This window comes from Copadichromis virginalis, linkage group LG16, assembly GCF_057382275.1.
Source record: "Copadichromis virginalis isolate Kocher_CV1m ecotype Utaka linkage group LG16, C_Virginalis_male_GT1.1, whole genome shotgun sequence".
Taxonomy (NCBI): Eukaryota; Metazoa; Chordata; class Actinopteri; order Cichliformes; family Cichlidae; genus Copadichromis; species Copadichromis virginalis.
Window position 1 is genome coordinate 5,082,799 of NC_140633.1, and position 72,089 is coordinate 5,154,887.

Genomic DNA, 72,089 nt, shown 5'->3' on the forward strand with positions numbered 1-72,089 from the left:
TTTCAGCCAAAAATCTAAAAGAAACATGAAATAAAAGTCATATGAGCAAAACACAATTTGGCACAGTGGTAAGATATTTGTTGTAGTAGTCACCAGGTTTGCAGAAACTCTCTAATTGCTTTGGGTTTTCTTGCTGCTGCTTGGTAACTCGAAGATTCAGCTCCTACCACCAAATCTGTTGTTGCCTTTGTGGTACGTTTTGGATCATCGTCATGCTTGAAAACACATCCACAAACCATCTTCGGTGTTCTGGCTTTGGGAGGTACGTGGCCCTGTCCACTGGTCCCTTAGTGTGTTAAACTCTGTGTTTATAGAACTTCTTGTAATTAATCATTAGTATTACTTTCTGGATCTTCTCCAGTATCATGTCATATATCATTATAGAGTGTTTAACTTCCAGTGTACAGTGGTTTGAAGTTGTCTGTTGTTATTTGGCTTTGAATTGAAATAAGTCATCCTGTACCCCTAATTGGAAAAGCATAATGTTTCCATCCCCATGCTTGACTGTAGGGATGGTGTCTTTGGGTCAGACTCACCAGTTCTCTTCCTCCAAATACAGCAGATCAAGTTGATGCCAAAGAGCTCGATTTTGGTTTCATAGCACTTTCTCCTAAACTTTCTCTGAATTTAGATGTTTACAGGCAAACTTAGGATGGGCTGTGTGTGTTCCTTATTGAGCAGGGGAACCTTGTGCACTGTAAGATTTCAGTCCATTATGGTGTGGTGTGTTACTGCTACACCATAGTTCTTGGTCACTGTGAGTTTAATTGCCCTCAAATCCTCAATGAGCCCCTTCTGTGTAATAGCTGATCCACCTCTCTCGTTTTCATCCGCAAACTCTTACATGAAGTTCGAGACCGAGGGTGATTGTTGTCATTGATATTTTATATTTTCTTTCACTTCCAAATAATCACATCAACAGTTGTCACCTTTTTGACAAAGTCCTTGTCGATGGTCTTGCAGCCAATTCCACGTGCAGGTTTACAGAGTTATCCCTGACATCTGTTTGCTGTTGCCTGTGGTGGCAGAGGTTGGGATGGAAGACATTCTTTCTGTGGAAAGGTGTGCTTTATACACCTAGTTCAGGATTTATTTATTATCATGTGGCACACAGCCAATCTGTGGTAACCATAACTCTGTTGCATGGATTAAATATTTATGCAAATCATAACTTTAATAGCTGGTTATAAATTATAACATTTATTCATCTAGATTTTATATTCTGTCTCTCTCTCTCCATAAAAATGAATCTACCAGGAAAAATAGACACTATTCATTTTTTTGTAAGTGAGCAAACTTACAAATTTAGCAGGACATCTAATAATTATTACACTCACTGTATACACTTGATTATGCAAAATTAAAGAAAAAGCCAGCATAGAGTGCTGTCAGAACATCTTCAGTGTATTTTACACTCTCTGGAATTCAGCTGGAGGGATGGACACCATTCTTACCATTCTTACCCTTATTTGTTTTTTTAATGATGATAGTGGACAACACTGTCAACATATAGCGTATGATGATGATTCAGCTAAGCTGAGATGTGGTGACTGTGGAGGTCACAGCAAATGACTCAGATGAACGCACGTATCTTATCAGGCAGAACCGCTGATGTTTTTGAGAAGCTGGACATCCTTGAGGAGGTCCCCAACACTCCGGGACTATAAATAAACTCAGTGAGACTTTTTCTATCAGCTTTTTTCCCACTTCTGTTTGATGTTAAGCTGACAGATGCACATTGTTCACCTGTTGCTTTCAATTTTATTATGGAAGCATTTCTAAAAACAAATTCCAAAAAATCTTTATTTTTAAACTACATTTTGTCATTAATATGCCTTTTTGTCCCATCTGTTTAATTATTCAAAGTAATGTTTTCACTAAAAACCACTCTCATTTTCTATTACTCAGCTGTTGCAAGCGCAGTGTTCAATTTGCTGTGGTCTGGTAGGGGAGCAGTATTGGAGCTGGTGACACCAACAGAATTAATAAGCTGCGAAGGAAGGTTCCGTCTGTGACTGGCTGTGAACTGGATACTTCTGAAGCAGTCAATTTGTTTTATTCTGTTTCACCATTAGTCAAAAAACAAATGGTCTTTTTTTCTCAAACACAGAGACTGAAGTTGTGACTACACTGAACTGTTCATCTGAAACTATTTATGCGACCCTTCTTCTCAAAGACAAAATCCATCTTTAAGGTAATTTCCTCGAATTTACGGAGAAAAAATGGGAAATGTGCCACGGTCTCCTGGGGATTCAAAGTGTCAATAATGTGTCCTGATTCCTTCCGCTGAGAATTATGCAAAGGGATTTATAATTCATAAATAAAGATGACATGATTATTGCTGCCGCCTTAACGCAACAGGCTTTGCCCTCAACTTGCTGCGTCAACAGCTCCCGATTCCCCTCTCACTTTTGGGGGGGGGGAACGAACAAAACCTGCTGCAAGCGTCTTCTCGCTCCGAGATGCCATCCAGCTACGCCAAAACGAATATGTCAGCTGCGCAAAGTCAAGTGACAGCGGCACCGCGCTGAACGCTGCAGGCTGAAGAGGGCTCAGGGTGGCGTTGCGTTTGCTGTCCTCTCTCCTCCCTCTCTCTTTATGTTATCGTGGGACTGAGTGACTCGTTTAGGTCCGCTTTCTTTTCAAGTGAGCTTTTACTACCTTCCATAATTACGTCCCAAAGCAAAACGGACTTTATAGCGCTTGCTTCTCGGACTCTCCAGAGGAAGAGACTCATCGCTGCTGTGGTTGGAATCGTCATGGTTTTGACTCTCCTTATCGTGATTCCCCTGTTAGTCCAAACCTCTAAGACCGATGCGCACTACGAGATGATGGGCACCTGTCGGATGATCTGTGACCCGTACAACCCCAAACCTAGCACCGCGGCTTTGGAGGTCATGCAGGACCTGAGCGCCATTCCATCCCCCAGCTTTGTTCAAGGAGCTAAGGGCGAGCCAGGTCGGTCGGGGAAACCGGGGCCGAGGGGACCACCTGGCGAACCGGGACCACCGGGTCCGAGGGGGCCACCAGGGGATAGAGGATATTTTGGAAAGCTCGGGTATTCCGGAGTAGAGGGCACAGCGCGGACTGAGACTGCCGGAGAATTGGGCACGGCTATCGGCGGGGCAAAGATAGCGTTTTATGTGGGACTGAAAAATCCTCACGAGGGATACGAAGTGCTGCGCTTCGACGACGTTGTCACGAACCTGGGGAACCACTATGACCCGACGACCGGCAAGTTTACATGCCAGGTGTCCGGGATTTATTACTTCACCTATCATGTGCTGATGCGCGGAGGGGACGGGACAAGCATGTGGGCAGACTTGTGTAAAAACGGGCAGGTAAATACCCAATTGTTTGTTAAAAACCCGTGCTTTGTAAGCACAAATGTAAACTCTTAGTGATTGTTTATTGCATGAATGGACTTCACAACGGAGCTGTGCTGCGCAATTACGCACTCTCATTTCAAGTCAAGAGTCTAGTGAGGAACTATGTTCTGTATTCTGAATGGGTTGTTCTCGCTTTAGCTTAACCTGTCATGATTTGAGTAATGCTAATTATCTCCAATTATCTTTCATGCAGGTCCGGGCCAGTGCTATAGCGCAGGATGCAGACCAGAACTACGACTATGCCAGTAACAGCGTCGTCCTACATCTTGATTCCGGGGACGAGATTTATGTAAAGCTGGACGGCGGAAAAGCGCACGGTGGAAACAACAACAAATACAGCACGTTTTCAGGTTTCCTTCTGTACCCGGACTAATTTGGGAACGTCTACCCACTCCAACAGGCCGTGCGAGAGAAAAAAGCCTCTAAACACAGCTCATCAAACTGATGAAGAAAGCTGCCACCCAACAACAAAACCCCTGTCATTGTACTCAATTTTAAAAATCTAACGTTCTTCAAAGGATATGGATTCTTCTTTTTATTTAAATTCTAGGAGTTCCCTTTTAAAACACGGGTGCTAATTATTTTTCCGTATCCTTTCCAGTGCATAGGAACCCCTTTGAAACACATTTCTGCCGGAGAAAGAAGTGAAATGAGTATAATACAAGATTCAGCAAATTATATATATATATATATATATATATATATATATATATATATATATATATATATATATATATATATATATATGTGTGTGTGTGTGTGTGTGTGTGTGTGTGTGTGTGTGTGTGTGTGTGTGTTAGGAACAAAGACTCTGTGTGTGTGTTTATAAGTGTGTGTTTACAGTGCAGATATTTAAACAATCAAACTGTGTGGATTTTGTGCATCACCGTGTCTATGGCTCAACTGTTGATGAGCCCCCCATCCCCTATACATAAGACATTAATGCGTGAAGCAGTGCTAATTTATGGATATATAGTCTATTCAGATGTATGTTTTTATGTATTTATCTATTCAAGAAGAAATTACTAATATAAGCTGTAATTAACTGTCCATCTGTTGTTGCACGAATGTGTCAAGATTGCTTCACATTCCAGTATAAGTGTTGGTCAGTAATTTCAATAAATGGTAAATGGTAAATGGCCTGTATTTATATAGCGCTTTACTATCTTTAATAAAAGATTGTTTTCTATGATGGTATGGAGGGTTGTGACTGTCAGTAATAACAGCATGTTGTAGACATAGTGGAACCCCTGTGAGCAGGTGAAAAGTAATAAATACATAAGAAAAGTAGGTATATACAAATATATCAGAAATATATTGGAAACAAGACGTTAATGGTGCGTATGATGAATTCCTTAGAACAGGGGCAGGCAACCTTTCTGATGATGAGTGCCATCTAAAATTTCCTCAGAAGTCAATGTGCTCTATATGAACAGTTACACACTATATAGAACAACTTTATAGAATTATATTTGTTCGCAGATGTTTGCAGCTGTCAGCAAATAGTTTTCAGCTATTTTGAAATAAAAACAGACTTTTTATCCATAACAGCAAATGAACTGTACAACAGAAAATACAAATGCTATTTATGGTCTCCTCACAACAATGATAAGAAAAATAAACTGAGCCAATATGGCATGTTTGTTAATACAGAGATACACATGTTAATCTGATCTCTGGGCTCCCACTCAGAGACACAGGTCTCCGAGTGTCCAGCATTCAGAGGGTTACCTGAGGACTCATGTGAGAGAAAATCTGCTCACACAGACATGTAGAGCCAAATACTGTCAATAAGGCCTCTGCAATGTTCTGAAGACAGTTAAACTTGTCAAGTAGTGATGTCCAGCAGGTGAACATGCAGCTCCATGAACACGCACAGCTGTGGATTCCAGCTGCGTCTGTAGTTCTGCAAACTTTGACCCCCACAGAGTCGAGCTTTTCAGTTCAATCAGCTGTATTTTGATGTCCTCTGTGTCCAGCCAGTTAATACGAGACAAACCAGCTGTTCATTAAAGCTTCTGGTTTGATCAGAAAAGAAAAAAATTGGTCCAAACACCTGAAAGTCACGAAAACACATTGTGAATTCTGTCTCCAGTCTCCGTGTATTTCCGTGGTGCTGATGCTGCACTGAGCCGACAGCTCCTGAAGCATTTGAAGTGTCGGAATGTGGAAATTTCAACATCGCTTGAAAAAACTGCCAGCTAGCAACGTCCCTCTCACCAGTAGGCGAAGTTATTTTTAGCCAATTACAAGTTGAATCTGGTAGTTGGGGTTGTTAGCTAAGATACCGCCATTAAGAAGCGGCACAACTAATGTGTCTATGCGAGCTGATTTGCGATGTGCACCGCTGCCCCGCCCATTCATTTTTTTAATGCACCTGCTCAGATTAACTCACTGCGTGTGGTGCCCAGGGCTGGACTGGGACACAAAATCGGCATTTTGACAAGAGACCGGCCCACCAGGTATTATAGGAAAAGCCATAAAGCCTTTGAATGAAAACCAACGCTGTTGTGACAGTGATGTACGCTGTCTTGTTGGTATATATCTAGGATTTCTATACATTTTACGTCCGATAAAAACTTTTAAAGTCTTGCAAGTTAAAAAGTTGTAAGATTCAGAAACTTATTTATTAAAAACTAGACATTTTAAATGAGAAAATTATTTCTTTGTGCCCCTTTGCCTGGCAAAACTTTGGTAGACCCGCCCCTGCACAGTCACTGTCACGGCCAGCGGGGACAGACCGTGTGGAGAGTGTGTTTGGTGGATCCAGGCGCGAACACAGGTGAGGAGACGGGAGTGAACCTAAACTGAAAGCGAGCCTTTATTTGGGCTGATGCAGAAGGGAGTAGACAAAACATAACAGGGACAGAGACTGCAACTAACCAAAAACCTAAACTGGAAAACACTAACCTGACTGAAAGGAATAACTATGATCACTGTGAACAGAATGCTGTGCAGATGCATGGAAACTGAACCAAGTGGCGTGACGAAACAGACATGAACATGACCTGCACGGAACCTCATCGTGCGGCTGCATGAAAAACAACATAAACCAAATGGCAAACATGAACTGCACAGAATCCTGAAAACCACTTAACTTGACCAGAGGGGAGGTACACAGACGACACGACAACGAACAAAGGAAGACTGAGGACTTAAATACACACATAAGGTGGGGGAAGTGGAGACACATGAGAACACAGCTGACTCCAATGAAACATAATGACAATACAGGGGAGAGTAACACTAGCTACAATGAACAAAGAACACCAGACTCTTACAAAATAAAACAGGAAACACGGACACATGGAGATAAAACATGACATGAACTTAACCGCATAGACATGAAACATGGATGCAGGAACCAGGGAGACTGAGTACAGGCGGAGATGACAGAAATAACTAAGAAATAAGGTCTGAACAGCAACCTGGGATTTAACTAGATTGAAAATGAATACAAAAAATACATAAAACTCAAACACTGGGTCACACCGTGACAGTTCCCTGCAAAAGTTAAATGTTTTAATTAAATCTAAGCAAAATGAAACATTTTTGAGATGTGCAGTTATTTAAATTTTGTTTGGGGTAAATTAAGCAATAGTTTGTTGAGCAGATTTAACAAAATTGTATGAGTGCCATGAAACATGAAGAAATCTAACAGATTTAACTGATGAAAACATTTTCATTTCAATCATTCTACACTTCCGCCCATAGTCCTTGTGCCACGTGCAGGACGCACAGGATTCAGCAGTGGATGACCTCCACTTTGTCCGAGGTAAGATTATCTTAATTTGTTCAAAAATACGACACATTTTAAACAATAACGTATAGCAGTTAAAGCTCTAAACAGTATGATACGTCAAAAATAGATTAATAATGACCACTGTAATGACAGTATCGTATTTTTACACAAAATGGCACGAAGTGGACTGCTAGCATAAGGTCACTTTCCAAGCCTTCACAGCTGTGTTACTTCAGAGCTTTGACTAACCACGTTTTACCATATTAAAAAATATATCAATGATGTATTTGATGGGCTGTAACCTCCCTCATTTACTTTTAACATTTTATGAAAACGTTTTGCACTGAGTGGTGAGTGATGTAGTTAAAATCATTTGTGTGGGGTTTTGTCAGTCACAGTTTTTCAAAGCTTTTGTGTTTTTGTGTTTGTGTGCAGTGTTTTTCTGCTGTGGTAATGAAGCTAAAGTGGCTCAGTCCAGCAACATAACTGGTTTTCATTTTCATGCTGTTGGAGCCCCGTGACTTTAGTGCAGGCACAGCTCACATAGAGGGATGATGGAGGTTCCAGTTAAACTTGGTCGATGTATCAGTGAGACCCATGCTCAGTCACGATGTTTCTGTAGAACGATCTTCAAGACAAAGGTACATTCAGGAAGTAATATAGTAATATGTGTTTAATCTGACATAAGTCTTTCATAATTTCTATGTTTAACACCCAATGGTGTTTGGATACAGAGATGACCTTGTGTAGATTAAAAGGACCTCTTTTCAAGTATGGGAAGATATATACAGTATATAAATACTGTTATTTCATGTCATGATCTGTCACCAAGTTGTTCTTTTCAGTTGTTGGAAAATCCCTCAACTTAAATTCAGCTGATCAGTATGTAGACTATGCATTTTAAACAGGTTGTGATGGATGATTGTATTAAATTAAACTACTAGTTTTGAAATTGAAGCAGCAGAAAATGACTAAGTTGACCCTACTTAATCTAACTTAACTCTGCCCTTTTACATTTTATTCTAGGTTGAACGAGACAGAGCTCCATGTAATCACTGTTGACCAAATGGAGAAGTTGGTTCTTCCATCAGGATCCCACCAACAGTAGAGGAGCTGCAAAGTGTTGTGAAGGATACCTTTGGGATTTCAAACGACTTCAGTCTTCAGTATTTTGATCCAGAATTTCAGGACGACTTCACTATTCACAGAAGTGACCAGATAAGAGACAAAGACACTGTGAAGGTTGTTGGCATCACCCTGGTCATCCTGCCAGTTTTTGGGAGCCCCTCTGATCAACTGTCAACTGACTATGACTCATCATCCAATCCAGTTGTATCCAATGCAGACTCTGCTGCAACCACATCTTCTCAGGACACCATTATTCTCAAAAGGCAGAAGTTCACAGAAAGTTGTGAGCCCTGGCCAAAGCTGTTCCCCATTCCACAGCCTGCATACGAAACTGAAATGTACCTGGAAAGAGCCACAGAGGATTATAAAAAGAGTTGAAATCTTCTGCCCACCTCCAAAGTACAGACATTCTCGAGAAGTTGGCTGAAACTTTATTTTCAATTAGGCCTATGGCCTATTCTTCCTATTATTTTGGGGCGAGCACTAGTGAAGAATTTCAGTGCATACAACGTAAATTAAGCAGAAAAATGTTATATTATAAATTTTGTATATGTTTTATATTCCACAATAAAAACAATTACTGCTTGAATGTTCTCTTTGTGAAATTGATTCATTTTACTCAGAAAAGAAGTTAAATTAATTTGATTTTCTCTTACTATTCAGTCATTATTTATAAAGTTTAATTGGAACATTATTGAATCCAATTTGAGTTTTACTTAAAAACAAATTTTTTTTTCTTTGTAATGGATATTTTAGTCATTTTTAACTAAACATTTGCCAGATTGTTAGTAAATTCAAAGTAATTTTTCTCAGAGATTAATTTCAAATGAATTAATTTTTTGTTACAATTAGGCAATTTTAACCTCCAATTTGGGATTTTATCCCTAAATCCAACACATATTTACAATTGAATTTTATTAATATCTACTTTTGTTTTTTGTTGAAATTTAATTAACACTTTATATACATTTTACATAAATCACTTGAAATTAGAATCTACTTAAGTAAATTAAGTGTCACTTTGTTGCCATAGGTTTTTAAAGTAACCTCTAGTCACAGTTTTTGCAGTGCAGGGTTGCCGACCCCTGCCTTAGAATATTTACACTATTGGATAATACAAAGTGTCCAATAAAGCAATATAGTGGGAAACAAATATAATGACTGTCCATGGATAACAAAAGGTCTGCAAAATGCATGTAAAAAGAAAAATGCAATATACATAGATTTCTTAAAGAGAACTGAAGATGCTGAAATTAGATAAATATACTAAGATATATTAAAAAGGAATACTATAAGAAGCAATTAGATAATAATAGAAAAAATATTAAAAGATTATGGGAAATACTGAACAGTGTTAAAAATGTGGGGCTGGACTAAACACTATCCCAAGCATTTCACTGATAATGACCATGAAGAATAACTACACACCGAAAGTCAGTACAGGTTCAGATCAAGCACATCAACATCACTGGCACTATTAGATTCAACACATCACAAATTCTATAGAGAAAAAGCTTTATGTAGCTGGATTATTCATAGGCTTGAGAGATCATAATATATTAATAAGAAAACTGGAACGTTATGGTGTCAGAGGGCTAACTTTAAATCGAAGCTAGCCCTCTGACACTAAGCTAGTCCAGGACAGTTTGTGAAATTAAATGTTTTTGCTCCTTATGTATGCAGATTGCTTGTGGTGTACCCCAAGGGTCAGTTTTGGGCCCCAAATTCTTCAACTTGTACATTAATGACATTTGTAAAGTGTCCAAACTATTAAAAATGGTTCTCTTTGCTGACGATGCAAAGATTTTTTGCAGCATTTATTAGATGAGATGACAAATGAAATAAGTTAAGTGAAGTTCTGGTTTGATAAAAACTAATTATCATTAAATTTGAATAAAACTAAAATGATGTTATTTGGAAATAGTAATTTAAATATTCAAATAAATGGTGCTGATATTGAAAGAGTCAGTGAAATAAATATATTTCTGGGGGTAATAAGATGAAAAACTATATATTCAGAATCAAAAAGCACTGCAGTCCTAAACAAGGCAAAGCGGGTATTAGACAGGACATCACTTCCTATTCTACTGTTCACTGGTTTCACCTTACTTAAGCTATTGTGCAGACGTGTGGGGCAATAACTATAAAATTACATTACATTCACTTTTTACTCTTCAAAAAAAAGCCGCTCGAATCATCCACAATGCAGCTTACTGACTAAACTCACTATGTTACCGAATGAAATATTAAAATTTGCCGATCTAGTGAAATTCCAAACAGCACAAATTCCTTTTTGCTTTGAGAGAAAAGAAGTTATGATTTTCTCTTCTTTCTTTGCTAAATGAACTTTGATTATTGTTTACATGATTGAAATAAATTAACAACAGTACAGTAACATTAACAGAGTACCCGTGTCAGTCTTGATACTTACATGTCCTGCATCATCCTTCAGTCAAAAACAATCTCCAAACATGTTACGTGATTCTAAATACTGATGCACCTGTCAGGCATAACATTATGATCACTGATAAATGAAGTGAAAAACTCTTCATCAGGGCACCTGCTTGTGGGTGGGATATTATCAGGATTATTAGGAAGTAGGTGAACCTTTTGTCCTCAAAGTTGATGTTTTAGAAGCAGGAAAAATGTTTATTTTAATGCTCTGTGCCATTAACCACCAGGTTAATGATTAAACTTCATCTCTTTTCCTTTTACAACAGTGTCGCATTTGACTATTATTTTCTGTTTTTAGATTTTATAATGTCTCTGTGTGTCATAGGGATCACTTTCTGCCAAAGAAGAGTCATATAAGATGCCCCTTTTAGATTGGTCAGAGTTCTGCCTTCGTGTGATTGGTTATCTTGATTGACAGCGTTAGGGTAAGTCAATCCAGATAATGGAGAGGTATCCTGGGTCTGCTGAACAAGCTTCATAGTGTAGAACAGAGCATGAAGTAGATGCAACGCTCTGGCAGCGACTCTTTTTAGTCTTAAGAAGGCTGCAGATAATGGCTGCTTGCAAAACAGGTGAGTTAATCAGCAGAACGTTTCCAGGTGTGCGTGACCAGTAGGAGGAGGAACAAACTTGCAGGGTAACAATACACACACTCTCACACTGAATGGAGAAAGAATGAGAGGGTGCAAAAAAAAGAGACAGCTAGAAAAGGCAGGTCAGCACAGGAGGACCTGGGGACCAAGTGAAGCAGAGGGCGGAGAGCATTATTAATGATCCATGACTTTTGTTCAACATCTTCCTTCATACAGGGTCTCAGGATCTTTGACCAGCCACCTAAGTGTTCATATGAATTTCACCCAATGTATTTTTGGAACAGTCCAACAGTTCCTCAAGGATACCAAAACCAAGATCCTGGAGGGCCCGCACAGAACCCAGACCTCAATCCTATTGAGAATCTGTGGCGAGTGCTCAAAGTGAATCTTCCTGCTCGGAAACTGTGCAATTTGGACAAGCTAGAACAAGTTGCAATGGAGGAATGTCCCAAATCCCTCAGGAGACCTGTGCCAACCTGGTAAAGACCTACTCTAAGAGACTGTTGTCAGTTGTGGCTCAGAAAGGGTGAAGTATTGACTATTAATGGCCATGGGGCTAATCATTTTGGATGTCTCATTTTTGCCCTTTCTTGTTCCAACTTGGTGTATCAATAAAATATCCTAATTAAACTTAGTGGACATTGTTATTTTGGAAACAGATATTCATACTGAAATCAATTTCATAAGGGTTAAAAATTTTGGCCTCAACTGTGAGTACGACTACAGCAGACTACAAGGTAAGTGTCTTACATGGATAAAATCTAATGTTAACATCAAAAAAATAACCATGTGATAGTTGCACTGGCTAATGAATACTTAACATGGTGGTGTCCAGCTCCTTTAACAATCTAATATTAACACAATGAAAAATAAATGGGCAACATATAAGCTGCTTTCTGTATTATCTCAGAAGCTATGACAAATCAAGCTATGATGTTCTTACAGAATGAGGAAAAAAGTCACAAAACATTTCAACTGCCAAACATACAAAGAGCTGGAAACCGGAACGCTGGTGTCATATTTCTGCTTTGTTTAGCGCGGACCTTTGAATTCCTGTGACAATGGTATTCATTAAAGAGTAAATTATTTATCAAAACCCTGGTTTTAGTTGGCCCATCAATACAATATAAAAACTGGTATATAGCTTGAAGTCCACACTTTGAAGACAAGTTGAAACAGAGACTTGACACAGCTGCATGCTATGCTACATCTTAAGGCCGTGTGATTTGGACACACCGGCACGACTCCAGAGGGTTAAAGTACATGACCAAGTCTTCAAACAGCTGAGACCTGAGTAACTCCTGCACAAGCTCTTCGTGCCTCGTGGTTATTGCTTGATTGTTTCACAGCTCTTGATTAGCATGACCTTCTTTTCTTCCTTCTGAATGAAAATTAGAATGACAAATTTCCAACATATTCCTGTAGCATGCGCCGACCACATCTTTTTCCTCACTTTTTTGTAGTGAAATCTGTCCCCGAAGCTTTCTATTCACTCTATAGTCCCTTTATTTTCTCTCTGAGATAAACCTATTTTAAACTGTTGCCTCTTGTCAGAAAAAGTTAGCGTGCAATGGCCAATGCTCGCCAGCAGCACCATCCACCTCCCCTGTTTGTTTCTCAGTGACAAACACTGACAGCGAGCGTCTTCTTGTTTTATTAGTGCCGGTGCAGAGGGAATGGAGCATCTATGTCAGAGCCCCTGCTCAGGTGTCAATCAGACACATAAAGCACACACCTGCCTGCACCCAAGCTCTTCTGAAGCAGCCTAAATGAGAAAGGCAGAAAAGGAACAAATCGAGTGTTTTATACCAGCTACTGTGGTGCACCGTTTGTAAATTTTTGTGCATAGCTATAAAAACCTGTTGCCTCTCATTTAGCAGAAGGTCTTGTGAGACAGAAATGGGGGTGATGGGAAACCAGTATATCTTATGAAATGTGACAGCTGTCAACAGGCAGAGACCTTCTGCCACAGTGGCTCACGCAGGGTTTACTTTGGATTCAGAGCTCTGATTTGTACGAATTGTGAAACATTTACCATAAAAAGCCATTTACCTCACAGAGTGAAGTGCCTCTTAAAGGGAAAACATTTCACCCATTAAGATGAGCCTTATTTGTTTTCACCAGTCTTCTTTTCTAGATAGTCTGCAGCTATACAGTCACATCATTTTTAATAATATAACATAGAAAGACGGAGGCACGGTGGTTAGCACTGTTGCCGCACAGCAAGAAGATCCTGAGTTTAATTCCACCATCAGGCCGGGGTCTTTCTGTGTGGAGTTTGCATGTTCTCCCCGTGTTTGCGTGGGTTCCCTCCGGGTACTCCGGCTTGCTCCCACCGTCCAAAGACATGCAGCTTGTGGGGATAGGTTAATTGGATAATCCAAATTGCCCATAGGTGTGAATGTGAGTGCGAATGGTTGTCTGTCTCTGTGTGTTGGCCCTGCGACAGACTGGTGATTTGTCCAGGGTGTACCCCGCCTCTCGCCCTATGACAGCTGGGATAGGCTCCAACGCCCCCCGCGACCCTGAAAAGGAGAAGCAGAAGCGAATGGATGGATGGATGGAACATACAAAGAGCAGAGTGGGCTATGATTGCTCTTCGATATGTTCTGTGAAATCTGAAATTCTATAAAAAAAGGAGATTTCTTGTTATAATAATTGACCATGAATACAAATGAGTAAAAAAAAAAAGAAACTGTCTAAATATCATGTCAAATAAACTGAAAGAAAAAATGTCAGTAGCTGATAAGACCTGACTGACCAACCCGTGCATCACCTGGAATGCAGAACTCTACAAGATCAAAATGACCCTATGAGCATTCATCAGAAATCAGGTGGGGATGTGGAGAACAACACTAGAGGCCAACTTCAAGCCAAAGTGCACAAGTAACCGTCAAGTGCAAGATTTACCAAAGAGATGCTCTGTCCCCACTGCTGTTCTGCATATGCATCCTCTCAGCTAGATCATCAACAAGACTGGCTACGATTAATGATTACAGAATAGAGCAAATGTCAGCCTCCTCCTGCAAATGGATGACATCAAGCTGTATGACAGGAGTGAATCAGACACTGGGATCTACACCACTGACATCAGAACTTAATTTGCAATAGAGAAGTATAGTTGGTTGGTATCTAGGAGAGGGGAGGTGGTCAGAACTGAGAGGAAGGCAGCACAGATCATTCCCTCACCTGATCTGTTCATTAACTTGACCGACCATCGACTCTATAAAACTCTGAGGAACAAACTGAAAGATAAGGTTGCAACCTAATACAATACATTCTAAAGGCACAATTCAAATAACTAAGCACAAGGTGTTTTATTTTATTTTGTAAAGGCCCAGGTTGTAATCTCTGTTATGAAGCGGTTACCTGTTGAAAACTAAAGTCACAGTTTACTGAAACTCCTGTGTGTTATGATTATTCGCACTCATATCCAGCTCCTGCCGAACCGAGAGTGAGGTAACTTACCCAGGAGAGGGTTACACCTCCAACCTTGTCTACCACAGACACAGGGTTGAGGTTGGAGCTGAGAAGACGATGTTCTGGGTAGGCTGCTAACCTCTCCACAGGATCCTCAGCCTGAGTCTACAATTTGGGGTGGGTGCTGGCGGGTGATGTACTTGAGGCTGAGTGATGATGGGATTGTAAAAATAAGATCGTTAGGCTGTGTCTCCTTACACAAAAGTAACTTTAACATTAGCTGGCAAACAACAGTTACTTCATGAGATTAAAGTCATCTCACTTTGGTCAAATAATGTAAATACAATATGACCAACATTAAATTTATTGGATTATTATGAAAGAAATTTCATTCAAAAATTACAGCAGTGAAATTTAACTCAGTTTCAGTAAAAAATTCAAGGAGCTCTGAGTTCGTATCACTTTCCCATCTCAAACAAAGGCAGGAAAATAACCTTGCTAACATTAACATTAGCGTAATGAATGGGAGGGCAGACCTCGAAGGATACATCTGACCCATCTATCAAATCCGGGGAAAAGGAGGCCACATTTGGAAGACGCTTCAAATTAGAACACCCTTCGGCACTTTGCTGTAACCTAACTGACCTTAAAATATGGCCTTCGAAGGATGCAGACGCGGAAAATGGACCCAACGGTGAAGTCCACTTTGAATCGAATAAAAACACCTTTTATTGTCACTGTGCATATACACTGAAATTGTAGGTGCTCCACAGTAACTGTGCATGGTGTAATAATATAAATAGTACGACAGCAAGAATAAGTAATAGAAAAGAGGAGTGTATACAACAGGAGAAATACATACAAAACAGGAGGAAGGCATATAATAGAAAGACACACAGAGGAAAGGTTGCAAAGTGCTTGAAAGTAAGATAAGATAAGATAAGATAGAACTTTATTAATCCCTCGGGTGGGTTCCTCTGGGAAATTCGACTTCCAAAAAAAAAGCACAGCAACGACCGAAGTTACAGTTACAGAATTGTTATATATATATATATATACACACACACACACACACACACACACACACACACACACACACACACACACATATAAATACAGAGACAAATATAAATAAAATATAAATAGACTAAATAGGAATAAAAAATAAAAATACAAGTGAATTGCACATTTCAAGTATTGAGTCTATTGCACTGTTGACTATTTACAAAAGTATTGCACAAGGTATTGTACAGTGAGGTGAAGAGGCACTACAGCTTAGTTGTTCCCCCCTCCTTTGTCCTCCTGTTTCCCCTCCCTCTCCCCTCCAGAGAGGAGTTAAACAGTCTGATGGCGTGTGGGACAAAGGAGTTTTTAAGTCTGTTAGTTCTTGTCTTGGGGAGAAGCAACCTGTCACTGAACAGACTCTTCTGATTGTTTATGGCCGTGTGCAGAGGATGCCCAGCATTGTTCATAATGTTCATAATAAGTAGTGCAAGTATTTGTTTGGGGGGTCCTAAAGTCTACCGTCATCTCCACAGTCAGTGATCCACTGAGGTGGGCACAGTGAGCTGGGTAAGCTTCTGGTGGAGGAAGTCTAGTATTAGTGTTGAAGGGCGAGCTGAAGTCCACAGACAAGATCCTGGCATACGTTGGTCAAGGTGATGCAGGGTGTAGTGCAGTCCCGTGTTCACTGCATCCTTGGCCGACCTGTTTGCAAACTGTAAGCTGCAGACTGCAGGGGGTTCAGCAGGGGCTCTGTGATGTAGCTCACCATCTTGAGACTTTTCCCCACATAGCACACAGGTCTGGGCCAGATCTGGTGTCAAGCTGGCACTGCTGGCTGACTTCTGGCGTGATAAGACGTATGTCATCCAGATATGGGCCAGGCCTTTCATAGATGCCACTGGCATGCGATGGCATGCCATATCTGGCCCGATTGTGGTTTGGTGTATGTGGCCCAGGCTCATAGAAAACAGATCTTCCCTGGATCCGTTATCAAGCTGGCACTTCTGACTGACCGTTGTCATGGCAGGGTGTGTGTCAACCAGATGCGGGCCAGGTCTGGCAATAACGGCACTATTTATGTTCCTATTTTCCTATTTTAGTTAGAAGACCCAAATGCCATGTTGCAATGCTATACTGCTATGGTAGCCAACGTTTCAAATGCAGGTTTGACAGGTTTGTGAGTGTACACTTTATCCAAAACCTAGTGACAGTTTACTCATGCTTACCACTGGGTGGCTGTAGTTCAGGTGGTAGAACAGGTCACCTGCTGATTGGAAGGTTAGTGGTTCGATCCCTCGCTCCTCCAGTTTGCATGTCAAGAGTATGAATGTAGTTAGGAAGCACTCCGTTTAGAGAAAATGGGTGTATGTGGCACTTTGAGTAACCTGGGAGAGTAGAAAAGCGCTACATAAGATTCAGTCCATTCACTGTCTGAACAGGGTTTTGTCATGTTACTTTTGCACTATCATATTCTGGCACATGATGTTATTACATGGCTTGATTAAGGTACACATTAGGCTGACATCTGGGGCCAGAGCTGAAACTGTTCTGGGCCAGCACAGGGCCAGCTGTGTGTCTGCAACTGGAGGTTCACACAGCTGCATTCTCACCTGAAAATATCTTAAAAGTTCATTTTGTGACCCAGAAAGAGAAATAAGAGTGATATTAAAGCTAAGTAGTAGTCGCCATTGTTAGAAACTGGAATTGGCTAGGCCATGCTATGAATTCTGGGATATGGTGGGCCATCAGTTCCATGAAGGACAGTGTCATCCACATCATGCAACATGCAGGGCAAATGGGCTGCATTGGAGTACATTTGCAATTGGTGAAAAACTGTCTCCATACACTTACCAAGGGGAATCTACACAAATCAACACATCTATAGCATGAGTCACTGCCATGCTGCATAAGGGGAGCTAAGAGTTCTGTGGTGCTGTGTCATCTGCACAGTTACTCCAGCTCCATCTCTAACAACATTCAAATTCATAAGCAAAGACTAGTATAGTGATACTTGAGCTTGAATAAAATGTCATCACTTTCTACTTTAGATTACAAGATATTTAACTTGCCTTCCCATCTGTGGTGACTTCTATCCTCACAGTTTGCCATAAAAAGTGGGATGTCTGTAAGAGCTGCAGTAATAGCTGCTGTTGTTAGATTGGCATGTCACAGATAAAGGCATTTTCTTCTTAAGGCACTGCAGCTGAGCCCACAACAGCCATCTGTAGACCTCAGGATAAATTTATATTTAAACACTGCAGATGCTGATAGTGTGCACCAGCTGATATCACACCATTGTCATCCTCAGTGTTACTCTTACCCACCCTCACCCAGTTTTTACAAAAGAACTTCACATATCAAAATCATATGCTCATCTACTTCCTCATTATTCAACAATCCAACACATGTCAAGAACAAAACAAAGCAATACTAAGAATACGTTTAACATTTTACACGTGTATGGTAAGCATCATCATCAAACGTAACTGTATCGTTTTAGCTAGTCCTCTTTTTTCCTCGTACCAACAACTTTCATTGAAATCAACCGGAGCAAATATCCAGCTCACTGGACTGACTGTGCCACGGTCCCTCAGGCCTTCTGAGCTGCCTGCTCCAGGCTTTGGTTCCTCTCTGTCTCCCGCTCCTTTCTCTATTCTTGTGTGTCTGTGTCTATGTTCATGGGTGGAACTCATCACGGGTTCCCGACTCTGGCTGAACACACCTGCAGCAATCACCCACCTGCTCCAGATCTCATCAGCAGGCCAATTGACCCTGTGCATGAGACAATGCTAACTTCCTGGTTTGAGACCGGATGTGGGGTTGTACATTTCCGGTAGCTTTACTTTGCGGTCAATCGCTACTGCGAAGATATACTCCAAAATCATGTCCAAAACTCGAAAACGGAAAGATGGCGTTAAGTTACAAAGAGCAGAAGGTGGGAACACTCACCGCTGTTGTGTCATAAAAAAATCTAATGATCAATTTTGACGTTTAAAGCGTTTAGATCGATCGATCACTCAACACAAGCAGAACTGCATCACTGCAGCAGAAGAGACATCGTCCACACTCAGAAGCACATCTCTGTATAGAGACTGGTCTTATGAATTAAACAGGCAAATGTTCAGCATTCAAACTACAGGTGAAGATCAGTCAAACCAGATGTTTCCCCCGTTATGTCGATATCAGCTAGTCCAGTACACACACACACAGCATGTTAACAAACCGTGAAAAAAGCCACACAAAAATGAATGATTGCTGGTAACGGTTTCTATACATTAGTATTTACGAAGGGTATGTTGTGACTTAGCTTAAAAATTACAGCGGTCCCTCGCTATGACGCGGTTCACCTTTCACCTCGCTGTTTCACGGATTTTTTAGTGCAAGTTTGCATGCTTTTTTTTACGTCACATTGTGTCCTGCATCCTGATCGCTGCAGACGATCTCCTCCGTCTCTCCTGTACAGTACAGAATCGCTGCATCGAGTGTAACTGAAGTGCAGTGCTGTATGTCCACGATGTCCACCAAACGTTTTGCACCGTCAAAAATACAATTGGCTGCTTGATTTCACCTCTCGCTGGTTATTTGTAGAACATAACACCTGCGATAAACGAGGGACCGCTGAGAAATATAACATTTGAATCCCTTTTCTCTTTTGCTCTGAGGCGTGGGGGAAAAATATCTACAAGTCGATGAACATCATTTACAGATATATTGGGTAAATGCCCGAGACATCTATAGAAATGCAAATCGCCGCTTGATTCATTCATTTGCTTAACTTGTTTTGGACCGTAAACAAGGCGCGAATAGGACACCGGAAACACAGCTCCCCACAGGCGTTTCCGCACCGGAAGTAGCATATGCTAATGTGCACATAGTCAATGCTGAGCCAGATTATTTGAAACTGAACAGAAGTAAAGTTTTCTGGTCGTCAGTCCAGCTGTTTCTTTTTCAGCCTGGATCAAAGTGGTGGATGACTGACAACCAGTGTTAGATTTAAGCGTTCCAAACTAACATGTTAACAAAGTAAAACATTACTGCAATACTGTAAAATATGATATTTCACAGTATTATAATTTGGGGAATGTTTTACACGTTTATTTCTTAGAATTTCTTAGTATGTATACGCTGCCGGGCCCTCTGTAAGGGCATTGTCATTGTCTTGCCACTTGTCGTTGACTCTTGGTGAGATGGCTTGCCCCCACTTTAAGATAATCAGTTGCTGTTGGTTTAAATTCAACCAGAAGGCGACAAAATGCTCACTGTCCTCTTGTTTTGTGTTAACACATGTTTACATTCAGGCCCATGATCAGCGCATGAGCGCTGCACTGTGGTGGTGATGCTGTTGTCCAGACTGTTCACTCATTCTTCAAAAAAACAAACAACAAAAAGAAAAACTTTGGTTTCCTAATCCGGTGACATGAGAGGACATTCATGTCAAAGCAGTTGATGTGGCCGGTTGATGTTGAAGCTTGTTTTTCATGGTCAGAGTTGGGTGGTGGTGAAGGTGGAGTGTCTTGATGTCATCTCAATCATCCCGATAAGTATTTCTGGGGACTGATTGGGGAAACCTGCAGTCAGCTGAGACTGAAGAAGTCCCCCGGGTGAGTGACGAAACGTTTCTCCCACTGAAAGACAGAATCAGCTTTTGGTGAAGGTAGTCTTTGGCTCCTGGATATGCAGTGCTGTGCAAAAGTTTAAGGCAGGTGTGAAAAAAATGCTGTAAACAAAGAATGCTTTCAGAAATATAAATGATGGTTTATTGGCCCCAAATGTATTCTGCAGCAGGACAAAACATACAGCCAAAGTCTTTAAAAACTATCTTCAGCGTGAAGAAGAACAAGAAGTACTGGAAGTGATGGTCATACCATCACTTCATTGAGTGTGTCTGGGATTAGAGACAGAAGGATGTGAGGAAGCCTACAACCACAGAAGATCTGTGATTAGTTCTCCAAGATGTTTGGAACGACCTACCAGCCGCGTTCCTTCAAATACTGTGTGCAAGCATACGTAGAAGGATTGCTGCTGTTTTGAAGGCAAAGGGTGCCTTCATTCACTGCATTTTGTTGATTGGTGTAAATTGTAATTGTTTTGTTATGCTACTACTTGTTTGACTCTTATAAGTAATACTTACTTTGAGCTGGCTTTATGTTTAGGTATTAGAGCTCTCCATATTAGCTCCTGGTGCTATCCACTCGTCATCTCACAGAGCCAATCTCTAGATTCTCAATGATTCAGTGAATTCAGCACTTATGTAACCCACACTGCTGTTAACCCGCGTCTGCCTGTGGCCATCAGCCCAAACCCATTGTGCTTACAGAACCTTCCTCTGAATGACCCTCTTACCACACACAAAATAATTTCAAATTTCTTAAACCAAATAACTCTCATATAAATACGATACAGTCAGAAGTTCAAGTTGATCTCAGCTGCTCTCCAGTCTGCATATCTGGATACTTTCAGCAGTGACTTTGTCTGCTCTCAGTTGTCAGCCGTTTGTCTCCTCAATCAGCTACTCTGAGGAAATTGATCTTTCAGACTCACTGAGTCTACCTGCAGTTTTTTCTAAATCAACATAAAAGCAGAGAAGAAATCATCCGTGTTACTATGCTGTGTAAAAATACATTGAGCATACTTTAAGTTGCTTTCCCATATGTTTCACAGCACGGCATGAACAACAGCTTCCCATTTTACTGACACACTAGCTCATCTATCTATATTCTGTTATTTAAACTTTAAGTGTACATATTGGATATTTTTCAACTTTTGTCTACCCAGACACGACCTACAATAGTTCCAGATTGTTCTCAGTCTCATTCATGTTCACAGACACTTTCAATGACAATTATTTTCTTCCTACCTTTTAAATGAGTCAGCAGATCCCTCCGCATCATCCAGTCAGTGGTTCTGGCCTTACGAATATCCAGACCACGCTGTCTTACAGTGGTGGGGTTGAAGGCTTCGTTTTTACAGTCCCTGTGCATGTTCCTCATTTCTGAGAAAAAAGGAAAGTGCTGGGATGTAGGATCCACAGGACCAAAATGTCGGATATATCCAAAGCTGACACTACTTTAATAAAAAACAATGACACTTTTTTTTATATTTTTGCAAGAAGGAAGCTCAGGGGCAGTCCCATCAGCCATCCTGATCTCTACTGTGGGTTTCTTAGTACTTTCAGACACACGGCTTAGATACAAGGTCACATAGAGTTCAGTGATATTTTTCTCCAGAGCAGTCATGATCCTTTTGTCTTCTCTCGTGTCCTATCACACGTTGTTCCTCTTTCTTGAGAGGGTGTGATAACTGAAACAGAGACACTTAAACAATGGTTTACAAGTACACATATTTCTCAAAACCTTCTTAACATACGCTCTTCGAGTTGCTTGGAATAGTCCAGTGGACCGCCTACCGCTACGCTAATGGCTGCTGGTTGAACCTCTGCAGGATTAAGTCAGCTGCAGGCATCATCACCGACCTGCTACCCAGAACGTGGTGGCCAATGCTTAAATCTGGGACTCTCCACCATTTGACCTTAGAACTGAAGAAGCTTTTTGGATCAGAGGTGAAACGTCTTCAAGCAACTTAAAGAAGTCCAGACGCTTTTCTCTGCAAGCTCCTTTGTCTATTTCCTGCATTATTTACTTACTTATTGTACTTTCATGCTTATTACTCACCAGTCGACTGTTGTGTTCAGTGCTTTCGTCCTCCGACAAGAAAGCCTCATTTCTGCTGTTCAGTACTGAAGAAATGTAAACTTTTACAAAAGATGCCAAAATGCAAAACACTCAGCTGTGTCTGTAATCAAACCTCTGTAACTTTGCTCTGCTTCACTTCAGCAGCATCAGTAATGTTCATATGATGATTCATGGTTTTCTTCAGTTTTTGTTCTACTGCTGAATATTTTTAAGGTTATCTTTTATAAAAAGCCAGGCCAGAAAAAATCGCCTTTATGTTTTTCTGTTTGATCCTCAGTTACTCCAGTCTTTGAAGAACCAAATCCAAGTTTGTGTAGAACTGCAAGTAAAAATCTCCAGTTTACCTGGTTTCTAATGTGTTGATGGAGCAATAATCTGTTATTAGTCTGCATGTATTACTGCTGGATGTCGGCCTATGATAAAACCTGTCGGTCAGGATGTATTATGAATTGAGTGGGTTTTTTTTATCGTCTGGCAAGCTATCGATCATCATTAGCCCACTTCTTAAGCCAGGCAAAGCTCCAACTCTTCCACTCGGCTACTGCCCAGTTTCACTTACAAATGAAAGCAGAGTACATGATAAGTGTGTGACCGTTCTGAAAAAAGGAGGTGCTAATGTAGGACAAACTTCTTTGTAAAACTGCTTGGTCACCTTTTGGACCTGAGCCTTTGGTTGGGAGACGCTGTAGGGCTTTGTGAAATTCAGACATTGGAAGAGATGAATCCAGAACCACAATCTGTTCATCATTTAGTTTGGGTAAATTTATATAGTTAAAAAATATTCAGTGACAGCATCAGATGGAAATCTGTGGCATGTATAAAGGTTTATAAAACTTTTTAAAATATTTATTTATTTGTTGTGGATCATGAGTAACGTTTTCAGTCGAATCCTTAATAGAATAAACAGTTGATTTTTTTTAAAATTTTCTTTCTTTCAGATTTGTTGCCATGGTTAAAGTTCTCCAAGTGCATTCTCTGCACCAGAAATGTTGTTTTCTATTTTTAATAATAATAATAATAATAATAATTATTATTATTATTATTATTAAATATTTATTTTATTTATTTTATTTATTTTTCTCATGAGAACAATCTCCTCCTATTATAAACATGGCATCAGAGTGAAGAATGCAGGAAAAGGAGGGGTCAAAATCACCTGATCCTTATATACGAGAAAGACTCTGACCCATATTTTAAATACTTAAATAAAGTATTATAAATCAACCTGCTGGATCTGTAGTAGTGTTGTTAGCGGTGAAATTAATTTTTCTGTTAGTTAACATGGTTACGCCTCTTTGTTTTTAGTTGGAACAGGCTGAGAACGTGTGAGTGTGTTTCGGACATCTGAGTCTCTTGTCTACCTTTGACTGTGTTGGTGTGTGGGACTGTAGCCCCAGGTTTATACTGGTACATGGTCATTATAAACCAGTAATGCACTGCATTACATTTAATGAATGTGTAATGTTTATGTGAGTAATACATTACTTTTCTTTGAGTAATGGCCCAACACTGATCACAACAAAGAGAGGAAACACATCCAAGATGCACAAACATTTGACCACACAACAAGCAGTTCATTTGTAGAACTGTAATGTCTTTGATACGCTGATTAGTGATGGTGGTAACTCTCGTGTGAAGCCGGTGTGAACACAATGAGCATCAGTAAGAGAACTGATAAGGAATTGAATCGATAAATAATATTAATAATGGAATCGACATCACTCCCATCCCGAGCTATGAAGAAACCGCAAAAGGTGATGGTGCCACCACTATGTTTTACCCTGATGCACCATAAGTCCAATATAGATTTATATGCAAATATAAAAAATAATGTCGACTGTTGGTGCTTTTTACTGCAATAACAGTTACAGCTGCAGGACCAAGATTATTAAATGATTGACTACTTTCTAGTGTCAATTCTCATGTTTTCTCATGGTTAAGGATTCAGTAGATGGCTGACTTTTATCCTACAACAGGATATGTAAAGTTGCATGCGCCAGATATGACTTATTAAATCTGAATAAAAAACCCTGCTGTATGTGTAAAAGCCAGTTGTACACTGCCTTTTAAAACTGGATAAATATCAATGTTGTGACTCATTTTTAGTCAGTGGTTGGCATTGTCTTCACTTGGTTGTTTGCTGGTCATCCAATGCTTACCTGGATACAGGATCCTTCAAGGAGCAAAGCACAAATTTCCTGGATCCATAGATCAGCTGTAGCCTCTACTTTAATGATCATCCCACATATCCTGTGGTTCACTGCCGCTCACACTAGAGTGAATAAGGGATCTGATTCAGCCGGCATATAAAAGAGGCTATTTCATTCAGTGACCATATACAATAACTTCTCTTTTATTCCCTTCCCTTCCCTGCCGACCTCCCAATGCATGTCACCATTGTAGGCCCGGGCAGACATTGTGGCTGAGTTATGTCCACGTTCCCCCGCTTCCTTTAGGTTGATTTAAAGACCAGGTCTTCTGAATCAGACATAATGCATGACAACTGTTTCTCAGATGTGTCACATCTATATTCATGGGAGCAATTTGTAATGAGACAGCAGGGGAGACCTGAGAATCTATCACATAGTATGGCTGCCCTGAGGGCTGGAAATTAAAGTGGACTGCAGACAGTCTACTGCTCATATCAGGAGTTCACCATTATTCTTCAAGAGCGGGTTGCTTACGGCACGCCGCTGCCACTAGGTGATGCCAGCTAATCACTATGCTAAATGGCTGCTGTGAGCTGCTGTCATTCACTGACACTGACAAACTACAGTATCATCACACAGCCTCCCAGCCAAGCCACTCAACATTTAAACAACACTACAGTCTATTTTAAAAGACCATAATATCCTTTAACGTGTCTCAGCCTATTTACTACTCGAAGGTTTTGCATCATTGATTTGCGTTCAACAGTAATGTAACTGTTTGAGCAGAAGAGAGGCTTACAGCTTACAGACATCAAACAGAAGAATTAAGTTTCAAAAAACTAAACTATGGGGTCACGGTCCGAGGTCCTGAGTTTCTGAACTTTTAAATGCTGGTAGATGTTAGCTCTCCTATTTACAGTTGGATTATAAGTTTTCTCCCAGTTTGAACTGATCTGAATGGTATTGAGAGGTCTGGCAGGAGAAGATATGAGGCCTTGTCCCACATGTACAGTAATGAGCAGCTATTAGACATTAGACATCTTTATCTGTCTATTTTGGTATTTTATCCACAGACAGTTTAGCGTCCCTGAAAATTCCCAAATGTTCAGTGTGGATATATACAACCCCAATTCATAAGAAGATATGTTGTATAAAATGTAATTACGAACACAACACAGTTATTTGCAAATCTCATAACCCCGTATTTTATTCACAACAGAACAGAGAAGACAAAACAAATACGATTTTACTATTTCATGAATAAAATATGTTCATTTTGAGTTTAGCTTCAGCATGTCTCAAAAATTTGGGAAGGGGCACCAAAAGGCTGGAAAAGTTAGTAGTACTAAATAAGCTGGACTATAGTAATTTGTTATTATTAGATTTTATTTTAGGTCTTATAGTTGATCCAAAATGCTGCATCTATAAAACAGCATGGCCATAAGGCCACTCTCCTACTTTATAGTAGGAGAGTCCAAAATGCTGTACTGACAAGGATTAGAAACAGAGAGCAGATTTCTCCTATACTGACTTCGCTTCATTGGCTCCTGCTTAAATCCAGAAGGGAATTTAAAATCCTGCTCCTCACATCTGAATCTGGTCTTGAATAATCAGGCGCCATCTTATTGTAATGACCTCACAGGACCGTATCACCCGTTAGATCATCAGACTGCAGGCTTAGGATCAGGTGACGCTGAATACTCACTTACCCTGCATTAAGTCTGGGCTTGTGGTTCCCATGAGTCCCACGATGCATCGAGTCCTATGTGTTTATAAACCATCTGCATTCACGTATTAGTCATTATTAACTAACTGGCTCTCTTCCACAGTATGTCTTTGTCTGTTATCCAGATTGCCGCCCCTCCCTAGCCTGGTTCTGCTGGAGGTTTCTTCCAGGTGAAAGGGAGAGCCCACTGTTGCCTAAGCGTTTGCTCTGTGTCTTTGTGTGATGGTTTCTTGTTTCCTGTTTTATTGTGAAAGTCCGTGTCTTATGTGAGTGTTTTCAGTTTGCCTCCCTTGTCTCCGCACGTTAATTACTTCCAGCTGTGTCCCCCACCTGTGTGTAATCTCCCTGTGTTTCTCTGAGTGTATTTAAGTCTTCTGTTGTTGTAGTCGCTGGTCCATTTGTGTGTCCACTGTGCGTCGTCTGTGTGTTCTCCCTGCTGTCCGTCGTCATTTACCTCTGCCCTTCCTCCTTCATGTTTGAGTTCTGGTTCGTGTTTTGTAGTTTAGTTGTTCTCAGTTTAGACCGTCTGCAGTCCCGTTTGCCGTTTTTCTATTTTGTACTTTGTGTTCAATAAACCACCTTCACGCCTTTACAAGTGGCTGCGATTGGATCCTCCTTCATCATCTCCACACGGCTCATCTCACTCGCCGTGACACCTCCGTTGACATCAGCAGCACTCCACCCTCGTATACACTCAGTTCATTGACTGCTGGCGAGAATATCATTGAGGCAGACTAAAAGTCTTTTTCCACAGCCTCACCAAACTCATCTCATAGAGGAGTTTTTGAGATGAGATGGCCTTTATTTGTCAGTTGCAGGTCTTTTGCCCACAACCGAGATGACAGACCTTGCCGACCGTACATACAATACAAACATCACATTGGGGAGACAGGTCAGGCTAGGTAGCGAGGAAAAAAACATTGAAATGTGCAACACAAAAGGATAATACAGGAATGCACAGATATCAACACACCACAGCACAATAAACACAGACAGCAACATGGGAAAGAGTTCCAGTGTGTACATCTGATCTGGGACCGCTGCAATCTTTCGACTGCGCCTCCAGCTGACCCGATGTCCACATCATGGGGGAGGTAAGCGTTGGAGGTGGCGTTGGATCCGGGGTAGGGAGGGTGATGCGTCAGTGAGTGCTTATCAGTATCAGTATATGTATGTATGTGTTTTGCTCTGGCTACCACCCAATAAGATTACAAAATTAATTGCAATTAATCGATCTGAGTCCGAGGGCATAGTGCCAACTCCTTATGTTTGTACAATCAGTTGGTGTGGACAAATTGATATTTGCACAGAATTCCAATAAGAAAACACGGCTTGGATCCAGATCAGGCAGGCCATTTTTTCCAGTTACTGCCCTCCAGGTCTTGCTGTGCCCACGTGAGCTTTGAAGTCTCCCAGTAGGATGACTGAGTCACCAGTTGGAGCACCATGTGACTCCAAGAAGGCCAAGTACTGTAACTAGTGCATAAGTGCAAAAGACATTCAGGACCCATTTGCCCACCCAAAGGAACAGGGGAAAAAACCCTCTTGCCCGTTGGCAAAACCCCTAATGATTGTGAAGTCAAAATCAGATAAGGGAAGCATGAGAGATATTTACTTTGATTACACAAATATTATGGAGGAGTAGTAATGGCTTATAAATAACTGGATGTGAATAACTTGCAGTTATTACATATAATACTATACTACAGTGAATTTTTAACTAAGAGGCTCCTTTACTCTCACAACAATACTTATGTATTGGAGTCATTGTTTAAACCCAAACAACCATCTCCTTCATGCGGCTGCCCAAGGCTGACACTGGCTAGAAGAACAATTCTCCTTGATAACAGGACTGTGTTTGGACCATCTGCTCCTTCAAGGTCACCTACATCAGCTGGAGGAATGCTGACTTTTGCTCAACCGGGTGAAAGGACATTCTCTCTCAAGATGAACACAGGAAAACACACCCACGCAAATCTCGTGTGTACACTGACACAGACACGCACTCACCCCCCTCCCTCCTCCCAACGCCTCCCAACGCTTACACCCACCCGACGTATGCAGGCGGATGTAAGATGTGAAGATTTATGTGCTTTCTGTGCTGAGGTGTTTTTTTCTGTTCTCGACTGCTCTCCCCTAGGAGCTCAGTCTGGGAGGAGTTTTTTTTCTCCTCCTCTTTTCTCATGTAATGTGTATTTGCATAGTTTTTTCGTACCTCTCTGTCTTCCCAATGATATGTTTGTGTATTCTACGTATGGTAGGAAGGGGTGCTCATGATGGCATCGTATTCTCTGGCAGCCTTTAAAACAATTTCCCTCGAAATATCAATCAATCAATCAATTACCACACAGACAAGGGTCCTCAATCATGAGGGATGCTCTCTGCAACATCTGGACATAGCCAGTGGCTGTTTTACGGCCCCCACATAGAAAACACCTCAGGTGGGATCTGTTTGTCATGCTGGTAACGTTGGAAACCATCAGGACCATCAAGTTACATTTCATCTCATCAGAGAATAAAACTTTCTTCCACCTTTCAGTGTCCCATGTTTGGTGCTCTCTTGCAAAGTCCAAATGGTCAGTCTTGTGGCGTTCAAGGAGACGCGGCCTTTGAAGACATTTTTTTTAAGCTCTTCAGTCTCAGATGCCGTCTGATGGTTATGGGGCTGCAGTCGGTACAGGTAACAGCCTTAATTTGGGTCGAGGATTGCCCAGTATCTTGACGGACAGCCAACTGGATCCTCCGGCTCAATACTGGTAAAAACATTTTGACCATTTCTGCTGTCACAGAGTAATTCCAGCACATATTTAAGTAGGTATGACAGTGTGCCACTTAACTTTGCCCGTCACAGTATGCTTGTAGCTCATATTCATAAAGCCAGGACGGTTTGCCACTACATTTTACCCGTTAAAGTATGCTTGTAGGTAACATTCAAAAAGGTAGCCTGGTTTGGCACTTAATTTTACCTGTCAGAGTATGTTTCTAGCTCTTATTAACAAAGGCAGGATGATTTGCCACTTAAATTTAGCTGAAAAAGTATGCTTGTAGGTCACATTCACAAAGGTAGGATGGTTTGGCACTTAATTTTACCTGTCAGAGTATTTTCTAGCTAATATTCACAAAGGTAGGACAGTTCGCCATTTAATTTCGTGTTGTGCGCATGTGCAGAAACATCGGGTAGGATGGTTTGTCAGGTAGGATGGATTCCCAGAACACCTGGCAAGAACAGGGGACTCCCGGCAAGTCCAGACTCGCCGAGAACGCGAGTACGGACTCGCGTACTGATGCAAGTGCTGCAAAGTTAAAAACAGTCCCTCTGTCCAATGACACTGTTGCCAGACGTATAAAGGACATTGCTAACATTAGATAAACTCAAAGACAAACGTTTTGCCTTACAATTTGATGACGCAATTGACAGCAACAAAGACTGTTTGTTTATTACTTATGTACGATTTGACATGACTAACCCTGTGTCAGGACCTGCTTTTTTGTAAAAAGGTCAGAGACAGAGCCACAGCTGAAGGATGATTCAAAATGCTGGACTGCTTCCTGGCTGAGAATGGGCTAAAGTGGGAGAACTGCATTGGTATTTGCAGTGATGGTGCACAAAACATGGCAGGGGTGAGAAAAGGACTCACCTAAAACTGAGTGGACACACTGTATTATACACACAGAAGCACTGGCATCAACCTCTGAATTAAGTGAAGTTATGACTGAAATTATAGGTGTAGACAATTTTATAAAGACCAGACCAATAAAAACAAGCGTGTTCTCTGCTGTCTGTGAGGAGATGGGAGCCGAACATCAAGCTGTGCTGTTTCACAGTGAAGCAAGGCAGCTGTCACCAGGAAAAGTCTTGTCCCGACTTTTTGAGCTCAGAGAGCAGATAAGAATGTTTTTGGAGCAGGAGCACAAGTGCAAAGTTGCAGAAAAATTTAGTGATGAGACCTTCTTGGCAAAACTGGCTGGCCTGAGTGGAAAGTTAAATGAACTAAATCTACAGCTTCAAGGGAAAGATAAAAACCTCCAAGGGACAAGATCAACTCTTTCACTCGAAAGCTTGCAACGCGAGGCAGGCGAGTTGATGAAGGAAACACAGATTCATTGAGAACCTGCATGAATTTGTTGAAACTACTGACTATGATGCCGCCTCAGTCACTCCATATATTAAGCAGCATATTCCATCATTGATGGGATACTTTAAAGAGTACTTCCATGAAAACAGTTCCCAGTATGACTGGGCGAGAGATCCTCTCAAAGCACCAGCTTCAACTGGTTTCAGCTTTGCAGAGGAGAACCAGTTCATTGACATGACATCTGACTCCACACTGAGACTGCAGTTCACATCACAGACACTGAGTGAATTCTGGTAGAGAAGCAGTATCCACTCTGAGGGCAGAAGGCTGTGGGCGTTCTTCTTACTTTTGCAACGTCTTTGTGAGACTGGCTTCTCTGCTGTTGCTGCACTGAAGACAGGTCCCAGCTAAACACTGAGCAGGAGGTGAGAGCTGCAGGATCCTGCTTCAAACCCGCTTAGAAAAGATGTGCACTGCAAAACCTGCTCATTGTAGCCATTAATCCTGACTTTTGTTTTATTCATTTTTGTTTTTTGTAGGTTAAAGTGTTTAATATATTGTGCTCCTGATTTAATGTTGCTGATCAGTTTGAATTCATTATTATTATTTATTGAGTTTGATCAATTTTATTTTTCAAGACGGTCAAAAAATGTTCAAAGTTTAAGTAAGGATTTAATTTCTTTTTTTATTTCAGGCAAATTGTTGCAATTTTTTCTCTTACAGACTAAAAAACAATGTTAATAAAGTTATTTTTTGTTGTAAGTTGATCTACAGTGTATTTCTTTCTTTTTTGTGTCTTTAATGTAAATAAGGATAAAGTGTTAAAGCGAGGTGTACATATAACAATTTTATAGACAAATGATACTATTTATAGTTGTGGGGGGCGCAAAATGTTTTTTTCTTCCCGGGGGGGCATAAGAGAAGTCAGTAAGAAGCATTGGTTTAAGCTAATATGTTAAATATTGACATTAAAATGAAATGAATAAAATATATTGTGTGAATATATAATTAGACTGAGATGTGAACACCATTAGTCTCAGTACTGCTCCCAGGTCAGTGAGCTGTGTATCGATGTGTTTGACAGTGGTGTGAGTATCCAGAGCCACCTCACAGTACAAAGTGCAGTATTTAGTGGGGTGTAGCTGCAAGGTCACAGATTGCAAGCAATTACAAACACCAGTCTGAGTTAATTTATCAGGAATATTTTATAGTGATCTACAAGGAAAATTACTGTTACGTCATTAATGTGCAGGCTTTTGTATAGTACTGAATCACAAGCTCATAACAGGTTTTTAAAGCTCAATCATTAAAGTCAGTTTTGAGCAAAACAGTGAAGTAAAATGTGTAATATTTCCTGTGATATATACTGAACACTGAGTTTCTGAAAACATTTTGTTGCTCTTGATTCCACGAGAGCAGCGATTCCGTCTTCAGTCTACAGACAGTGTAACCCAGCGTCTTCATTGTGGTTGCAGTCATTAACACCGATTTTACCTTGAGGGCAATCAAAGATATTGTCCTCGGCTCCTGTGCACCGCAGCTCGTCCAGCCAGATCTTGCCAGACCCTACAGAAGGAAAGAAGTGTTAGAGCAGACTGGTGTTGTGCTGTTTTTCTCTGACCCAGTGTTTTAGGCTTATGAACTATGAGTTTTTGTGAGTGGGCTCTTTTTTATTTGACAGATTTTTATCAGCCAAAATAAAGGCTTACTTTCGTTTTCTTCACTTTGTCTCTGTGCATCTTCATAAAGGTTCTTTATCTTGTGATACTATGACATAAACCACCTGCTTGCTTTGACAGTCCCTATGTTTACTTTTTAAATATACTTTTAGTTCCTATAAATTCTGTGCTACACTTACAACCTGTGCACACATTTTACATTCACCTGGAATTAGATGTGGCTTTATGAATTTATGTTACATTTTATGAGATTTCCTACTATTTGACCATAAAAAGTCAACATCTTATTATTTAATTTCTTTGAAATTTGGGAATAGCATTTTAAATAAATTACATAAATAAATAAATAAATAAAATAAGGTTCTAGCAGTAAGATTGAGATTCATTGAAAACAGATGACAGAGTGGGCTTGGTACCTGGGGCGGCAATAAAGGTGGAATGGACAGTCTGGAAGCCCAGCATCTTACAGATCACCAAGCCATCCACACGGTCAAATCTGTCATCACACACAGTGCCCCAGATATTGTTGTGCTTCACTTCCACTCGTCCTTGGTTTTTTCCTGGCACAAGACGCACAGTCACTGTGGTGGACAAAGTTGAGGTGACAAGATTAACAGTGGGTTTTTGTTGTTACTGGAATCATTGTTGTTATGAAAGAGATCAGGATGGTTAACAATGGTAAAAATGTCCCTGTGAGACATTTAGTTGGTTTGCATTTCATAAATGACAAATCTGGAAATGCTAACTGACAAACACGCTGCATTTTCTGTGACTACTTCACAAAAAGCCAACTTGTGTTCTGGCGATTAAATATTTCTGCTGTGAGATTTACTTACCTGGATGACTGAGCATGCATCAAGATATTTCTGCTGTGATATAGGAGCCATACTTGTTGAATCACTATGTGCTGCATGCTATTTTCATCAGTACAAATCTAATAACAAAACACTCTAAGGCTTTTATTTTCTCTCTGTCAAAAATGGTTAATGTCCCTTTAGACATTAGAATACCTTTAATACATTTTTTAATGTTTAACATCTGAGGTTTCTGAAGCTATCGCTGCTCTCAGGTCAGCATGAAGTGCACTTACACTCTGTTCCCATCTCTCCCTTCTCTCCTTTGGTACCTGGTGGCCCAGGAAGACCTGTGGAGAAAAGATTAAAGCTGACATATGAAATTACAGTAGGCCCATCATTTATTAGACAAAGACATATTTCTCCCAGTTTTGCTTTTGTACACCACTACAATAGATTTTATATCACGATGAATATTTGACTGCAGTGCAGACTTGCAACTTAAATTCAAAAGGTTTTACAAATCTTTGCATTATACACTGTCCCCTACAGAAAACAGCTGAAGTGCATGATGACAGAAAACAAACATCTACAACATCTAAGTCAACAAGGTGTCAGTCATGGACCCAAATGTATCTATCACAAACAGACTGAAGCTTATACATAATTTTATTAAGGAAGATCTACAATCAAACATCTGTCTGCTTCCTGGGCGCTTGGCGCCTAATTTGTGCTTTCATCACTTCCACTTTCCCACACTTTCAAGCTCATTGCTGACATCACAGCTCTAGTTCAGTCATATTTCTGCCTGCCTTCTTCAAGCCAATCAGCCTCCAATCTGCTTACTGGTCATCTGTCATTATGTTCAATTCATTATAAAGATCTTTGTTTACTGAACTGGCTCTCACATTAAACTTCCCTGTATGAGATATCTCTTATAGATGTTGCCTAGTGGAACTTTTCTAACAAAACCAGCTCTTTTTGTGGAATATGTAACCCCCAGAAAAAGTAAGGAAAAACTAAGCTTCCAGTGTGTGAGAGAAACAAGACTCCAAGTCATATTTTCTCCATCTTTTATGGAAGCCCGTTTCCACTACAAAAAAAAATAATAACACGTATCCATAACTCGAAATTTTGAGCTACTTTCTTTAAATTTCGACTTATTAACTTGAAATTTCAAGAAACATAGCTCGAAATTTCAAGTTACTTTTCTCAAAACTTTGAGTTAGCTCTGCCAATCAGTAATCAACGTGAATGAGGTCACTTTCTTGTTACCCGGAAGCATATGGCGCAGACTAACGCGCAAAACCGGATCGCAACAAATTGGCGCTTTAGCGAGTGCGTTTGCTGATAGTAACACCATGTGATTCAGCCAATAACACAAGGATTTTATCATTTTTGAAGCCAAGCTGAAAATACTCAGCAATCTGTGCATTCATGACTGGATGTAATACCGGTAGCTTACCTGAGGGCTTCAGCTTCCGGGTAACAAGGAAATGACGTCATTCATGTAGATTACTGATTGGCAGCGCTAACTCGAAATTTTGAGTTAACAAGTCGAAATTTTGAGAAAATAAGTCGAAGTTTTGAGTTATGGATCCTTTTTTTAGTCGTGGAAACGGGCTTGTTGATTAAATGTGCTTACCTTGTGTTCCATTGTAACCACTTGGCCCTCTAGGACCTGTCGTGAAAATGACAAAATGAAATCTCATGAAAGAGAAAAACACAAACAGCACAAACATATAAGAATATGGATTGATATGGGTTTAACAAATACTGTTTTAAAACACTGTTTCACATTAGTCACACTGTACACACACGGTATTCACAGCACTTCACTTGTTCCACATTGTGTCATGTCAGAGACTTTTTCCAAAATAGCGTGAATTCATTTTTCGCCTGATCATTCTTCACAGTTTCCCACAATGACAAAGTTTTAAAAAAGTCTGAAAGTTTCAAATTCTCACAAATTTATTAAAAATAAAGACATAACAAAACATATGTATTAACGCTGAAAACTGACCTCAGGTGCATCCTGTTTCCCCTGATAATTTGTCAGCTGTTACAACTTGAAAGTTTTAAATTTAGTTGGTTGGACATGATTGGGAAAAGTACATGTCTGTCTAAGGTCCCACAGTTGACAGTGCAGGTTAGAGTGCAAACCAAGCCATGAAGTCCAAGCACTTGTCTGTAGACCTCTGAGACAGGATTGTGTCGAGGCACAGATCTGGGAACGAGTACGGAAGAATTTCTGCACCACGGAAGGTCCCAGTGAGAACAGTGGTCTCGATCATCCATAAAGACGTTTGCAACCACCATGACTCTTCTCAGAGCTGGAATCCTGATCAGTCTGAGTAATTGGGATTGGTGGGCCTTAGTCAGGGACAACACAATGGCCAAGAAGCCAATGATCACTTTACCAAACATCATGTGATGGTATTTCTGCAGCAGGAACTGGGACACTAGTCATGGTCAAGGGAAAGATGAATGCAGTGATGGACACATTCATGATGAAAACCAGCTTCAGTGCACTCTGGACCTTGACTTAGTCAAAGGTCTCCCAACAAAACAACGGCCTCCACACGGCCAAGATAACAAAGGAGTGGCTTCAGGACCACCTGTGAACGTCCTTGAGTGACTCAGCCAGAGCCCAGACTTGAACCCACTGAATATCTCTGGAGAGATCTGATAATAGCTGTGCACTAACACTTCCCATCATGCCCAGTAGAGCCCGAGAGGCTAAGAAGACTGGGAGAAACTGCCCAAAAAAGTGTGCCAAGCATGAAGCATTATACTTAAAAGACTTGCGACAGTTCTGCCAAAGTTACACCAGAAAATGTATTCAGCAAAGGCTGTGAATGTTTATGCACGTGTTATATTTTTGTTTTTTATTTTTAATAAATTTGCAAGAATTGCAAGAAAACTTTTGTCACTTTGTCTTATTGGGTATTGAGTGTAGAACTTTGAGGTGAAAATGAATTTAATTCATTATGGAATAAGGCAATAACTTGTCAAAATACAGCACAAGTGACACACTGTGATTATTTTTTTGATACTTTGATTAGTTGATTAGAATGGTTTATTTGAAGAGTTTCAGTCAGGTTTCAGAGCTCATCACAGCACAGAAACAGCTTTAGTGAAGGTTACAAATGATCTTCTTATGGCCTCTGACAGTGGACTCATCTCTGTGCTTGTCCTGCTAGACCTCAGTGCAGCGTTCGATACTGTCGACCATAATATCCTATTAGAGCGATTAGAACATGCTGTAGGTATTACAGGTACTGCACTGCAGTGGTTTGTATCATATCTATCTAATAGACTCCAGTTTGTAAGATAAGATAAGATAAGATAACCTTTATTAGTCCCACACGTGGGAAATTTGTTTTGTCACAGCAGGAAGTGGACAGTGCAAAAGTTATGACGCAAAAATTAGAATACAATAAGAATAAATACAGTACACAGCTGTACAGAATAGAATAAAATAAAATACTATATACAGTAGAATAAAATAAAATAAATATACAATAAGATAAAAATAGAATACAAATACAAATACTATATACAACTGAGTAAAAATACAACGATGACAGAAAAGATTATTGCACTTAGTATTATTGCATATGTATGGATGTGTGTGCTTGATCAGTTAAAGTCTTTATTATGGAGTCTGACAGCAGTGGGGAGGAAAGACCTGCGAAATCTCTCCGTCCCACACCGTGGGTGCCGCAGTCTCCCACTGAAGGAGCTGCTCAGTGCTGTCACAGTCTGCTGCATGGGGTGGGAGATGTTGTCCATCAGGGATGACAGCTTAGCCGCCGTTCTCCTGTCACTCACCACCTCCACTGGGTCCAGAGGGCATCCTAGAACAGAGCTGGCCCTTCGGATCACCCTGTTCAGTCTCTTCCTGTCCCCAGCAGAGATGCTGCCGCCCCAGCAGACCACGCCATAAAAGATAGCAGAAGCCACAACAGAGTCATAGAATTTCTTCAGGAGTGGGCCCTCCACTCCAAACGACCTGAGTCTCCGCAGCAGGTACAGCCTGCTCTGCCCTTTCCTGTAGAGGGCGTCTGAGTTATGAGTCTAGTCCAGTCTATTGTTCAGATGAACACCAAGGTACCTGTAGCTGTCCACAGCCTCAATGTCCATACCTTGGATGTTCAGTGGTTGCAGTGGAGAATGCTTGTGCCTGCGGAAGTCTACCACCAGTTCCTTGGTTTTACTGGTGTTGATCTGGAGGTAGTTCAGCTGGCACCAGTCCACAAAGTCTTGGGTCAGACCTCTGTACTCCTTGTCGTCCCCATCAGTGATGAGGCCGACTATTGCAGAGTCATCAGAGAACTTCTGCAGGAAGCACTGGGTGGAATTGTGGGAGAAGTCTGCAGTGTAGATGGTGAAGAGGAACGGAGCCAGAACCGTTCCCTGTGGGGCCCCCGTACTGCAGACGACCCTGTCCGACACACAGCCCTGAGTCCTCACATACTGTGGTCGGTCGGTGAGGTAGTCCAGGATCCAGGTAGTGAGGTGATGGTCCACTCCAGAGTTCACCAGCTTGTCCTTTAGAACCGAGGGAAGAGTGGTGTTGAAGGCACTGGAGAAATCAAAGAACATGATTCTCACAGTGCTTCCAGCGGTCTCCAGGTGTGCATGTAAATGGAGAGTCCTCTTCACACACTGAGGTTAATTATGGAGTTCCACAGGGTTCAGTGCTAGGACCAATTCTGTTTACATTATACATGCTTCCCTTAGGCAGCATCATTAGAAGACATAACATACATTTACACTGCTATGCCGATGACACCCAGCTCTATCTGTCCATGAAGCCAGATAACACACACCAATTAGTTAAACTGCAGGAATGTCTTAAAGACATAAAGACCTGGATGGCCGCTAACTTTCTGCTTCTTAATTCAGATCAAACTGAGGTTATTGTACTCGGCCCTGAAAATCTTAGAAATATGGTATCTAAGCAGATTCTTACTCTGGATGGCATTACCTTGGCCTCCAGTAACGCTGTGAGGAACCTTGGAGTCATTTTTGACCAGGACATGTCCTTCAACGCACATATTAAACAAATATGTAAGACTGCGTTCTTCCATTTGCGCAACATCTCTAAAATTAGAAATATCCTGTCTCAGAGTGACGCTGAAAAACTAGTTCATGCATTTATTACTTCCAGGCTGGACGACTGTAATTCATTATTATCAGGATGTCCTAGAAACTCCCTGAAAAGCCTTCAGCTGATCCAAAATGCTGCAGCAAGAGTCCTGACAGGGACTAGAAAGAGAGAGCAGATTTCTCCTGTTTTGGCTTCCCTTCATTGGCTTCCTGTTAAATCCAGAATTGAATTCAAAATCCTGCTGCTCACATACAAGGTCTTAAATAATCAGGCCCCATCTTATCTTAATGACCTTGTAGTACCATATCACCCTATTAGAGCACTTCGCTCTCGCTCTGCAGGCCTACTTGTTGTTCCTAGAGTATTTAAAAGTAGAATGGGAGGCAGAGCCTTCAGTTTTCAGGCCCCTCTTCTGTGGAACCAGCTTCCAGTTTGGATTCGGGAGACAGACACTATCTCTACTTTCAAGATTAGGCTTCAAACTTTCCTTTTTGCTAAAGCATATAGTTAGGGCTGGACCAGGTGATCCTGAATCCTCCCTTAGTTATGCTGCAATAGACGTAGGCTGCCGGGGATTCCCATGATGCACTGGGTTTTTCCTTTCCAGCCACCTTTCTCACTCACTATGTATTAACAGACCTCTCTGCATTGAATTATATCTGTTATTAACCTCTGTCTCTCTTCCACAGCATGTCTTTATCCTGTCTTCCTTCTCTCACCCCAACCGGTCGCAGCAGATGGCCCCGCCCCTCCCTGAGCCTGGTTCTGCCGGAGGTTTCTTCCTGTTAAAAGGGAGTTTTTCCTTTTTCCTTTCCACTGTCGCCAAAGTGCTTGCTCATAGGGGGTCATATGATTGTTGGGTTTTTCTCTGTATCTATGAAGCGCCTTGAGGCGACTTTTGTTGTGATTTGGCGCTATATAAATAAAATTGAATTGAATTGAATTGAATAGTCAGTAAGACTAAAACAATGACGTATACAGTAAATGCAAAGTATTTCCATTTTCAAATAAGGTTTGCTGTGACCTACAAAGAAAAGAAGAGGGATGAAGTCCAAATTGCCCTCAGTGTATCCACCAGTGTTCTGAGTGCTCAGTTAGGCTAGAAAAGCCTTAAATAATTTTCAGTCCGTTTATTTCTGGATTTGTGTACACATTCAGTTTTGTGTATACATTCAGTTTTGTGTACACATTCAGTTTTGTGTATACATTCAGTTTTGTGTATACATTCAGTTTTGTGTACACATTCAGTTTTGTGTATACATTCAGTTTTGTGTACACATTCAGTTTTGTGTATACATTCAGTTTTGTGTACACATTCAGTTTTGTGTATACATTCAGTTTTGTGTACACATTCAGTTTTGTGTATACATTCAGTTTTGTGTACACATTCAGTTTTGTGTATACATTCAGTTTTGTGTACACATTCAGTTTTGTGTATACGTTCAAGACAATATATTTCTGAAGGTGGTATTGACATAAAATTCTCACCAGAGAATCAGTAACAACAGTAACAACCCATCCTATCCATACATGCACAGAAATCAAACCATATGTGTCCATAAATTATGTGTAATAATGAGAATTGACACAGGGAGAAAATATTGAACGGATTAACAAAGGGAGGTGCATAAAGGCATGTAAAGTCATAACAGACATCTTGCAAAACTGCAGGATTGATCACTCTGCGAGCCAAATTCACCAAATCAGCTCCATCTCTGTGTGCTTCAGGACCAGTTTCCCATCAAAAATCTCTATTATCTGCCTTATTTACTTGTTTATTACGCACCAGTTGTGTACAGTGCTGCTGGCTGCTGTTTTTCTGTTTTCCTAAAATGACTTCTGACAAGAAAGCCTCATTCCTGCTATTCACTACAAAAAAATTTAACCTTTTATTGGTAGTGAATTATGCCAAATTGCTAAACGCATAGCTATGTTTCTAATAAAACCTCTGTAACTTTGTGAAAAACAAGGTTTCTGATTTTCACTTTCTAATATAAATATTTATTTTGTTTCTTTTTCTTTATCATGTAGAAAAACTGTTAAATATGAAACTTCTTTACACTGACAGAAAGGGGAGATTCACCGGTCCGACCGCTTAGATGGGTCGTACGTGGCCTGCAATGTAAAATGAGTTCGACAGCCCTGGCCTAGGCGGTGTCACCATAACTGCCATTAGTGATTGGGATGAAAACCAGGGATCCATTGTCAGCCCCTACGCTGGTGCAGTCGGTCACCCAGGACCGGAATATATCTAGGGACAATGCTGGAATATCTAGGAAGCATATCCTCGGCTTGTGGCCTTCATCAGGACCCTGATGAAGGCCACAAGCCGAAACATCTATTATTAAAGTTGTTCATCTTCCCTCAAGTGTTGCTGGAGTTTCTGCTTTGTGAATTCTTTTATCCTCTCCATGCACCTTGGAAGCAGGTGAAGTTGTGCCAGAAAATTCTTTTTGCCTTAAAGAAAACTTTGACATATTTAAACGATGCCTTCTCTGTGCGGTTAATGAATGGTGAAATAAAAAATGTCATATAGTCTTTTACAAGTCAACAAGTGCAGAGAAAGAGGATGATTGGTCGCCCTAGTGTATAATCTGCTTCAGTTTGAGTTTGAGTGAATCCTCAACACGGCTGCAATGAATTTAACCAAAAACCTTACCTGGACTGCCAGGGTCACCTTTCTCTCCCTTTGCACCTGGTCCTTGATCCCCAGGTGGACCCCTAGGACCTGCATTTGTAAAGACAACAATGGTGATTTTAAAATGTCTGTTTAACTTTTATGGGAGCAAATTTTAACTCGTAAATGTAAATTAACAAAAGACAGACATCCCAACCAGTTTCCTCTTATCTAAGGGTGACATTTGTAGTCACCTTTCAGAAGAACACCAAAGCCGTGAAACATCCAAATAACACAAACTTACATACATTGTTTCAGCTGACGATCTTAGCAGCTGCTCACAATGAATAGCCTTTCTGCAGGACAGGTTTATGGCCAGATGAGACAAAAACTGAACCATCTGGCCTCTGTTACATGCAATGGGGATGTGCAGGTGAGGTGCTGTTTCTCTTCCTCTGCTGCTCATTTTTCCCAGCCTGCACCTGGACTCACTGAGCAGTTAGCCATAAAACATTATAAAGTCTGTTTGAGGTCCACTTGCAATTTTCTCTGCTCTCTAGAGTCTGAGATTCTGCTGAGCAGAATGGAAAGACACAGTCGTTTTGACAGTTTCGGGAACAGTGTAGATGTTTTTTTGCTGCTACTAGTGAAGGCTGGCCGGCCACAGAAGTGCGTCTGGTTGTTGGTTGTGTTGTTTTTTCCTTTAGACAGGTTAGTTTGTGTTGTGACTTTTCTCTTTCTGTTCTCTTATTGATATAATGATCTTGTCTGCATTCAGGGTCCAATCCCGCCCTGACTGTTCATGACAGTTAGGGCTTTTAAAATGAAGCATATTATTTATACCTTGATGATGGTGATAACATCTGGCTCTGGAGCTGTTTGGCTGCCAGTGGTACCGGTACATTGCACAAAGTTGTTAGAATAATGAAGAACGACAATGATTTCCAAATTCTTCAACATAACCTCCAATCTAAGCTAGACGGTTAAAACTTGTTGTGTTTTCCGGTACATTTGCATAATGACTGAAGCTGGTACCACTGACTAACAATGGATGTCAGTTTCAAGTACCTTGGTGTCACAGAGGGAAACCAAACTGCTCGGAAAGTCTCAACCACAAAATACCTGCAGAGCGTAAGAAACATCCTGAGGAGTCAGCTGAATGGGAAGAACAAGTAGAGGAAGAAGGCTGTAGGGATCGATGTAGTGATACCAAGTGGTAGCAACACCAGGAAGAAGGAATGTGAGAAGCTCGAGGAATACCGAGAGCTCACAGAGGAGCCAGAGAAGAAGTGGAAGGTGAAGGCTGCCTTCCAGTCGAGAAAGGTTGGACTGAGAGAATGAAGCCCTCCCTGCTCGCCTCTTATTAAGTCTGAGAGGGTAAAAAGACATCTGGCCTTTTAAGTTTAAAGTGATACAGAGTGCTAAACAAAGTTCATGTGTGCAAATTGAAGCTATAGTCAAAGATATAAGGAAGAGGAAGGAAGGCTCTTTTTATTATAAATTGTTTGAAGTGAGTTTGACTCTGGCCGTCGTTTTAGAGAACCTGTGAGGAAGAACAAGAGACTCCAGGTTTCTTTTATCCCAACTGCAACCCGTCTCCTTAATGGCAAATAACTGTCTTGTGGCTTTTTATCATTGTTTTGTTTATTCTTATTGCTTCCCCTTGTGGGACAATAAAGTATTGAATTGAATATGTCTAATTAACATGCTGAATGAGATATGCAGTTTGAGTAATAAAAATAATTCTAATGTCTAGACTTTGTGTGTGTGTAGACATCCTGTTGCTCTCCTTGTGTCTCATCGTTTGCCTCCCTGTGTCATGGTCCTGGGTCATTTTGACCCAGTGTTCTTAGTTTTCCTGTGGTTTTGTATTTTGTTCCTTATGTTCATTGGATTGTTTGGTTTGGTATTTGGATCCCCCCTGTGTCCATGCTGTTATTGTGGTGTTTGTTCTGGTACCGTGTTCCCGTCCTTTGTGTTCTGTGTTCTCCTCATCCCCTCGTGTATTCATCCTTGTTCTCTGCCTCTCTCTCTGTGCCCATCTCTGTGTACTGTGTTGTGTTCAAGGTCCACATCTTGGTGTCAGTATTTTCAGGTTCGTGTCCTCCCCGCTCTGTCACGAGTAATTGTCCTCAGCTGCGTTCCCCGTGTGTTCCCACTTCCCTCATTACCTTCTGTGTATTTATGTCAAAGTGTCCCTTTGTTCCGTGTTGCGTCGTCCCTCTAGGTTGTGTGCATTTACCGTGTCTTCCCAGCGCCTCAGCTTTAGTTGCTCCCAGTATAGTTGACTTCTTATGTTCCTGTTAATAAAGACCTGCCTTTGAGTTCATCCCCGTGTGTCTAGAGCCGTGCATTTTGGGTCCTCTCTTGCCTTCACACAGCCGCCGCATGACACCCTGCTTGTTTATCTCCATTGCTGTATCCGGCTGTATGTCTTAAGTCTCAGTGTTTCCTGTTCATTCTCTCGTCCTGTGTTCAGTGTGCTAAGTTTTGCTTCCCCTGTCTCATCACATCTTGTTCACTCCAGCTGTTTCCACTTCCCTCGTCATCCCTCAGCGTATTTATTGTCTCTCCCTCAGTCTGTAAATCTTCTGTCCTCCCTCGTGTCTCCATGTCCTCTCATTCTTTCCATGTGTTTCAGGTATTTTGTATTTAGTTTTTTTATGGTTGGCTCTTCGTTTAATTTTGTTTCTCTGTTTTGTTCTTGTTCATTATCAGCCACAATAAACGGCTCGTTTTTTTCCAGAAGCTCAAACATACATTTGTGCTTCTGAACTGGCTAAATACAAGACTGTGCATGAGGATTATGTATATGAAACTACTTTTTGAAAGACTCCCTCAGACTATTCATTTATTCATGACCTGCATTCTCTGAGACTGTTTTTGTGCTCAAAGATGAATTCTCATGCTTCTCATTCAGAAAGGGTTTATGAAGCAGCACAGCCTGAAACGATCATTGGTGTAAGTCAGTCAGTTAAGGCAGAGATGGGTTGTGCACCCACACCTGCTCCTAGGGTGGCCAAGGTCCCCCCATTCCCTGCAGCTGTACTAGTTTCTCGGGGGACACTGGCTAGGACCCAGCTGGCACCAGCTCCTGCTTCGAGGGCAGCTGGGCTCCTGCCAACCCCTGCACCCATACCAGTGCCTCAGGTTTGGGAGGCTGGGGCTCAGCCAATCGCGTTTCCTGGTCTCAAATCAGTTAGGGCCCTGCTAGTTTCCGCTCCAGTACCTGGTTCTCAGGTAGAGACAGCGGGTGCCAGATCATTGCTGATGCCACTCCAAGGTAAGGGCAGCCATGACCCAGCCTGCTCCTGCATCCGTTCCTACTCCTTGAGTGGGAGTGTCTGGTGTCTGGTCTGCCCCGGCACCCATTCTCGTTCCCAAGGTGCTAAAATATTGTCGCCAACAGTACTGAATGTTGCACTGGGGTCGTGCTTTGATCTGTGAGATGATATCTCCAGTCTCCCCAGTACAGAAGCTGGTTGTAAAGGATGCACTGAAGCAACTTTGATAAGATTTCAGAGAATGTGAGCAGCTCTTACTATAGCTGCCACAGGGTGGACTGTATAGGCATATTAAACTCTACCATTTTCCAGTACCTGGCTCTCCTTGTTCTCCTTTGTCTCCCCTTTCACCCTTTGGTCCTGGAAGGCCGTTATCTCCATGGTCTCCTGGAAAGAAACATACCGGTATGTGATGGATTATAATATCTGATGACGCAAGCATGCAGAAAAAAAGCACACACGGCCAGTGCAGTTAGAAGATGACCACAAGACAAACCAATTTTATTACTGACTTTTACTCCACATCATATTTTTATAAAATGCATAAAATTTTGATTATAAAAAAGAAAGTGAAAATGTAAAGAACATTGCAGTTCTACACAGGACTTGTATTGTTGTTGTAGAAGTTGTGATCAGTTGGAATATCTTGTTAATTCTTTCTATTGTGAACTATTTTTAGTGTTGTTTTTCTATATTATTTATTATATTTACATACCAATATGCTATAAGCTATTCTATAAAAAAAAAAACTATAAAATTCCATTTTTTGAAAAATAAAAATACAAACTTGTTCCCTAAAAAAGTAATTTCATTTAAAGGCGATTTTCTAATTTTGGCACATTTTATATCAACGTAAAAGTAGAAAAATCTATTTCCTAGATAATCAAGTTGTTTCCACAACATATGATGATAGTTTGCAAAATCCATGAACTGCCAAAGTTAATGACTGAATAATCTTTCAAATACTTAATAAATTTAACGTCTATTTTTATTTTTGTTGACTGTATTACGGAAGAAACTTGTGCTGTAGAAGCTATGCAGATGCTACACATCAGGAAAACAAAGTCACCTCACCATGGTTTTCTGTTGAACCGATTTAAAATAGTAAGTTTGTGCTTGATATTAGTAACATGGTTTATTCAGCAAAATATACACTGTACCTAGACATTAGTGTTTAGATCAGTTATATTAACCCTGTAGTGTCACCACAGAAGTAAAAGAGCTGATATCTTTTTTTAAGTTTACATCGATCACAAAATCGAGTGGGAGTTAGCGACTTCCACTTGGTCAAACAGCTGAACTCTCGTCTTGTCTCTCTATTCAGGAGATTCAACTTCACCGTAACTTATTGGTTGGGTATTAGAAATTGAAAAACGAATGCTCTGTCTGTGCAACTTTCTACCTCAGAAACAGCATGTCGAGAAAGGTGGGATCGACAGAGTCTGAATTTGCCGGCTTAGCTCATATTAAATTGGAGAGAGGTGATACCATCCAGCCTTTTATGTTTACAGTGATGCAAAGTGCTATGATAGTTTATCTGTATGTGCTTTTGCTAATAGTAAATCATTTTTATTCTTAATGAAAGATGTAATCAAAGTATAAGTCTAATTATCATGAAGAACTGCAGTTTGAGCAATAATGATTCCTGATATTCTGGTCTTTTCCTGTAATTTGATGCGCATGCTTGTATGTACTTCTGTGTTGTCTTACAGTTTGGTTTTGTGTTTTTCTCATTTTTGCTATGTTAGATTACAAAATCAAGAGGATTTGGATTTCCACTGATTTCTGCAGGAAGACAACTTCCAAGGACTTGGCTGGATTACATCAACACAGAACAGAAATACTTTTCTTCAGCCTGAATTCTGCCCATTCTCTCCTCAACCTCTCTCCTCTCAAAATCAGCATTAGCTGAGTTGTGGACATTCTATTTTTCACCTTGTGAAACTGTAAAGGTAAAAACCTGTTTATTATTGACATCAAATCACCCAGATGTCATAATAGCATTAAAAATGAACTCTGTAGTTTTTCAGGCTTAATCAGAGGCCAACCTGGCAACCAAATCTTCAGAGGATGCATGATCGACATCTGGAGGACTGCGAAGCTGTTAGCGCTTGATCACAAGAGATTTCAAACCACAGGAAAGTCACTGGGGTTATTAGAGGCAAGTAAACACACAGCACGTACATGCTATTGCTGTTTACTGTGGCTTAACCTGTCAAGGACAAAAATGTAAAAAAAATTCAAGCCTTGAAATCATAGCTTTCCTACTTTTTCTACAGTATGGAGTGACAGGTTGGTGAGTAGCACTGTTGCCTCAGAGCAAGAGTTCGAATCCACCAATTGGGCTTTCTGTGCATGTTTGCATGTTGTCCCTGCGTTTGTGGCCCTTTAGGTACATGCAGTTAGTAGGGTTAGGGTAATGATGCTAAATGGTCCATAGGTGTGAATGGTTGTCTGTGGTCTCCTTGCTATAATAAAGCAATTGAATCACGTGGAAATTCATTGCATGATCATTTTTTTATGTTCATTCAAAGGTTGTTTTTTTTCTTTTCTTGAGTATAGGATCAGAGACTCCGACCTTTTAAACCGAGAGCAGGTTCCAGACCTTCCTGACACAGGGGTGCCTGATTGAGATCCACAAAAGCACATCAGCTAATGGGGCCAAAATGTCAGTAACGATGTACTTTGTATGTTATTATCACAACTTTCTTTCTCCAGATTTGACCAATCTCAGAAATGAACATGGAGGAAGATTTCATCAAGATGTAAAAGTAATAGAAACCAATATATGAGCACAGGGCTGGATATAGGTCCCGGTAGGTTTAGATATCTTTTTTCCCAATAAATGAAATTGCAATTTAAAACCTGCATTTCCTGTTCACTCAGGTTATCTTTGTCTAAAATGATGTGATGATTTGAAACATCGGAAACAAGTGAGTGCAACAGAAATACAAAAAGGTAAGTAATCAGGGAGCTGTCAAATACTTTGTCACCGCACAGAACGTGACTATTTTACACTAGCATCCCCAGGCTTCTACCTTTCTACCTATAAAACCCGAGAGCAGCCAAATGGCTGGTAGGCTTTTAGCTAAGCTTTAGCTTCAGCCAAGTGGAAGCTAAATTGGCTGTATCAAGCATGCACCGGGACGAAGGAAAGACGGGTGGACTTCCTGGTGGCGCTTGCAACAGAGTTGGCTCACTCTCAAGAAGGCAAGAAAAGAACAGTTGCTTCGGACACAACCCTCCACACCTAGCCCTGGAAAAAGAGCCATGTGTCAGGTCAAACACAACTGCAAGAACAATCATGCCACTGTGCGATGTGTTCACTGCAAAAGATACACATGTGGTAAATGCAGACTACAGATACCATGGCAGTGCCAGGATTGTGAGTGATTGCTGAAAATGTTGAATTGTACTCACTCACTTTTTATTATTATTTGTAAATATGTGTGCAAATGGTTGGTTTTTTGTACTGTTTTTATCAATAAATCTCAGCAACAAAGGACCTACACCCATGTGTGTTGATTTCTCCCTAAGATGGCAAACTGAAACACTCCAAGTTGGTGACTTTTGGAGATTTATTTCCCTGGATGATTGAGAATGCATCAAGATGAAACACAAAAGGAAGTGCACAGCTTTTAGCAGCTCCCCCACGCCCTCAATCACACACCCCCACTCCCCTCCCTCCAGAATTCCCAGGTAACAACCTAATATACATATGAATGACTAGCCAATTTAGCTTCCACTTGGCTGAAGCTAAAGCTTAGCTAAAAGCCATTTGGCTGCTCTCTGGGTTTTAAAGGTAGAGAAAAGCCAAATGGCAGTCCGTGGGGGTTTAAGTGTTTAGGTGACGGAACTTGTTTTTCATTCATCTCTGTGGACGTCTGAAGCACTTCAATAACAGGTAAATCTTGGGTATAAGTGCACTACACTTAAAACACTTCTTTTTACAGCACTCGCTTTACATCCTTTTTAATCATCCTTAATAAGATTCACTAATTAAAATTTTCAGTGCAGTAAAAAAGAAACATATTGACGCTTTAACCCCACAACTGGTCACAGCAGCTGCCTGAGAAGGCTTCATCTTCTCTCTGTACACCGATGCAAACTGTTTTTTCATCTTTTATCTTTCTCTAATATTCTACAGTCTTTACATAATGAAATGCACTGAGATAACGGCAATGAATTAAGAAAAAAAATGAATTAAATTGATGATTAACTGAGAATTATTATGTGAGGACTCGGGAAAATGAAGATGTTAGTGAATCAACAATCTGTCCTTAGTGTCCTTGTCTAGAGCCAACAAATAACCACAAAAAACCAACTAAATGTAATTATCATAAAATATAAGTTTGATCAAAGACTTTTTTTAGCAGAGAGCTTGAGGGCACGCAGAGTTTTATCTATTGGGAAATATATGCATTAGAGCTGGTTAATTTGTCAGTGTGAGTAAAAGTCCAGCCCTGATAGAGATTTCATGCAGCAAATGTCAGTGCACTACATTGTGAAGCTATGTGAAATAACGGCTGCAGCTCATCCATCAACCAGGTCTCATCATCCATCTGACAGGAGATGATGCGTCATCAATGCTGGGATCATTGCCAGAGCAGCAGCTGAAAGCTAATGTATTCTGCTGCACACGACCCCACAGCATCTTCTAATGAATGAAGTTTTTACAGTTGAAACTTTTCTTGTTCTTTACCAAAGCAGGTTTTAGACTAAACACTGTAAAAATAAATACAGATGTGACGCTGCTTTTCTGAATGATTCTGTCATCAGCTCGTTCCATTTGGCCTTGGCTGCTGCTTTAAACTTACTGAATATGACATTTCACATTGGCAGATTTATGTCACATTGTTAATATAAATACATCAATTACAGCTTCTGTAACTTTGACCTCACCTTTGCTGCCTTTTTCTCCTCGGTTACCTGGATGTCCATTGGTGCCTGGAGGACCTGGGGGTCCTGAGAACACATACGTAAATACATTGCTATGCTTGATAAACTTTAGAAAGTATTTTATTACACTATGTGTTATGATGCATCTGATTACACCTGAGGTATTGTTGTTCCGGGACAATCAGTCACATTGATTAGTTTCAAGCTTGTTCTGTTGTCAAAGCTTTGCAACTTAGGAAACATTCATCCTATTTTTTCATTCCTCCTTTGCAAAGTGTACTATAAATGCTCTATAGGCCAGCATCAACACCACATATGAGCTGGTGGAGGGAGGCATGGGGTCTGGGACTGGCGTTCCAGCCAGGGCTGGTGGGCTGCTCTGCTGCTGCATGGACCAGGGCTGTGTGGTGGTCTCTACCCCATCTCATGGGTCTGTGAGTGGATTGCCCCTCTGGAGGCATTGGTGTCTGGACTTGGGAGTATAGTGTGTGTATGGGGAGTGTGAGTGTGTGTGTACTGCATTCATCTCTGAGTGTCTCCATGTTGGGCAAGTGTGAGAGTGTTTATATGTGTGCATGAGGATGGGCATGTATGCTTGTGTGTGCCTGTTTTCCTTACTAATCCAACTCTTTTAGAACATCTCAGGCTCCCCCAGGTGTGGGGGCCTATTTCTCCACGCCACAGTCCCTGCCAGTGGCTGGTGTCCCCACCTGGCAGAGCAATGATGGTTCTGGATGTCAGAGGCTGAGTATTCAGTTGTGTACTGGTTCCCTTTCAGCGGCTGCTTGGCAGGACCTGGCCCCCCTGACTCTGTCGGGCCCCTGCTGGAGTGTGGGGGGCCCTTGGGTCTCGGTGGAGGATGAGGCGAGAGAGAGACCTCACAGCCCAGAGAGTGTCTGTCTCACTCATCCAAACTGGCAGCTGGTCCATAATACAGGGGTCTGATAGCTGAAGGCTCTGCCTTCTATTCTACTTTTAGAAACTTACTATAAATTCTTATGGCGTGGCCTCGTTATTCATTTTGCATGTGAAGATGAAGACTTTAAATTCAAGTCCAAATTAAAGAGAGAAATATTGTCTCTCTTTCTAGTTCCAGTTAATACTCTTGCTGTAGCATTCAGGATCAACTGAAGGCTTTTCAGGAGCTTTTAGAGTGACCCGATAATTATTTATCACAATAGAAGCACTAGCTGTGTGGCATCACTCTGAGTCCGGATGTTTCTAATTTTACCAAACAAATGAAGGCAACCCTATATATTTGTTTAATGTGCATGCTAAAGGATAAATCTTGGTTAGAAATTCCTCATTAAATTCCTCACAGTCTTAGCTACGTAGTGCAATCTAAAGTAAATTCTTGGTTAAACACCACATTTCTAAAACTTGTAGGACAGAGTACAATAACCTCAGTGTTGTCTAAACAACAATGATGTGGATCTAAAGCTTGAAATCAGACAATGCCCTGTGTGATAGTTGTTGCTTTACCCTGTTGTTGTGTACATAAACACATGCACAGACCTGGCTTCAAGCTGATGACTGTTAGTTTGCCTTCCAGGTTATGGGTGGTGGTATTGAGCAGGCTCAGGTCGGTCTTCAGCTTGTCCAGCTGACCTTCCTCGCCACACAGGCCTTTAATCTGGTAAAATATGTGACTGTGATGTTAAACTGTAAAAACATGGAAACACTTTTTTAAAGGAATTATTATAGATGAATAAGCTTTGTGTATAAGGTACTCCTGCTCAGATTAGTGCTCAGGGATTTTAGAAGGCTGACATGTATTGTTGTTGAATTTGTGTTCAATTCATGCACAAACACAAAGCGATTGGAGTACACTTATTTACAAATGCATTCATCCAAATCTATAGAAATACAAATCAGTACTCAGCTCCCGATTGGGGAAAACTATGGTTGCACATCCACATATTATATTTTAACTAATCTCTGTATGATCTGAATATTGATATAGTCCAGGTAATGTGGAATAACACTGAGATTAATGTTAGCTTTATTTTGATGAGCACACCATCCATCAATCACCTGCAAAGACAGACTGTGAAAGAAGGAATGGGGGGCAAACGTTCCAAAGACAGAAGTGTAAGACACCAAGTGTAGTGGTACAGGCCAGCTACACAGAAAGTACACCTGTAGTGTGTAAATGCAAGAAAGTAAAAAACTGCTTTTTGGAGGATGTTTTTGTGTAAAGCTGACTAAGCCTTGTGCAATGTTAAGGCAATATTAAAATATTAGTAGATAGAGATATTTTTTATTTTCCTGTATTCCTGTTTTCTGTTGCCTACGTTGTGGGATTCAACAGATGGGGGAACCCTAAAGACAGCTGGAATGGCTCAGTGTGGAGAAACGAATCACAACTCACAAGAATTTCTAGAATACATCTGCGGGTCCAGTAGATTTTCTTGATGTACAAGCTGTGATAAGCTGATCTGGGCTACTGCTTTTAGGTTTACTGCTCTTTGTGGATTTACACAACTCAATTCACCAAGATGTCAGCAGATGTTTGATGATTTGCCACGACTGATCACAGTTTTAAAAATGTGCTCCACTTTCTTTCCCACCTTAACTATATTGACCATATTATGTGTTGTCATCCATGTATAAATTTTGCCATGATGGAGGGTCCTCTACACTCCTGTGCAGAGAATAACACATATGTATTCATATGTGTTATTGTTTTAAACTTAATTATTAACATTTTGTGTTTAAGTGTTTCCAGTTCATTACAGACTTCCTGGTGCTTCTTTTAATCAGGTATCATGACCATAGTGTTAAATTCCTGCTTATTACACAGAAACCGCCACAGGTGTTTCCAGGTCGTCATTACGATTCTTTAAGTGTGCTTTAAAAGGTTATTACATAGTTATAAATGTGTTATTAGATAGAAACAAGTGGTTTTGCATCTGTTTCCTTCTTATTACATGGAAACTACCTGAGATATTTCCAGGTAATAACCACACTTCTTTAAGTTAGCTTTAACGGGTTATTAATGTGTTATTAAATGGAAACAGGCGGTTTGGCATTTTGTTTCCTGCTTTTTATATAGAAACTACCACTGGTAATTGAGTGGTAATAACTTAGAAATTACCACATTATTACACTCTTATTTTGTCCTTGTTACCCTTCTATTACTGCTTTATTACCTAGCTCTATTTCCACATTATTACACCCAATTTTTGGGTTTCTTATTATCCTATTACATAAATTTCAGGGTAATAATACTCAACTGTAACCATTGTTGCTACCTCGATATTACTTGGACATTACATGGTTATTACTTTGGATATTAAAACTTAGAAATACTACATTATTACCCTCTTGTTTCCCCCTTGTTACCCTACTGTTACCCCTTTATTACCGAGCTGTATTATAATATAAATATAATCTAAGCTTTGGAAGCGCTCATCTCAGAGAAGAGAAAGGAACAAACAACTTATTACCTGATGTCCAGCCATATCTTACCATCTATCTATGTGGCTTTTCCACATACGTGATTCAAAAGAAATGTTGTTTCTTGAATCATGACATCATTATATTTTCTCATTCATTGTATTGGTTATATTCTCATCAGTATTAAGCATAATTAAACTGTCATTAAAATCACATCTGACTTATGGTTCTCTGTTCAACCCTTAGTACCATTTCTCTTTTCCAGAATCTTTCAGAACATAATTTTGGGCTGGCAGCACATTTCTTATCTTTCACATCTCTGCAGCCACACACAGATACTCATCTACTGAGGCTGCAGCTGGATCATGTATATGCACACAAAAATCCAGACATCTGAATAATTTTCATTACCCAGCTCATGTCTCAGCTAACATATTAATCAGACTTATACTTTGATTTATATCTTTGATTAAGAACAAAGATGATTCACTATAAGCAAAGCACATAGATAAGCTCTGTTATAGAGTTGTTATGACTATGATACTTGTCGTTGGCTCGCTGTGTGTGTGAGACAGGCGTGTGGAGAGGGGCACGGCTGCCCATCATCATGCATGATTTTGGCTTCTGTCTGGACAAACTGCCATACAGGCCATTTTGGAATACTTTCCGGATGCGCTGTATATTCAGTGATGGACTGCTTCTTAAATAGTACCTTTCTACATAAGCTCAGCACTTAAAACGCTTCCCACTGTAAGTCTCATTCACCAAATAACACACATTCCCATTGCACCTTTATGTATGCCCAAACTCTTTGTGTCACATTCACACGCTCACATGCCAGTGAGTACATCAACGGCAATTTAGGGATCAACATATTGCCCAAGAACATGGGGCAGCGATTGATCCGCTCTACCAGAGCAACACAGGAAAGATCAAGTCAGCCATGGGTCAATCCTACAATCTTCAATATCCATTGTGTCATTGGCCCCGTGTCACATTATATGTACACGAGAAGAGTACCTGGCTCTCCAGCGTCCATAGGTGGTGTCTCAGGTTCTTGGTTTCTTGACTGTTGTTTTGTATGAGAGTTTGGAAGCTTTCATAACCATGAGAAACATCATTGGACGTTTGCCCCTCTGATCTGGGCCGAGCCAGTGAAGCCTCCAGTGTGAAAACTGGAACCAAGAGAAAATGAACAAATATGTTTCACTATACTTTCTTCCCATGTATGTTAATGGGTAACACATCATAATAATGTCACCCTAAACTTACTAACCTGCTTTACTAAGGTATTAGTAAGTGCTTCATCACTTATAAACCATTACTCCTCATTAAATACAAATATAAAAATTCTTGATTAAGATGCTTATTTATAATTATTTATTTATAACATGGTCATTGTGTCATTTATAAAGTCTAAATAACTGATTAACAAAGTATTTAGATGTCTGCTGTCCAGAGAGATGGAGCAGGGATCGAGAATGAAAAATGATTTGAATAATAAAATTTATTCTAATGTTTGGATTCTGTGTGCATTGAAGTGATGGCAGATTAGTATCTGTGTGTTTCTATCTGTTGTTTTGTAGTGTGCAGATAGAAAAAGGAGATTTTGTGTCAGGAGTAACTGTGCTGGAAGTGTTTGTAGGGTCTACAGTATCGAGTGCTTTGAGGCAACTGTTGTTGCGATTTGTTGCTGTATAAATTAAACTAAATTGAACCTTGTCGCCATGGTGTTTGTTGATATGGTAGCATCACTGAACTTTTAAATAATGTAGTTTATTTCTGTCTTTGCTCATAAGTTATTTCATTCTACCGATGAGATGGTATGCAGCTGTACCTTTATAAAGAAGAAAAGCATTAAGGACTGTCTGCAGGATGAGGTAAATAACTATGACATGAAAACACCGTAGTTTCCTGGGCCTGGATGACTTCAGATCTGAAACACAAACAGGGTTATGTGATCAATCTCTTGGACCAAGATTACTTCTTCAAATTGTCACTTCCGGACACACAAATTCAGCTATTTATTCAGCTATTACAAATATTTGTCTACATTTACCAAGCAAAAAGCAAGAAACCATATATATATATATGCATATATATACATATATATACAAGTGAATCACTAACATTTAACCAAATGTTTTCAAGTTGTTCTGCAAATAAATCAGTCAAGCAATAAATAAATAAACAAAATAATGCCAGTATATACATTGCACAAACCAAATACAGGAACTTATCACTTTGCTTTCAGTGCTTCCAAGGATAATACACAGTTTCTATTTCTAGGCTGTCATCAAAGCAGGAGGTTGTATTCAGGCATTTAGTACTCAAATTACTACTACTGAGTACAAATGTTGAGTTTGAGAAAAGCAGGAGAAAGAGAGAAAGAAAGAGATAATTTAGTATTTAGTATTTATTTATTTATTGTCATTGTCAGAGAACAATGAAATTGCATTTGGGGCTTCCGTACAACCCGTAAATAAAATAATGAAGAAAATAATAAATACCCCTTAAAACCCAAGTGTACCCAATACCACCAAAAGTGCAAAAATGTAGGAGCCCCGGGCCGCTGCGTCTGTGCGCGCCGCCATTTTGGTAGTCCTGATGCGAGTTTCCTGCTGCTTGCTTTTTTTATGCATGTTTAAAACATCAGTATTTTAAAAGCTCTGTTGATTGTACCATAAGATGCTTTTCCATAGTTGGCATATGAGGAGCTGTTTTGAGTGAATTTTCATTCATGTCATTTTCTTTATTTCGTTTTTTAAATTTGAATCGAGGAAAACCTCTTAATGAGCAAACCTGCTGTCACTGAAAGAAAATATGAAACACTGCCACCACCTGTTGGTAAAGGTTGCCATTTCACTCTGTCCCAGGTTTAAGAATGACAGCCACTGTAGTACTGACAGTACTTTAAATCAGCGGGTACTGGGCTGTGAGTCATTTGTCACCAGGCTGCGAGAGTTGAGTGAAATTTATGGTTTTTGGGGTTTTAATCATTAACTCGGTTTCCCTGGGTCTTTTCCCGTGTTGTAGTTGTGTGTCTTATTTTGAAAGAAATATTTCCACGTTACCATAGCGACCAGAGGGCATTAAGGGGCAGAGAGGAGGATGTTACTCTCAATGTTGTTTTCAGGAGGACGCGGCTAATAAAATTACACAATTACACAATTTGCGTTTATTATTATATTTACAAAATACCACAGTTTTTGTCTCGGTCCTATCATAACATTAGATAATGACATTAGACTGATTTTTGATTTAGAGTGGGTGTAAAATGGGTTTTGTTACAGTTTTCAAACTGTAAATTGTAAATTTTAACTGTTATTGATCCTTTTATCTTTGTCTTAAAGTGTATATTTATTTCTCTTCTTATATTTATTGTTTGTCTTTTGCACTGAGTGGAACCGGAGCCTCGCCTCGTTTCTCTATATCCTGTACTGTATATAGTAGAGATGACAATAAAGTTTACTTACTAGCACTAGAAGCAACAGAATCGTACATTTGTCACTGCAGTCCCCAGAATTCATTCAAATTGAATCAAATCATTTTCCTCTTGCCAGTATTCAGGTTACTTCTGTGTTTTTCAGAGTCCCACAGTTGTTTTTTAGATGATTTGTTTGCTCTTGTACTTTCCTGTAAGTTATTCTTTGAACTGCTCTATATTCAGTTAAGCCATTATGTCGTTCCTTTTTGTTTCAGGAGTCTTAATAAACTCTCTTCCAAGACAAAAAACTCAATATTGTTTTGTCTGTTGTCAACAGCAGCTTTTGTTTGTTTGCTTTTTTACCCGCTCAGGCAGCTGGCGTAAAAAACTTAAGGAAGCTGATTTTTTTGTTTTTGTCATCAAGTCTAATAAAGCCTGTGCCACTTAACTCCACTGTTCATGTTTTTATTCAGTCCAAACTTTTCTTTGGTCGCATCAAGGCTGAAATTGGTTTTCACGATGGTTCAGTGTTTCTTACTTTACGAGAAATTTTTGGTTACTATAGCAAATTGAAAAATTATTTTTTGTTAAATGATACTATAATGTTTCCAGTGAGGTTTTTTTCAGAAGCAGCTTGTATATGGATTATTCAAAAGTTACAACCTACCAGGAAGAAAATAATATCTCTTAATTGGCATTTCCAGCTTTAGAGACTGTTGATGGCCAGTTAAGGATTATGGATAAGTTTAGGCACATTTTCAGAAACAACAGCACCAAAGGTTTGGAATTAAAAAGTAAAACAATCAGGGATTTAGGCCTTCACGTTCATTCTAACATGATAAATGTTACAGATAACTATTTTCCAAATCTCAACACAGTTTCTATGAAAGAAGTAACACTCACTGTCTTAGCACTTACCATCAGGCTGAAGGCTGTAGAGATCACTCCTGCTGAGTGACATGTCAAACAGTGGGTTACTCTGAGTGTATGTGACCTCATTCCTTGTCCTGTTCATTGCCGTCTCCATTCTTCCTAAAGCCCCAAATCACCTTCACGTCCTACTTGGGAGCCTCTTTTAACATATGCAGTAGGTAAAAGATGACACTTCTTCCCCAGATTGCAACAGAAGCTCTGTACCAAAGAGCTCACATGAGAACCGACTAAAAGAGAGGAAGTAAAAGTATCTGATTTGTTGCTGAGTTGACTAAAATATTGCAGCTGACATTTATTTAGTGTTACTGCTAAACCAAAATGAGGAAGCTGGTTAGGTCTTACAAAACCATAACGGAAGTTGCAATTTTCTTGTCCAAGTTCTTTTACCACTTTTACTCTTTTACAATGCAAAAAAGCTCGGAAAGTTATGAAAATATTGGTTTGCAATAACGTACATACCCTACAGCAACAAGGTCTTAATACCCAGCCAATCACATAAAGTTTTATTTTGTCCTCTGGCTTTGAGTTCCTGTGTACAATGTTTACATTACCCTGAGTAATTTACCCACTCAGACTCTACACGATGTACAGTTCATACATGAAATACAAAAATTGAAAAGTTGTGATAAATAGAACAAAATAATATTTGCAAATATATTAATGTGTGTGTGTTTGTGTGTGTGCGCACGCGTGTGTGTGTTTGTGTGTTTACAAAGATCTGGACGTACAACACCACAGCACTGGCCAAGAAATCACAGCAGCGTCTCTTCTTTCTCCGCAAACTAAGAAGAGCAGGAGCACCAGCCCCCATCATGCACACTTTCTACAGAGGCACCATCGAGAGCATCCTGTCGAGCTGCATCACTGTGTGGTTTGGAGCCTGCAATGCGTCCTGTCATAGAACCCTCCAACGCATAGTGAGAGCTGCAGAGAGGATCATTGGTGTCTCTCTCCCCTCCCTCCAGGACATTTACAGCACCCGTCTCACTAAAAAAGCCCTTTGCATAGCGGCTGATCCCACGCACCCAATGCAAAGCTTCTTCAAGCTGCTGCCGTCGGGGAGGAGACTGCGGAGTCTCCAGGCCAGGACCAGCAGACTGAAGGACAGCTTCATCCATCAGGCTGTCAGGAAGCTTAACTCCCTCCCGGTTCTGCCCCCTCTCCCCTCTCTCCTCCACGGTCTCACTGAACTCTGTCACACACACACACACACACACACACACACACACACACACACACACACACACACACACACACACTCTCTGACTCACTCACTGGCCTGCACCAGTTACCAGTCACTTTGTGGAGCATTGGACTGCCATTACCTCATAAGACTTTGTTGTTACACTATCTCTTACCGTACATTACTAAATCTCCATTTGCACTATTTGCCTATTTGCACTACTCTGCCTGGTTTGCACTCAATGTCATTTACCCATTATATTGTATATTGTATAGCTTTCTTGTTATATGTAAAATTGTATTATATTTATTTAATTTTTTTTACTTTAAAATATTTTACTTGCATTTTTAATCACTCTTATATTTAAATGTTCATTTTCTATTTTATCTAGGGATTGAGAGTAACGAAGTTTCTATTCTCTGTATGTCCTGTACATGTGGCAGAATTGACAATAAAGTTGACTTTGACTTGACTTGACTTTGATCTGTCTGTCAGTCTCTTTCTGCCTTCTCATCTTACTCTTGAACAAGATCCCATGAAACTTAGACTTCTCCTGGAGCAGCCAATCATCCCACAGTAGGCACTTGTGGCAGAGGTGTGGTCCCTGGCTCAGCTGCAGGGGAGAGATGGTGCAGTGAGTTTGAGGGGGCGGTGCCAGCTGAGGCCACAGGTCGTGATGATCTGTGAAGTGAAGCCAGAGACCGGAGCGAGAGGAGGGTGTGTGCTGAGGCCCGTCTGCAAAGTTGGTGAATTGGGTGTTGAACAGAGAGACACTGCATGTGTGAAACCACAATAAACACTTCCAAACGTGAACACAACAACAGTGTGTTGGGTCCGTCTGTAGAAGTTTTGGGGATATCTTTGTTATGACCATTGCTGGAGTTGTTACTCAAAAAGGTCATTATTACTCTTATTACACAGAACACTTTTCTTAAAAGTATTGCAGTACGTTACTTAATTACTACTCATTACATTGCTTTCATGTTACTCTGTAAAATAGCTGAAACACTCTGTCTCATAATCGCTATTTAACAAAATAAATTTGGGGCTACAACTGGCACACCAACACAAAACCCTGATGAGGACACACATTTCTAAGATCTTTCTCTTAGTAGAATACAAAGCTAACCGCACAAAGCAAAGATGAAAACCAGCACAAAAAAGCGATCACCACAGTGATCCTGCTTTAGAAACATGAACAGGTAAGAAGGGAGGCTGCAGCCTGACTGCTCATCTGCTTGTTACCTGTTGAAATTAAGGGTTTGGCTGCTCACTCAGCTTTCACACTGGGTTCTTGGCTAGCTTAGCGTTAGCATGCTGTCTTGGCAGATGCTTGCAAAGAAGTTATGTTAGTGGCATAATGCGGTTGCCTCTGTCCCAGCTGCAGTTTTCCGCTTGTGTTTTTGTTACACAAAACGACGAGATAAATGGTGATGTCTGGACTGCATAGCTATTCCCTGTAAACTGAAAACAAACTGAAATCAGCTGATTGTAGGGCGAGTGTATAAATGGATAAGCAGGATTGATAGGCAGGCAGACTAAGAATTCCAAGACTGCTGGGAACTGGTTTTCTACAAGGAACAGTTTTTGATTCCCTAGCGATACTGAGTGATAGCAACATCAGGAAGAAATATACCAAGGGCTGAAAGAAGAACTCGAGAAGATGTGGCGGGTAAAGACAACAGCAGTTCTCGTGGTAATTGGAGCATTCAAGGGTTAGGGTTAGGAGGGCCAGTACGTTACTGCAGTCTACAGACCCAAACACAGAGACAGCTGAATGAATTTCTCACAAGCTTTATTTAAAACTATAAACAAAGGTTTAAACACAAGAAGGGATTTGTGATGTGGCGATCTAATGTGTAGTGAGAGCAACAGCTTTAAACATGGAGACGGACTCGTGCCGTGATGACCTTAGCGTGCTGTGAACTGTGAACAGAGGAGAAGGTAATTACCATACCATAGAGTATTTATATAGCACTTTAAAAACAACACATGGCCGACCAAAGTGCTGTACAGCAGAAATATTAAAAAAATACATTTATAAGAAATACAATAAATAATAATTAGCGGGTACATGAAAAGCAGCCAGGAAGGAATAGAGGTTAAGGGGTTGCTTACTTGGCAGGTTGAGCTGTTAAAGCTTGGAGGACAAGGTGAAGGTCCGGGTGGTGTGGACAGGAGAGTGCAGTGATGATGGGCTGACCTGAGTTGCAGGAGGGCAGGCAGGTGTGTGGTGAAGAGATCTTTCCAGAGAGACAGACTGTGGAGTGAATCCAGTTAGTGATGACCAGCATCCAAGAGAAGGACGAGCAGATCAGTGGCACGATGAGGAAACTCTAGCACAAAGAGGAGGTAAGTACTCCATCTTGGTCATGGAACATGGAAAAGAGAAAAACTGTTACCAACATGGGTAATTTGGTGAATTGTCCCAGAAGAGACAGCTCATAAATACCCTCCCATAGATTGCCAGGGATTAGTCTCAGGTGAGTCGAGAATAGTTCAGACAATGATGGCTCTACCAGGGGTGGACACGGGAAAACATGGCCGCCTGGGGCGCTCCTCAGCCCTTTTCTAGGTGGGTGGCGGGATTGCCCCAGCAGTGGTCCTCCTTGAGCTCTCATGCTCTGGGGGGCCTCTGGATGTCTGAGGCCAGGATCTCCTTCATGTCCTGGGAGGGCAGGGCTATAGCTCCCCACTACTATTAGACGCTTACAAGGAGAAACTTTATGAATACAAGTCCGCCCACACACACAGGTGTACACACGAGCGTTCACACAGGTGTAAAAACAGGTACTCACAGACACACTTTCTTGGTTGGCTGCTGCCTCTAAACATATCCTTAGTCCTGTATGCTGCTCAGTAACCTTCAATATCTATTATTTACTGTTTCTTAAGCTTATCAATCAATCAATCAATCAATCAATCAATCAATCAATCAATCAATCAATCAATCAATCAATCAATCAATCAATCAATCAATCAATCAATCAATCAATCTTTATTTATAAAGCACTTTTCATACAGAAATGTAGCACATGGTTAAAAGCAGCCCACCCCACATCGCCCTCCAACTCACTCCCCACACTCTCATTAACATAAATGATCATGGATACATCCCCCCCCCCCCCCCCCCCCGCACACACACACACACACACTTAAAGAGTAAAATTGGGCTGGGCACACATGAGCCAGGTGAGGAAACACTATCACAGGGAGCCGTCTGCACCGGGAGCCGGTCACAGACCGCAGCCACCAGGCTGGGCACACAGACGGAGGGAGGCAAAGAAGCCCCCCAGCCAGGCTGAGAGGACCCCCAGAGCCCCAGCAGCCACGGTCGGTCACAGCCCCGGTGCAGAGAGCCCCCTCCGAGGAAACACTGGAGATATGACCTAATAAGAATATATACAGGATAAAAAGATAAAGTAAATAAGAATGGGATACAGTATAAATCTAAATAGAGTAAGAAGACAAAAAATGAATAAGAATAAAATAAATAAATATTAGGTAAAACCTAAATTGATAATATAAATAGAATAACAGGATAGAATAAATAAGCATAAAATAAATAAACGCTAAGTAAAAGCTAAATTAAAAAGGTGGGTCTTGAGCCTGTTCTTAAAAACATGTACGTTCTCTGCGGCCCTGAGCTCCTCCGGCAGGCTGTTCCACAGACGAGGACCATACCACTGAAAAGCTGCCTCTCCGTGAGTATGTGTCCTGACTTTAGGGACAATCAAAAGGCCAGTACCAGAGGACCTCAGGGTCCGCGAGGGTTCGTATGGTAAAAGCAGATCTGAGAGATAAGAAGGCCCAAGACCATTAAGACATTTGAAAACCAATAAAAGAACTTTAAAATCGATCCTGAAACACACGGGGAGCCAGTGCAGCGATTCTAAAACCGGTGTAATGTGGGCCCGCCCTCTGGTCTCCGTCAGCACACGAGCTGCCGAGTTTTGTAAATGTTGTAAAGTTGAAATATTCTTCTTAGGAAGACCAGAGAGCAGGGCATTACAGTAATCAATGCGACTGGTAATAAAAGCATGCATCAGCATCTCCGTGTTGGCCCGAGAGAGAATAGGGCGGACTCTGGCTATATTTTTTAGATGATAAAATCCAATTTTGGTTACATGTTTAATATGTGGGATAAAACCAAGCTCAGAGTCAAAAATAACACCCAGGTTTTTCACTTGTAGCGAAGGACATAGTGAAAATGCCTCTAATTTAGACAAGAGTTTCTCTCTCTGAGCCTCGGGACCGACGATTAAAACTTCAGTTTTGTCCTGGTTAAGCTGTAAAAAGTTTTCTGCCATCCAAGATCTTATATCCAAGATACAGTTAAAAAGAGCATCCATTGGTCTGGTGTCATCAGGAGACACGGACAGCTGAGTGTCATCAGCGTAACTGTGGACGTTCACTCCATGCCTCCTGATGACACCGCCGAGAGGGAGCATATACAAATTAAAAAGTACAGGGCCTAGAACCGACCCTTGGGACACACCTCATGTCCTTCTATGGATCTTAGAGGAGCATGTATCCGTACTCACCATAAAAGTTCTGTCAGAGAGATAGGAAGTGAACCAGTTGTGTACAGCACCAGAGAGGCCCACCATGTGTTTCAGTCTGTTTAAAAGAACAGCGTGGTCTACTGTATCAAAGGCTGCGCTTAGATCCAGTAGCACCAGGACTGAGAGCTTTTGGGAGTCCCAGTTACATCTAAGATCATTTAAAACCTTTAGGAGAGCCGTCTCTGTGCTGTGGTTCACCCTAAATCCAGACTGGAATATCTCCAGGATCTGTCTATCATTCAGAAAATCATTAATCTGAGTAAAAACAAGTTTTTCTAAGATTTTACTTAAAAATGGTGAGTTGGAGTCTGTAGTTATTAAAATCATTACAATCCAAATTGCTCTTCTTCAGAAGGGGCCTCACCACCGCCGTTTTAAAGGCAGCAGGGAAGACACCCAACTGAAGAGAGCAATTCATCATGTATAAAAGCTCAGCCTCAAAAAATCCATAAAGTGTTTTAAAGAGTGAAGAGGGGATTGGATCTAAAAGACATGTGGTGGTTCTCAGCATTAACCAGGACAAAGCTGTCCAGTGTCTCCTCAGGTACAATCGAGCCCTCAGATGTGTTTAATCATATCACGAGAAGATAAAATATCAGCTCTGATGGCGCTGACTTTTCCCCTGAAGTGGTCTGCAAACTGCTCACAGAGCGAGTCTGTGGGCTTCTTTGGGAGCTGTTACAATCAGGGTTAAATAAATGATCTATGGTGGAAAAGGTGGGAAAAGAGGACCTTGTCGGTTGTTGCTGTGGTTTCTCTAGTGTCTTATTTGGTTTTTGCTTGTTTTTTTCAAGCAGATTTTCACTGTCTTTTCTCTTTCTATCCCTCTTCTCCTCTATTTTATTTCTTTAACTCTCCTTCTGTTAACTCTCTGTCCAACTTCTCTTTTCTTCTTCTTTCTCTTTCCTGTCCCCTGGTCCTGTCTGTTGTGATTGCAATAACTTAAAATATATAATATATATAATAATAACAAAGATAAACTATGACAGTCAAGTGGACCAGCATACAAAAAGGCATAATGGTTTACATGGGAAAATAAACCTGTTGGGCATTTTTCTTGGCTTTCAGACAATAATTCTGATTGCCACAGTGATGGAGGGCAAAATAAAATGTTTGGACACACCTTCTCATTTAACCCTTGTGTGGTGTTCATATTTTTGTTACTCAGCCAGTGTTCATGGGTCTGGTGGACCCGCTAGAGTTTTGGCCTTCCAAATTAACACTATCAAACAATTTTATGTTAAATTACTCAACAGATATTTACTTCATCCCAATTACAAGCCATATGAACAGCAAAAATGGTTAATTTTTTCCCTTTACCTTTGTTAGATCACATTTATGAATTAATGTGCTTCTCGTTTTTTTTGTTTTTTTTTTATAAAATGTTATAAAAAATGAATAAGTTATAATCAAGTGGAGTGAGTGGAAATACACAACATATTTACACGTGAAGCAATATGTTTTACAACTAAATGGGATCAGCTGCTCATCAATGGTGACATTAGGCCCAGGGATGTAAAACAGGGGGAGGTGGTGCACACACTTATCCCACACTGTCCTGATGGCAGCTAGCTTGTCTCTCTGCCGTCGAGCTGGTCTGTCGTCTCGGTTATCAAAACGGATAATCCTGGAAATTTTGTGGAAGTTTTCCAGAGACAGTGATGCACGGAAAGGTTCGTGTCGGTTTCTGCATCCCACAGGGATTCTTTGGATTCCCCTTTGGACCTGAAAACTCCTGCAAGGATAAGAACCCCAAAGTAGGCCTTTGGGGTTCTTAGATGAATTTGGTCCATCTACTTCCACCTCTCTCCAAAAACACACCTTCCTTCTAGATTACTGCAATCCAGAATAATTTTCTGGATGGAATCTGGGATGAAAAGCTCAAATGAAGACTTGATGTCCTGCACATGAGTAACTGTCAGCCGTGTTGGCCCTGGCTTATCACAGTAGCAGCTCTGCAGGGTGGCTCATTTCTTGGGCAAGAAGACCATTCAATTTCACCAGTTATTGACATCCTTATTTCTTCACTTGCTGTCTGGTGGGCTTGTTCTGGTCCTGGAGCTGGCAGCAGATGGGGTACTCGTCTTCATTTTGTTACTAAATGGTGCTCAACCTCATCCTCTTCTTCAAAGTCACTGTCAGACTCTGAATTTTCAGAAATGTGAAATGTTCTGAAACCTCTTTGTCAACATCATCATCCGAAGCCCCTCTCTCTTCCAAAATCAATTGGATGGCCCTCGCAGCAGATAATCTTTTGCCATCTTGATCAGTTGTGATAAAGAACCACACTGGCAAAGTCTTATTTATAGTATTATGCCCCTAATTTGCAGGTGGGACACGGTATGAGAAAATAAAATTTGGATCCCTCAAGAAAGAGGGTAAAATGTGCGGGAATGTCAGAGCAGACGGTGTTGATAGTTGAATTTTCAACAATGTTGCAACTTTGTGCGAGAGCAGGAGGGGAAGAAAACACTATCAGCAGCACCAGAAAAGAGGAAGACAGAGTGTGGGAACACAGGACCTACACTTTCAACACTTTTATTAGACCTGGGTCCAGTGGACCCGAACACCTTGTATGTAATGTAAATGCGTGGGGGTAGGTACAGTATGAGGTCATTGAAAATTAGTTCAGATTTATGTTCTTCAGAGAAAATAAGCCAAAGCCAATGAATTTCAGGTTGAAAAAATAATTAATTGTTTAATTTTTCTTTTGAGAAAAACTGAAAACGGGTCTCACAGACCCGAACACCATACAAGGGTTAATAGTTTTTCTTTATTTTTACTACTTTCTACATCGTAAATGCAAACTGACGATATCAAATATATGAAGCAAGATATATTTAATTATGTAGCAAAGAAAAAAAAGATAAATAACTCTAAATATGTTTTATACTTCAGATTCCTGAGATTAGCCGCCCTTTGCTATGTTTTTTTTTTTTTTTTGCCTGTCCCGTTTGGCTCTTTTGCCATCAGAATTGTTGTCTAAAGGCAAAGAAAGATGCCCAACGGATTTACTTTACCAAACTGACCATCCCAGCCTTGCCGTAATGGTCCATTTGATTAATCTTTTATTGTTTATTTTATTTTCACTTGCTGAATACGGGACAGACTTGACTGGAGGAAAGAAGGGGAGAAAGAAAGAGGGAAAGAGAAACAGCTGAGAAGAGGGACGGGGGAGAAGGGCAAAAGACAAAAACCAACAGAATGAGCAGAGAAAAAAAGAAAAAGAAAAAAAATGCATATATCGATCACCTGGATCACCTGCTGAGAAAGAAAAAAGAAAACAAGCAGAAGAGAACAAGAGTAATAGAATAAACAGCATCACAATGATATATGGGAATATGACAGTAAATACTAAATGTTAAACATTATTGTGCAGCACATAAGATCAACAGAACACAGTGTGCTTTGAGGTAGGAGCCAAAAAGGGTGTAGTTTGTGGGTGTGATCACCCGTGTGTACACCTGTGAGCATGGACACGCTTGTTTTTTGTTTTTTAAAAGGTTCCTTCATGTAATGATCTGCTAGAGGGTGTGGGGGGGCCACAGCCCCGTCCTCCAGGGCGTGAAGCAGGTATGGAGGAGATCAAAACTCCAGACATCCAGAGGCCCCCAGAACACAAGACCAAGGAAGACCAACAGAGGGGCAGCCGCACCACTGTCCCAGAAAGAGCTGAGGAGAGTCCCAGATGAGGGCTCACTCAGCAGCCGCGGAGCAGAAGCCAGTGGGAGTTGCAGTGACGTGCCCGTGAGCTCCGCCGGCAGCCAGCCGTGCCTGAGTGACCGAGCCCCAGGCCGAGAGGCCGGGGGCACCCCACCTCAGAAGTGGCCCGAGCGAGCCCCAGGCTCCAGGCCCCGATAAGCGGCCGCCAAGGAGTGAGCCGGTGTGTACCTGGACGCCCATCCCCAGACACAAAGAACCACCAACGCACTGATGTCTGAGGGAGTCCGCCACTGGCAGGGGAAGTGGTGGTAGGGGGAGATAGGCCTCCAAACCTTGGAGGGCCTGAGATGTCCCCAGAGAGGTGGCGTCTGATACCCAACCTGACATATAGACACAGACATACAGGCACACACAGATACAAACATCCATTCCCACCCTCATGCTCTCATATGCACTTACTCAACCAACGTGGAGACAGACATAAAGAGACGCTGTACACACGATCACACTCCCCAAGCATACTTTACAAATCGGGTCTAGGTACCCTTGCCCCTGGAGGGGGGAACTGCACCCAGACCCAGGTGGTGTTACCCTTTTCCCTGCGGTGGGGGGAGGCAGACCACCCCGACTCCACAGCAGCAGGAAGGCTCCACACTCCAGACCGCAGCCGGACAGCCAACTCCTCCTCCTAGCCCCCCCGCTCCAGCAGGCCGCAGAGAACGGGGGTGAGAGAAGACTCCAAACCTCCCTCCACCCGCTCATTGTAGTGTTGATGCATGTGTGTTCTAAGGTGCATTTAAAACCCAGGAGGGCATGGAGCTACCTGCCAGAGAGCAGCAGGTAAGCGCATGGTCCCTCCTGCTAGCCCTCTGGGGGTAGCCTCCTCTGCACCCTGGTGACATACCCCTACTCCAAGGTCCTGCATGTGTGGGTGGTTGTGGTGGAGCGGGAAGAGGGAGGCAGCTGGAGATGGGGAGGGAAGGAAGGGAGGGGCAAGTGACCCCACCCTGGGGCCAGCTCCCCCGCTGACCCCAGTAGGCACCCCCATACTCCGCGACCCGCCAGGGAAAGGGGGCCCAGGCCCATCCAGACCGGGGCCCAGTGGAGCAGCGCCTCCCGGGCCCTGTACAGTCCTGCACAGTCCACAGTGCACAGTCCACCCTGCTGCACAGTCCACCCAACCCCACCACAGAGAAAACTGCACCCACCCCACCATCCACTCATCTTCCAGACTACATAAGACAATAAACACCCAGGCTGAGATCTTCCTCCACCTCTCCTGTATCTCCCCCTCCTGCAGAGAGAGCTCCCGAAGAGAGGAAAGCTCCTGCAAGATGTGACAATCTCCGCCACCAGTTGAAGAGACCCCCAGGTGGCTCGATGCACCGGCGGCACCCTGCTCCAGGGCTGGGCCCCCATGCACCCACCCACCCACCCACAACCCCGGCAACACACCAACCAGGACCCAAGCCCCCGAGGCCCGGCCCGGGCCCCAGCCCAGAGACGGTGCCCCCCCAGAACCTCACGCCCACCCAGGGGCAGACAGGCTACCAGGTCAGTAACCCATGTCCGTCAGCACAGACCCTCCCCTAGCCCTAACCGAACATGACCGCTACCCCGGGTTGAGCCCCCCAAGGAAGATGCCTCCGGGGAACCCCCCGATGCTCTAAGCCTGTCCCTACCCCCACACCAATCACAACAGTGAAGGCGGGACCAAACTATGACCCCCCACCCCCACTAGGTGATGGAGCTGATCAAAGGAGCCCAGAGCAATTGATCTGATGTGGTGGCAGAGGCTGTATCAAGACTAATGTAATCTAATAGATAATTTCTATATTGGTTAGAATTAAGATTGTTTTTATTTTTCCAGTTCATGAGGACCGTTTTCTTGGCTATGCATAGGGCAGTGAAAACCATATGGGCGATATTCTTTTCTGAAGTGACATTATCTAAGCTGCCCAACAAACACACTAAGGGGGAAGTTGGAATGTTACATTCAGACACTTCGATAAGTCTTCACATATCTCGCGCCAAAACTTCTGCACTGGTGGACAGAACCAAAGAGCGTGGATATAATTGTCCGGTGAATTGGTTTGGCAGTGTGAGCAGTTGTTGGTAGACGTAAAGCCCATCTTGAACATCCGATGACCTGTATAGTGCACTCTATGTAATATTTTGTATTGTATTAATTGCAGACTGGGATTTCTAATTAGATGAAAGGTTTTTAAGCAAATCTGAGACCAGAAGTTTAGGTCTAAGTTAACTGATAAATCCGCTTCCCATTTTGCAATAGGAAGTGATATTGATTCATCTGTTTTAGAAAGCATTCTGTATATTTTGGAGAGTAATTTGGGGGTTTTAAGAGTAAGAAATTGAACCACACTTGGTGGTGTTTGTAGTTCAACTTGACCCGGTTTAAATTTCTTTTTTACTATGGATTTAATTTGTTGATATTCTAAAAATCTTTTCTTGTTGATCCCATATTGTGTAACTAGTCCGTCGAATGAAATAAATTCTGTTCCTTCTAGTATATGTTCTAAATATTTGATTCCTTTACCACTCCAATCTGAAAAGTTTATCATATTATTGTTTTGTAATATGTCAGGGTTGTTCCAGATAGGTGTACGTTTGCATGGGATTAATGAAGACGCCGTCAATTTTAGAAACTCCCACCATGCTGTCAGAGAAGAGCTGATGTTGATGCTTTTAAAGCATTCATGTCGTTGGATGTTTGAGCTGATAAATGGTAGGTCTGAGATCTCTAGATTATTGCAAAGTGCTTGTTCTACGTCTAGCCAAGGTTCATCTAAGAGGGTGTGTTTTAGCCATCCTGAGATAAACTGAAGCCTGTTGGCTAAGAAGTAGTGCTGAAAGTTAGGCAGTTCTAGTCCTCCTTTATCCTTGGTCTTTTGTAGTGTTTTTAAGCTTATACGTGGGGGTTTATTTTTCCAAAGGAATTTGGACATACATGAATCTAGAGATCTGAACCAATCTTGTGGCGGTTTAGTTGGGATCATTGAGAATAAATAATTTATTTTTGGTAAGACCATCATTTTTATAGCGGCAACCCTTCCCATGAGTGATATGGGTAGACATTTCCATCTAGCCAGATCATCTTCTACCTTCTTTAAAAGTGGGATATGGTTTAATTTAGTTAGATCTGCAAGCTTGGGAGAAACATTAATACCTAAATATTTTATATTTCCCGATTGTAGTGGTGTAGAAGAGGAATTATGGAAGGAGCAATTAATCGGTAGGACTGTAGATTTTGACCAGTTAATTGAGTAATCTGATATTCTTGCAAAAGAGTTTATCAATTCAATCACCCCAGAGAAAGAGTGTTACTCTTTCTCCAAAATTCACAAACCAATATGGTTTGTGAATTTTGGAGAAAGAGTAACACATCATCCGCATAAAGGCTGATTTTATGTTCCACGTTCTTGCATTTTATGCCCTTAATTACTGAATTCTGTCTAATTGCTGCTGCTAGTGGTTCAATAAAAATTGCAAACAGTGAAGGGGAGAGTGGGCATCCCTGCCTGGTGCCCCTCAAGAGACAGAAGCTGGAGGATGTCTGGTCATTTGTTCTAACACAAGCTGTTGGGGAATTATATAATATTTTTAACCAGTTTATGAAAGAGGATCCAAAACCACATTTGTGTAAAGTTGCAAATAGAAATTTCCAGTTAACTCTGTCGAATGCTTTTTCTGCGTCTAAAGAGAATATTGTAGTTTCTAGGTTTTTACTGTATGAGTAGTCTATCAAATTAAGTAATCTACGTGTATTTGTTGATGAGTGCCTACTGTTAAGGTTCAAAATATTGGGGATGGACACCAGAGGAAAAACCCACAATAACAACACTGGTCCGGTCGGGTTGAGTCAAACGATGATTTAATGATCACACACGTGGGAGATGGACACTGTATGCAGACAGTCTCAGATCTCGTCTCAAAAAACACCTCACCATAGTTTTATGAAATCAGGGTATTAGAACGCCCCTTCATGCGTAGTGACAGGTGCAATACAATCAATGTTGACAATTTTATTTAACACAAAGAATAACATTGTCTCCTTCCCGAGGGCAGACGCTGACTGCCCCCTTCTCCTGGAACCGTCTGTACCCTGCTAAGACACAACATGGCAGCTACAAGGACTCTTTCATTTACTCAGACCATCAGTGTGTATTGCTCTAAATCAAGTATATAATATTAAATGAATATTGCTGGATCAGCTACTTCTACTTAAAACATATTAAAACATGACTAAGCACAAAATCACCAAGAATAACATCTTATAAGTGCTGTGTAAGCGCGTGCGGCCTTCCAAGCTCAACGCCTTTGCCCTCCATAGATCAGCCAGACTCGCGCTGGCTGTAGCTTTTAACCGTTAATTAACTTGAGCACAACTCTAGAATAAGCAACAAACTGCAATGTGTATGGAATGATCATGGTTACATCTGCAATGGAAAATCATGTTATTATTCTGGTACCTGTAAGGAAAAAGATCAAACTGAAATTATAGCCATCACTGTAAATGCAAAAGATAATGTAAGGTCAAAAACTTCAATTTATGTTTAATGCAAAGCTGGTTATATACTTCTAATGAACTAATAATGCCATATTAAAATAATGAATGAAAATGAGAAAAACATCCCCTCCTTATTTTACACTACCTTTCATGAAACCAGTTTGGTCAGGATGAATTAAGAGGGGGGTTATTTTCTCCAGTCTCTTTGAGAGAGCTTTGCAGATTATTTTAAGGTCTACGTTTATAAGGGATATTGGACGATAGCTTGAGGGATATACAGGGTCTTTGCCTGGTTTTAGCAGGAGATTAATGTTTGCAGAATTCATATTTGATGGAAGTCTGCCCTTTTCTTTAATTTCCAACAACGTTCTGTAGAAAACTGGTGCTAGAATCGACCAGAATTCTTTGTAGAATTCTGCAGGAAAGCCGTCTGGACCTGGAGCCTTATTATTGGGCAAACTTATCAGGGCTTCCTGGAGTTCACCTGGTGTCAGTGGTGAATCCAGTGCCATTGCTTGAGTGTCCAATAATTTTGGAAGAGTTATGTTGTCCAAAAACTGATCAATTTCTTTTTTAGATGGGTTTATTTGTGGTGAATACAACGTTTTATAGAAATCCCTGAAAATGTTGTTTATTTGTCTCGGGTCATATATTGTGTTCCCAGATGAATCTTGAACAGCACATATAGTTGTTTTTTCTTTATTTATTTTTAGCTGGTTTGCTAGAAATTGACCGGATTTATTACCATGTTCATAATTTTGTAGGCGTAGTCTTTGTACTAAGAATTTTGTTTTTTTATCAATTATCTCATTTAATTCTAGTTTTGTTTTGCGTATTTTGTTCAATGTTTCCTGATCTTGGTGGGACGCGTAGGCTTCTTCTAGTGATTTGATGTTTTTTTCTAATTCCTGAATATTTTTGTTTTCTTTTTTCTTTTTATGTGATGAGAAAGAAATTATTTTACCTCTCATCACAGCTTTCCCTGCTTCCCATAGTACAGAAGCTGATGTTTCGGGAGTGTCATTATAGTCTAAATATGAAGTCCACTCTTTTTTAAAATATTTAATAAAGTCTTCATCTTTAAGTAGTGATATATTAAATCTCCAGTTTTTTCTTGGCGTAGTATTATTCTTGTGCATTAGTGTTAAAGATACAGGACCATGATCGCTGACAGCTATAGGGTGAATCTCAGTGTCTGAAATGTCACTCAGCAGTGAGCTGCTGACCAAAAAATAATCCAGACGAGAGTAAGAGTGATGGACATGTGAGAAAAAAGTATATTCCTTACTGGTGGGGTGAAGGGAGCGCCATGCATCGCAAAGACCAAAGTCCCTCATATACTGTTTGATTATATTTATGGACTGCCAATTACGCTGAGTTCCCGCTGTATTGAGCCTATCCATGTCTTCATTTAGTCCAAGGTTGAGGTCACCTCCAAGAACAAGTGTGCCATCTAAGTGTTCAGAGAGTGCACTGAAAAAACCGTGAAAGAATGAGGGATCATCAACATTTGGACCATATACACTTGCAATACATAGCTTTTTATCACGTATAGATAGTTTAATGATTAAGAATCTGCCCTCTGGATCTATAACTGTATCGAGTACTGTGAAATTAATATTTTTAT

General features: G+C 41.0%; 2 protein-coding genes across 2 annotated transcripts; one reads left to right on the plus strand and one right to left on the minus strand.

Annotated features, from left to right (window-relative positions):
- Positions 1 to 2,560: 2,560 nt before the first annotated feature.
- c1ql2 (complement component 1, q subcomponent-like 2) lies at positions 2,561 to 3,872 on the plus strand. Its single transcript, XM_085434898.1, has 2 exons — positions 2,561 to 3,341; positions 3,583 to 3,872. Exons 1-2 carry the CDS (start codon positions 2,760 to 2,762, stop codon positions 3,760 to 3,762), a joined length of 762 nt encoding a protein of 253 aa, XP_085291024.1. The 5' UTR covers positions 2,561 to 2,759; the 3' UTR covers positions 3,763 to 3,872.
- A 27,689-nt stretch (positions 3,873 to 31,561) lies between these two features.
- Positions 31,562 to 57,644, minus strand: marco (macrophage receptor with collagenous structure). Its single transcript, XM_085434993.1, has 12 exons — positions 57,252 to 57,644; positions 56,509 to 56,750; positions 54,001 to 54,099; positions 53,184 to 53,338; positions 50,280 to 50,397; positions 48,768 to 48,830; positions 44,181 to 44,252; positions 40,624 to 40,692; positions 34,494 to 34,529; positions 33,145 to 33,198; positions 32,471 to 32,635; positions 31,562 to 31,941 (listed from the first exon to the last, which is right to left on the minus strand). Exons 2-12 carry the CDS (start codon positions 56,615 to 56,617, stop codon positions 31,811 to 31,813), a joined length of 1,071 nt encoding a protein of 356 aa, XP_085291119.1. The 5' UTR covers positions 56,618 to 56,750; positions 57,252 to 57,644; the 3' UTR covers positions 31,562 to 31,810.
- Positions 57,645 to 72,089: the final 14,445 nt, after the last annotated feature.

Bases quoted from the DNA above. Each gene is read 5' to 3' on its own strand.
- c1ql2 (XM_085434898.1), top strand. From the start codon at position 2,760: ATGGTTTTGACTCTCCTTATCGTGATTCCCCTGTTAGTCCAAACCTCT. The intron at 3,342-3,582 runs GTAAATACCCAA...TCTTTCATGCAG, and splicing joins ACTTGTGTAAAAACGGGCAG to GTCCGGGCCAGTGCTATAGC.
- marco (XM_085434993.1), bottom strand. From the start codon at position 56,617: ATGGAGACGGCAATGAACAGGACAAGGAATGAGGTCACATACACTCAG. The intron at 50,398-53,183 runs GTACTCTTCTCG...ATATTTTACCAG, and splicing joins TATGGACGCTGGAGAGCCAG to ATTAAAGGCCTGTGTGGCGA. The intron at 32,636-33,144 runs GTAAGTGCACTT...TGTCCACCACAG, and splicing joins GGGAGAGATGGGAACAGAGT to TGACTGTGCGTCTTGTGCCA.